This window comes from Bos indicus, chromosome 22 (assembly GCF_029378745.1).
Source record: "Bos indicus isolate NIAB-ARS_2022 breed Sahiwal x Tharparkar chromosome 22, NIAB-ARS_B.indTharparkar_mat_pri_1.0, whole genome shotgun sequence".
In the NCBI taxonomy this organism is placed as follows: domain Eukaryota; kingdom Metazoa; phylum Chordata; class Mammalia; order Artiodactyla; family Bovidae; genus Bos; species Bos indicus.
Genome location: NC_091781.1, coordinates 14,629,777 through 14,688,047, shown reverse-complemented (window position 1 = coordinate 14,688,047; position 58,271 = coordinate 14,629,777). Strand labels below are relative to the sequence as shown.

The 58,271-nt window shown below is 38.7% G+C and overlaps 1 protein-coding gene across 5 annotated transcripts; it reads right to left on the bottom strand.

The window, feature by feature from the left end:
* Window positions 1–2,283: 2,283 nt before the first annotated feature.
* On the bottom strand, window positions 2,284–55,846 carry NKTR (natural killer cell triggering receptor). Of its 5 annotated transcripts, none has more exons than XM_019984096.2 (17): window positions 55,717–55,846; window positions 55,284–55,364; window positions 43,627–43,701; window positions 42,962–43,069; window positions 41,691–41,735; window positions 39,826–39,913; window positions 30,823–30,852; window positions 30,240–30,385; window positions 29,071–29,293; window positions 28,487–28,642; window positions 25,527–25,614; window positions 24,891–25,036; window positions 20,315–23,197; window positions 7,625–7,720; window positions 7,182–7,238; window positions 6,629–6,733; window positions 2,284–5,107 (listed from the first exon to the last, which is right to left on the bottom strand). In XM_019984096.2, the coding sequence occupies exons 2-17, from the start codon at window positions 55,339–55,341 to the stop codon at window positions 5,020–5,022; spliced, it is 4,392 nt and encodes a 1,463-aa protein (XP_019839655.2). In that variant the 5' UTR covers window positions 55,342–55,364; window positions 55,717–55,846; the 3' UTR covers window positions 2,284–5,019. The 5 variants fall into 5 exon arrangements, with proteins under 5 accessions (XP_019839655.2, XP_070632246.1, XP_070632247.1 ...); XM_070776145.1 differs by lacking the exon at window positions 55,717–55,846 and adding an exon at window positions 55,494–55,677; XM_070776146.1 differs by lacking the exon at window positions 55,717–55,846 and adding an exon at window positions 55,494–55,677 and having other exon boundaries at window positions 6,629–6,730.
* Between the last annotated feature and the right edge of the window lie 2,425 nt (window positions 55,847–58,271).

Genomic DNA, 58,271 nt, shown 5'->3' with positions numbered 1-58,271 from the left:
CCAGGATCCTCTCCCACCCTGCTGGTTCAAGGGGCCCTGGGCCTCTCACTAGTGACTGAGCCTGGCCCTCCTCATACTCTCCACCTGGAGGCAAGCACAGGAATTAATGTCCCTGAACCACTTCAACGTGTGCTTAGTTCTAAGCATTTAATCCTCACGACTCCTAAAATGGAGAAGTTATATTAATAACTACAAAGGTCAAACAATTTACCCAGTTACCCACCAAGAAGTGTCAGAGTGAAACTTGAACCCAAGCAGTCTGGCTCAGACCCCAAACCCTTAAGGGCTGTGCCACAGAAAGTTGCTCACAGAGATCCTTTACTCCTTCAAAATAAAATCAGATTGGGCCAGAGACATTGAGACCAGTGGGATCTTTCTCTGGGAATCTAGCCTGGTGGCAGAGGTTTTAGTTGCAGGAGGCCCTGGGTGACCAGAGACTGGGGATATGCCAGCCCAGAGTCCTATCCCCTGTGGGCTCTATGGGAGGCTGATTCATCTCCAGGATGGTCCGGAAAGGGATGCGCACTCCTGGTTTTCATGTCTGGTTGCACCCTCTTTCTGGGTGTGAGCTGAGAGACCAACAGTCTAAGGACTATTAGCCTCGCCTCACATTACGGATGAGTGTCAGGGCTCCAGATGCAGAATACAAGTGTTTGTGCTGAGCGCTCAGGTCACTTTTTTGTTTTTTTACCCTAATGTCCTCAGATCTCCAGGCTGGCTGGAGACACACCCTCCCCCAGCTAGTCTGGGTCCTGCAGACTGTGAAACTCAGCTAAGTCTGTAGAGCTGGAGTTCAATAGCTATAGAAGGTGAATGGTGGGGCCTGGGGTCTCCAAGAGGCAGAAGTGCTTGACCCCAAGCTTGGCATAGCCCCACTGCAGTCCTTCTGATTCACAGGGAGTAAAGGAGGCAGAAGCAATGGAGCACTCTGCCCTTACATTCTACTGAAATCATGCAAGAAAACAGTCCGTTAGAGCTTCCTGCTCCTTTGCGTGTTGCCCACGTAGGCCCTCCTTATCTCACGTTCCTCAGGCACTGGCTGAAGCTGCCCAGGGTCTGTCTACAAGCTGCCATCTTCCAGGGAACCAGCTCCTCCCCCCAACCTTTAAGCATCAAAGAACTTCTCCCTGCTGTGCACGAGTCCTCTTAGCATTCTGCCCAGTTCATTCTTCACAAGTCCCTCATGGGATTTAGGCGCTCACCTCTCTGAGCAGCAGCAGAGTGGATTCCCTCTCCTAAAGACCAGCCATCTGAGCCCAGTCTCTTCCCACATGAGCCATGGCTTCTGGGCCCCCTCCCCTGGCCACACAGTTTGTGTCACTCATTCTGCACTGGTGGAACCTCCTTTCTCTTCCAGTGATGCCTGGCCAGTATTCATGGTCAGTTATGAGGGGCATTTATTTCCCTTGAATCATCTTGCTAGCTAATTCAGCACAGTCAAAAGTCCTTAACACATTTCCTCCCAATACTGCCCAGCCGATCAAGATGCTATCAGAACATCAGTAAAGATCATGGTGCTTTCTAAAAAATAAACGACTCTAAAGGAACCTCACTTGGGGATTTCCCTACAGCAAACTGACTCTACAATTTTCTTTAAATTTTAAGGCAACACATCCAGATTTGACTGTTTTCAGGAACTACCTGACTTGGCGGTTTACTGTTAACTCAACTTTGGAAACTGAATCTCTGCCAATCTTACTGTGTGAGGTTATGTTGTATTCACTAAGAAAGTACAAATCCCTTTGAGTTCTGAGGAGAAAAAAGTTAATTGTACTTGCCCTGCAAATTCTCATGTGGATGCTAAAAATATCACAAGGAATATTTTCTCCCAGAGTAAGTGCTATGTGCTTGCTTGGTGAACCACTCTTAGGGAGGGAAGGCGGAGGCTGTAGGTGGCTTAGCAGGTAAACGTGCTGTCCCTGAGCAGCATCTCACAGATGGGGTGGGACACAGTCCCTTCTCTGCAAGGATATCTGTATGCAGGCCACCTCAGCTGGATGACAACTGGACCTGAAAGAAATCTGGGTTGGCAGGGGAAGCATGACCAAGCACCATCAATGGTTCTCTGCCTAGGTAAACATTCTGCCTGAAGTTGTCTCTAGCACCACCTCGTGCCCCACCACTAATACCCGGCCAGAAGAGGAAAATGAGCCACAGAGAGAAGAGATGAAATCTCTTCCCTGGCTGGTTCAGCAAAGAGACTCAATGCTTCCTTTTCCATTTCAGAAAGACTATTTGAAGTCTTGGTAAATAAAGAAGGATGAAACATGCTCAGACTCAAACTTAGACTAAGTATATAGTTTAATTTCTACAAGGCCTCCCTTTTAAGTTTTAGGGAATTTAAATGAAGTATATACAAATTAGACATTGCCAATATATACAAAAGTATTTTCTACTGTTTTTGAACAATACCAGCTATATTGTTTCATTTGCAATAAAGAGGACATTACAAAAACAGTCCAATAATGCATTTTCTGTTAAGAAGCACAATACACGATGTAATTCAATTTTATTAAAAAATAATTTAAAATACAGAACAATCCCCTTTAGGAAGAAAAGCTATTTCTGTAGTCCATTCAGTAAACACACAAGTTGAATGGTGCAGCTGAGGGCTGTTCTTTTCCATGGAGAAAACAAACGAGGCTTCTAGGGCTCACCTTTTGAGGATAAAATTCTACCCATAGCACAACCTGCAACGTTATTGCCTGTGGGAGGTAGAATTCTAAAACGCCCTTCCCTCTTTTCATGCCCCAAGCCCAGATACCTGTAAATATATCACTTCTGTGACTACATTCTATGGCACAGCTGACCTTATATAGGGACACTGTCTCACACATGAACCGTGATCTAATCACATGAACCTTAAAACAGAGGAGGAAGGCAGAGAGATCTGAAGCATGAGAAGACCCCGATGGGCCATTGCTGGTTTGGAGATGGAGGAAAGCGCACAAGGAGGAATGCGAGCAGCCTCAAGGAGCCGAGAGAGAGGACCCCAGCTGACAGCCAGCAAGGGACTGTATACTGCCAACAACCTGAATTAACCTGGAAGCAGATTTCTTCCCCAGAGCCTCCACAAAGGAATGCCACCCTGCTGACCCTTGATTTCAGCCTTGTGAGACCCTGAGCAGAGAATCCAGCCGTATCACGCTGGACTCATGAGCTACAGAACTGTAAGCTAAGAAATGAGTATTGCTTTAAGCTGCTAAGTTTGGGATAATCTGTTACACAGCAATAGAAAACTAATACACTGCCTAAAGGTAACTTTTCTTAACGTAATTAGATTTGGCAGTTTTGGTTTGAGTTCTAAATGCAGTTTTTTTCCACTGAATATTATTAAAGCAATATTCTCCTCTGCAGGCAACTTTTGAGAATGCTCATATGAATCACACATTGTTTTTTATTCACCATCAAGTGTTTGCTTGAGTCAGGTCCTACTTTCTAATGTACTCTCATCTGTCAACTTGGCAAACAATTGGCCACTTAACCCTGTTTATGAACCTTTTATAGGTGATGGTTGTAATACATCCAAGGTCACCCCTCCATCCATCAGGGGTGGTTAGATCCCTTCAACTGGGGGTTCTTTCCCACTTCCCAAGTATAGCAGGCAAGGGGTAGGATGGCACAAACTTCTGCATCAAATATCCAATATGAATTTCTTCTGCATAACTGGATAAAACTGGCACTAAGGTGATTAAGTACACTTGGGGAAAAAGCTCAAACTGAAGATAAAAAAACACAAAATCTCACCAGTTTTTATAGGTCAAATCATTTTTACAGGAACCACCCAAGACACTGAATATGTGTAATCTATGCAATACTGCACACCCTGATTTCCTGTCTGTCGTCATAGGCTTACCCATCTCACACAAGGTTTCACTGCATCACTGCAGGCCACTGAAACAAGGGAACAAGCTGGCGGGTGCTAAGGACCGTTCAACTGCTCTTACATCTCTTACTTGAAAGGCTTTAAAGTAAAGCCCTGAAAAATGTGTCCAAAATGGTGGCAGGTAGATCTTAGTGTTACTTTTGAAGTCCACTCTCCATTCAACTCTTCCAGGCATCAGTTCTGGGCAGCATACCCAAGTGGTTACACAACCCTGTGCCAATCCTGCCTGCTCCACGGCCCGCAGCCCACACCTGTGCTTGAGAGAAGCTCTCCAAATAGTTAAAGTGAATACAGCTTACAATGAACCCTACTTGGTGCCAATGAACTTTTTAAAAATTTATTTCTCTCTCTGATGGAATTCTAATGTATAATATATAAGAATAATGCACCAAAAGTTACCAAGCACCAGAGCATAAACTGGAATAGAACTTTTTTTTTTTTTAAACAAACTGAACTTCTAATAATATTTATTAAAAAAGCACATGAAACATTAGGGCTACAGAGACAGTGCAGATATTTATAGTTAAGGCTGATCTATTCTTTTTAACCTCACCCGCCAGCCTGAAATAAGACAGTGGGCTGTATTATGACCACGTTCTTGATCCTCTGAAACAACAAAGAAGAAAGGAGCCACTGCCTGGTTACCATCAGTATCAGTTTTGGGTGGTTTGTTTTTAAGAGCACACATGAATAAGACTGTGTAATTGGTATGGAAGTATTTGGCCTCCTTTCACAGTTCTCCTTCAGTTCTATGCTTGGGCAGCATAGATGCTAAAACCTTAAAAATGGGCAAAAAGAATCTGTATTCTAAGAAATATATGAGACAAATCATCTATCTAAAATAATATTGCAAATTATACTTAAATTTCATGATTTCTTGATTCAAGAAAAAGAAATTAATTTCCATAGTTGGCTACTGTAAAATGTGGCATACAAATATTTTAAGGAGACATATCTGTATTTTAAATTCTATGCACATGTAAATAAACAAATAACAATTAAGAAGTGTCTATTTTTCAAATTCATCTCTAATACTGAAACAGAACAACAGACTGCCATTAAGTTTCTTAATTTTTTAAGTTACCAGGTATTTACACATAAGATATAATTCATATAAAAAAAAGGGGACACTTTCAACTATATCTGCTGCTTTCACTGGGACTTCGGTGATGAGAGTAACTTCGGTCACTTTCACTGTCAGAGCCATAAGATCTACAACTCCTGTATAACAAGACAAAACAAATATACAAATATCTTTTAACTCTCAACCCTTTTGAATTCTTGTTGAAACTTCTTTTTTGATATAAGGGGCTTGAAAGCAAGTGACTCGAGGAGGCACAGCATAGTGGGTAGAAAAGTACAGTACTGACCATGACAACACTGTGGACTTTTCAAAGATGTTAGTGACAGATGGTGGTAATATCAAGGCGTAAATAAAGAAATAGCACTTCCTGTGGAATTACTTGAAATCCACTCAAGGAAATGAGAATAATTTTCCATGTTACCCAAAATGAACATCAATATTTAATTAGACTGAAGAAGGGGAAAAAAGGCCAACAAGAATTCATTAAGACAAGGAAATCAAAATCAAATCAAAATGTGAGCCCAATGAGGGGTGAGGTGGGGCAGGGATGGGACCACTGGGACAGTGAGTGAAGAAGACTTTGGTAATGGTCACCATTCAGTTATTTTGGGAAAAATATCCACAAAGAGCCAGTCACTTTGCTAGATGCTAAGGGCACACACACAGCGGACTAGTGTTCCCTGGGCTCAAGGGTAGTCTGGAATAGAGGGTAGTAAGATAAATAAAACACACAGCAGGGAATATATCTCAGGATGAGCAGTCAGGAAGGGCTTCCCAGGGGCAGTGAGTGGGTTATTTCAAGAGGCGTGATGGGAGATGGTGAAATGGGCATGTGAATCTCTAGGCAGAAAATAAAGGTTCCAGAATGTTAGTGCAGGGAACACAGAAAAGCCCAAGCTGGAGTTGGTAGGTGGAGAGGCCTCCATGCAATACTCAGGAGCATGGTGGACCTGCCCCTAAGGTCACTGGGGTGTACTTGAAGAGTTTCAAATAAGGGAGTGTCTGTATCACACTGAAATTCTGTAAGCACCACTGACTGTAACCGCAAGGCACGGGGGCAGAGCAGTGGTGGTGAGGGAGGGCAAGACCAGAAGCCACCAGGAAAGAGATACACAAAAAGTAACCAAAAAGACTTCTGCAATAACTATATGTTATATAAAACATATCTATGAATATATATTAACACATAAAAGACATTTTTAACCATATAAGCCACAAATCCTGCTACTGAAGCAAGTGACTATGACATTTTATTACATATTACAAAAAAAATACTACCTTTTTAAAATTTAAAACACTGACAAATTGGCTGTTATTTCTAGCAAGTAACCGTAAAGAATGGGCCACAGTTTGAGTGGTCTTCTCTCTCTATTCCTTCCAAAAGAAATCTTTGTCCAAGGATATGTGAATATTTAAGAATGCACTTTAGATTTAAACATGTTTAAATGTTTAATGTTTAAACACAACCAATAAACACTACCCAGCAACTCTTAATACAAAGCCCACTTTCAGTAACTGCCTCTGGACTGAAGAAATTCAAGAAGAGAAAGAAGAATTTCTGTCCTTAGAAGATGATGCTTTCTCTGCTATAGCAGTCTATCGCCCCATACCCCAAGTGCCCGCAATAACTTACAGTGCTTGAGAGAACAGAGACCCACCTGGATCGCCTATTGTAGCTTCTGCCTCGGTGATAACTGTCACTTCTCTGGCTTCTACTTCGGCTCCGACTTCTGCTATAGTAGCTATCGTAAGTGTAGGACCTGCTTTAACAGCAATAACAAACACTAAATTTTCCCATTCAAATATTCATATACTCCCATTTCTTTTTAGGTTCTTAAGTGTCCTCATAGAACACGGGCACTATATGACAGAATGAAGACATTATGTGCATAACACGTACTGGAAACATTTAATAACTGCTCCAAATCCGACTTACCACATTAAACAGAAAAACGTTAATTTCTTTTTTGCATTGAAAAATATCACAAAGTTGACACTGAGTTAGTTCAATTGAATCTGGTGCATCTTATAGGCAATTATAGTCAATAAACCCCTGCCATTACAATTTGACATCAACTATCACTTTTGACACTAGAGAAAAATGGGTCAACAAATAAAAACTGTTTTAAAAAGTCAAAGACATGTTTTCCCATGAAATACAACACCTTTAAAAAGGGAATTAAGGGGTGGTTTCCCAGGCCCTGTCCATACCTGGACCGGCTGTGAGGATCATAGGAGCTGCTCCTGGATCTGCTCCTGCTGGACGTCCTAAGAGTAACCACATGAGGGACCATCAATTTGTGGATCAGGACAGGCTACATAAAAAATCTAGGCATTTATTTACCCATTAAGGAGAAAACACAATGAAATCCAGCAGCTATATTTATTTCATTTCTCATATTAAAAGCATACTGGATTTTTTTTTTTTAAAGCCTGTTGGGTTTCACAGGAAAGGTTTAAGTTTTACACAATTCTTCTATGAGGTGCACATAAAGAAAGTCACTGGGAAAAGAACTGGGTGGGGAAGGGGAAGACAGGTGGGACACTGGTTTGGTATTGAGCAATGACAAGACCCTTTTCAACAGCTACTCCACTCTGCCTGTGCAGGGAGATAGACTGGAAACCACATTGTAGGGTGGGATTCACGAGGTCACCTATGACTTTTGTAACTGCGGTAGGAACTGCTCCGGCTCCTTGTGCGGCCTCTGCTATACCACCCTCTGCTCCGACTTCTAGAGTAGCTTCTTGATCTACAATTAAGAGTGGAAAAAATATAATTATATTAACTCATTATGCTGTTAAGATTAATTACTAGTAGGGCAGGAGTGGGAAAACCCAATAGAGGAAAGGTCTTTGGAAAGGTCTCTCATAAACTCCTCACAGCAGGTATGACAAGAGATGGCTAATGAGAGTTTAAACTGAACAGAATGAAATAAATAAAAAACAGAAAAGGCTGATACAGGTATGTTCACAGGAGCCGTTTCTGTAATACCAGCAAAAGGAAACAACCCAAATCCTTATTAACAGCAGAATGGGTTTTAAAACAATTCACAGATATATACTGAAATATCCTAACGTAGGAAAATTAACTACATTTACATGTATCAACACAGTTAAATCTTGGGAACATAATGTTGAGTGAAAAAGGCAAATGTAGAACATCTATACATATAAAAAAAGGATTCTATTTGAAAACAACAAAAAACATTATATATAGATAGAAACATTTATAGAAAGACAACAAAGAAAAACAAGAATATTATAACAGAAGTTTAGAATAATATTTAACTCTTGGAGAGAAGAGAGAAAGTAGGGTAGCTTCAGGTTGGGCTCTATTATGTCAAAGCTCTATTTTTTAAGATAGAAAATTATTTTCTATACCTTAATCATTTGTATGTTTTATACCTCAATCATTAAAAAATTTATACCTATTTAATATTTAATAAAACAAACAAGAAACTTAATGCAAATTTGCCCCCACCCTGCATTCACTTGGCTCCCAAACCTTTTCCTCTTAGTTTGTACCTGTCATTCAGGATCAGAATAACCCTGTGTATATGCTCCTTACGTAATATCTTTACAGGTTGTAGTTAGTATATACTTACGTTCTGGAAGACAGGTGCAGTTTATTTGCAAAGACATTCTATTCTCATAAGATTCTAGTCATTTACTCAAACAATTACAGGGTAACTCTGTGAGGTGGCTAAAAGATGAGTAGCAAACAGTCCTTGATTCCACCAAGTTCACAGGCCAGAAGGGGAGTCAGGCCCGGGTGGGTAACCAAAATAGGGAGGCACAGTTCAGCTATCTCAAATCTACCACCTGTGAGCTGCTCAACTTAAGAGCAAAATTCTCAGCATTTCTGAAATGAAACACTACCCACTCCAAATGCAGGGGTAGGAAGGAAGATGACAGTGACCAGAACCACCAACAGCTCAGAGTTATCGGAGGGTGAATGCCAGGTAGACAATGAGCAGACAGCAGCAGACTGCAGAAGCTAAACAGGCACCTGCATCTAGAATATGAACCCAGAGAGAAAAGGCCAGAATTCACCAGCTCTCTGGGGCTTGCCGTGAATCAGAGCCCGAGGAAGAAGAGAAGCCCACACTCAAGCAGTGTTGGGGGCCAGAGTGAGGTACTCCGCCCATGGCAAAGGTCATGAAGGAGGCTCGACATACGCAAAGGCGGGATCGAGCCTCAGGAGTCCCCCTGGAAATCCTCGAGCGTCTACCCCATAACCAGAGCCTGCCTACTTTACTACTTTGTGCTCTTACCTACACCTCTGACTTTACGGGGGGCTGTCCCCCACCACCTCTTTCGGAGAAGGAGTTAACTTAGAGCTCCAGTTTATAATAATTCCTGGGCGTGATAAGAGTGTTTTAACCTACAAACTCCTCTGAAGGTTCTCTGGCCTGCCTGACAGGCTCGTCCGGCCACATGTGATTGCTCACAGCCTCCCAACCGTGAGAGGCACGAGATGCTTTAAACCCTCTAAAAACAGGTTCTTTAGAGAAGTTAGAAAACTATTAGTATAAGTATAATGGGCTGATTAGAAATTGTGTTGGTGAAGGGTTTTTCATTTGTTGAGCCAATGTTTGTTGCTAAGTCTCCACATCCCCTGCCCTTACACACATTAATGAATATATAGAATTAACCTTTGATATTAATCACGTTAGACCTTAGGCTAAGTAAATTCTTTCCTTAACTAAAACCCACTACACCCTCACCCTGTAGGAATGTAACTTTATTTGGGTGGCCTCTGTTTTGAGAATAATCAGCCCTGGAGAAATAAGTGTCCTGATTGACTGACTGCTGTCACAAGGAGAGGGTCGTAAATTGTCAGCAGGCCCCCCCTGGCCAGAAGATGATGTAACACCCCTAAGACCTCTGTATACATTTGTATGAAGCACCTGACTTTGATAAAAGTCAGGACTGCTGTCCCCACGTGACTTTTGTATAACATCGCAGTGTATAAAAACAGACTCTGGAAAATAAAGAATTGGGATCAGTTTCTCGAAATACTGGTCTCCCCATGTCGCTCTCTCTCTCACTCTGGCTGAGTCTCCATCTGGAGCGCGGAACCCACCATGCTTACTAATTATGCCTGGGCTTCTAAGATCCGACCGGGGAGGCCTCAGTGTCTCCTCTCCTTCGGGAGAACGGAAGGACGCCTGCGGCCTATGTAAGTGGTGCAAACTTCTTGTCTTGAAGTTTTATTGGTCTCCCGCGTAAACCAAGCTACTCAGCCTCTTTTCTCCACTGAATTTTCCTACTGAGCTATCCTTATTCTATTACTCTTTATATCTTTAATTAATATCTAATTGAAGCTATCGTATCCTGATCTTCGCCTATGCCGTCTCTCCTTCGAGTACCCTGGATCAGCCGGGGCTGGTCCCCGGCAGGTGGCGCCCGAGACAGGGATTTTCGAAGGTAAGCTCCCCAAAGCAATCAGAGCCATCAGCCCTATTGCTCCCCATTCTCGGAACAACTGGGTCACCAGCCCTCTTGTTCCCCCACGGAGCAGTTTGGGTCACCAGCCCTACTGCTCCTCCCTTGGAACAGTTTGGGCGATCAGCCTACTGTTCCTCCCCCGGAACAATCTGGGCCATCAGCCCTATTGTTCTTCCAATGTTCGGGACGGCTAGGACCCCACTCAAGGGTGCCGCGGACCCCCCTGTAGGATAGACAGGGCGAGAGGAGTGGGAAGTGTTGAAAGTGTTAAAGAGTTAGAGTTAGAGAGAAAAAATGGTTTCTGAAGTTAAAAGGCCAAAGAAAAGCCTGATCTTTTGAAAGCTAAAAGCTTTATCTTCTATTATGTTTAACTTTCTGACATGGATAACACTGAAACTAAGAATGGCAACTCTTTATACAAGTAATCTGAAACTGTTAAAGAAGTTACTGTTAATTTAGATACTTGGGTGAAGGTGAAAAAAAACAACTAAACACTTATCCTATAAATATGATTAAAAATGTTCTGGATCCTCGTCATGAGGCTGTGGGGATGACCTATGGGAGAGGCTATAGCGGTGGATGGTAGTGGGTCTCCACCTTCTGCGCAGATCATATTTTCTGCCATTGACAAGGAAGAGGAGGGACACTGTGCTCTACCTCCCGAGGAGTGAGAGGGCTTACAGGAGGCTGCGGCCGGGCGCCCTGGCGAGCCCCCTCTCCCTCTACACAAACCTTTAAAAATTTGTCCAACAATTTCTGATTTAAGGCGACTACTCCACCTCCGCTTGCACCTCCCAGGGCCTAAAAATTCCCCAGTTTACATCCAAAGTCTCCCAGAGCATTGCCTAAAGTTGAAAAAGATAAAAAAGTTTTATTTTTAAACAAAGCAGCTTTTAAAAAATACACAATATACAGAGCCTGCTCCTTGCAGAAAACCCCCTCAGGGGGGCCTCACCCAAGCAAAAAAAAAAAAAAGAGAGAGAAAAAGAAAAAGAAAAAAGAAAAAAAGTGAAAAAGAAAAAAGGAAAGAAAATAGAGAAAGATCTAAAGATAGAAAAAGAACTAAAGAGTGAAAAGGAGAGAGGAACGGAGGAGGAAGAAATCAGGGAATGCAGCAAGATAGAAAAAGGAAAAAAGGAAGTTAGAAAAAGAGATACAGAGAGAAAGAGAGGGAGGAGGAAAGAAAAAGTTAGAGAGAAAGAAAGTAAAGGAAAAGAAACGAAAGAAAGAGAAGACAGTAAGAAGGAAGAAGGGAGAATGAAAGAGGGAAACAAGAAGGAAATGATAGAAAGTAAAAGAGAAGAGAAGAGGAAGGAAAAAAGATAGAGTGAGGGAAAGAAAACTTGAGAAAGATTTAAAGAGTAGAAGGAAGAAAAAATCAGCAGAGGAGAGAGGAGAGGACTTACAGGACACTGTGGCCAGACGCCCTGGCGAGCTACCTCCCCCTCTGCGCAAACTTTTAAAAAAGCTTATCTACCACTTTCTGATTTGGGGCGATAGCCGCCGCCTCCGTTTGCGCCTTCCAGGGCCCAAGAGTTCCCCACTTTGCCCCCAAAGCCTCTCAAAGTGTTGCCTAAGCCTGAAAAAGATAAAAAGTTTTTTAAACAGTGGAGCTTTTAAAACAGACTGCATGCACAATATGCAGACCCCTCAGGGGGGTCTCACCCAGGCTAAGAGAAAAGCCAAACGGTAAGGGGATTTAGCAACAATATTAACCCTTGACGAGGTTACTCCAATTCCAACGGGAGTGGCTGGCCCCCTACCTGAGGGCATTGTAGGACTTGTGCTAGGGCGTAGCTCGCTTTCTTTAAAAAAAAAAAAGAAGAAAGAAAGAAAGAAAATAAATAAATAAGTAAATAAAAAGAAAAAGAAAATTTCGGTGGTGTATGGTGTAGTAGATTCTGATTATATTGAGAAATTAAAGTTTTGACCTCACCGCCTACTAAAACTGTGCAAATTAATAAAGGTCAAAGAGTAATACAGCTATCAGACAGGAAAAAACCTTGACTTCTCAGGCTAGGAGCCACAGAACATTTGGATTTAGTGATCTAGCCTTTTGGGTGCAGGAAATTACAGCTCCAAGGCCTTTAAAAGATCTTTTAATTCAAGAAAATAAACTGTCAGGGCTATTAGACACAAGAACAGACGTCACTTAACATTGCTGGGAAAGACTGGCCCAGTTCCTGGCCCAAATGAGTTGGTGAGATTAGAGAAAGTGGTATGCGGGGTGAGAATGCTGTAAAAAAAAAAAAAAAAAGGGTGAGGGAGAGTTTAAAACCTTGTAAGAGTAGTGAGTTCCCTGTTGCTGGAAGTATTCAAGCAAAGATTAGATGGTTGCTTGTCATCTAAAAAGCTATAGACCAGATTTAGGTTACAAAACAAAAACTGGAGAAGCTTATAAAGATGTTGTGCAACACCTCTTTACTTGCTTCTCATATTTAGGTGTGCCAAAAGTTTTAAAAAACTGATAATGCCCCTTTGAAGCTGTGGAGAGATTGTTTACTAACTTTAAATGATTTCCAAAAATTATTAGGGGACATTAATTGGATATGCCCACATTTAAAACTGACTACTGCAGATTTAAAGCCTTTATTTGATTGCTTAAAAATTGATCCTAATTCCAGTTCTAAGAGAAAGTTGACTAATGAGACAGAGTTAGCTCTTGTTGAAGTGTATGAGACTTTAAATGATCAGTTAATTAAGATTAATATTACCAAAAGATGAGATTAAATTATTCTTGCCACAAAACATACACCTACAGGGTGCTTATGACAAAAAGGCCCATTGGTTCCATCTACCAGTGACCCCAAGAAAAATAGTTTTATCTTATCCCAGCTTGGTGGCACAATTAATTATAAAAGGAGGAAAAAAGAAGTGTGGAACTTTTTAGAAAATAAGTAGCAAATATAATAATTTCACTCAATAAGGATCAACTGCAAGTCTTTTACAAAATAGTGATGATTGTCAAGTTGCCCTGATAGATTTCAGGGGTCAAATTTTGTTTCATTTGCCCTCAAGCCCCCACAGTAGTTAAAAGTTCAAAAATGTTAGATTGGCAGTTTGAAGATACCTGTGGAACTTTCCAACCCTACGTAGTTCCTACGCTCCCCTTTACCCTATGGGGGAGGGACATGCTGTCTCAAATAGGAGATACTCAGAGAAGGGTTTTCTCAATTTCTTAGTTATCAACAGGCTGTACAATTAACAATACTATATATATTATTATAAATACATAATATAAATATATTTGCCTAATTGCAGTTTGCCTAATTAGATATGGGTATAAATAAAATATAATAAAGGTATATCTAATTCTATTTATAGATCTATACTTAATTAATTTGTATATAATTAATATGTATAGTATATATGCATGTTATACATGTACTGTATAATCAAATGTATATTGCAGTAATATAATGTGTGTGGCTGATATTAATTGGTATGGATTGATGTGCTGTGATGATATATGTTCTATATACTGTATAATTATATATGTGTGACATGTATTATTGCAGTACATTGGTTTGTGTTGGTTGGTATTAGCTGTGTACGTGTTGTATTGCTGTAATATATATTAATTAACATATTAATTATAAAGATTAATTCAAGTACATTGATTATGTCAATAAGTTTATACTTGTTGCCATGTATAAATACACATATAAATACATTTTGCATTTAGATATATCTGTATACCAAAATGAGATAAGGAGGTTATGCATTTATTATTTAAATTTATACAGAGACCTAAACTAAACATTAGACCTAAATTAACATATCCCAAAATTTTAAATGTAAATTTTAAAAATTAAATTGACAACTGCTTGACAATTCCTTTGCCATAAAACCCCCATAGGTGTAATTGGGGTAGCCAGACAAAAAATTGGTTTTATGGCAAAACGGCCCCCTAGAATGGGTCCATCTCCCCGCCCAAGCTAAAAAGGTAGCGGCTTCTTATCCGGGATTGATAGCTACTTTGATATGAAAAGGAAAAAAGTGGAACATTGAATTATTTGGTAAAGAGCCATCAGAAATTGTAATTCCATATAATAAGGAACAACTTGATGCTCTTCTAATGTTTGATGAGGACTGGCAGATTGCCGTAGGAAATTATTTTGGTCAAAATTTTTGCATCATTTACCCTCGCATGTTTTGCTGAATTTTATATCCAGACATCCAGTTATTTTTCCTGTCAGATGTAAACAATCTCCTATTCCAAATGCTCAAATAGTTTTTACTGACGGGTCAACAAATGGTAAAGCCTCCATAGTTACTAAAAATCACCAAAAGGTTTTAGAAACACGGGAAACTTCAGCTCAAAGAGCTGAAATAACAGCAGTCATAGAGGCTTCTGCTATGTTTGCAGATGAAGAATTTACCCTTTATTCTGATTCTCAGTATATTGTCAGGTTGTTTCCACACATTGAAACTGTGGTTTTTGTCTAAAAATAAAACTACCATATTTCATTTGTTAACTAAATTACAGCAACAAATGTGGAAAAGAAATAAAATATTTTTCACTGGACACATTCGGGCTCATTCCGGATTGCCCGGCCCTTTCAATGCCTTTAATGTTTTGGCTGACTTAACCAGAAATACAGTAGCTACTGTGATTGAGGAGGCCAGAGCCTCTCACTCACTTCATCATCAATATGCTGCTGCCTTAAAATATCAATTCCAAATTCCCAGAGAAACTGCTAGGGAGATTGTGCGTTCTTGCTTATATTGCCCCACTGTTTATAATAGTCTACCTACGGGAGTTAATCCTCGCGGTCTCAAACCTAACGTACTCTGGCAAATGGGTGTAACTCATGTCTCTTCATTTGGAAAACTGTCCTTTGTTCTTTAACTGTAGACACCTTTTCTCATGTTATTATTGCAACTGCTCATACAGGGGAAGCAATTAAAGATGTAATACAACATCTCTTTACTTGTTTTTCATATTTGAGCCTGCTAAAAGCTCTGAAAACTGACAATGCTCCTGCTTACATTTCTAAGTCTTTTCAGGAATTTTGTTTACAGTTTCAAATTAAACACAATACAGGCATCCCTTATAATCCCCGGGGACAAGCCATTGTGGAAAGAGCACATCAAACATTAGAGCTTCAAATTCAAAAATTAAAAGAAGGGGAGTTTAGGTATAGTTCTCCCCATCAAATCTTGCAACTTGCTCTTTTTGTAATAAATATTTTAAATGCCGATTCCGCCGGAACTACTGCAATGCTTTGCCATTGGTGCCCAGAGCAATTGAATGCAAAGCCATTAGTCAAATGGAAGGACCTCCTCTCCGGACAATGGAAGGGTCCTGACCCATTATTAACTAGCAGTCGAGGATGTGCTTGTATTTTTCCACAGGACGCAGATTCACCAATTTGGGTTCCAGACAGGCCAGGTTCGCGGCGCGCACTCGCTTGCCCCGCCCACTAGGCAGCTCTCGCCTCTGCGCCTCCAGCCTCGCCCCGCACCCTCCTCGCTGCACCCCGCGACCTAGAGCAAAGAAGTTTGTGCAGCGAGTGAGGGCCAGAGAAGAGAGTGCACCCACAAAGTGCCGTCCAGACCAGCGCGGCGCCGGCCAGCAGGGGAGACAAGATAAACATCGAGATCCCGGCGAGACTGACAGGGCAGCTGCAGCGTGAACTCCAACCAGAAAATAATTCTACTTATTCTGTTTTAGCTTATCCACCCTTGCCTAATGTTTTCCTTTTTACTAATGACTCCAACAAACTTAATGTAGGCATGAATTATTCAGGTGGACCTAACGTAGTGACTTGTGAACAATGTATGCTTTCATCTTGTTTAAGCCCTCAATGTAATGTTTGCTCCTTTGTGGTGTTACAATGCCCATCCTATCTTATGGTGCCTGTATGATAGCTATGGTCTTACTGTGTTACAACAACTGCAGGATTTAATGCGATCGCGACAGTTTGTGGTCTTGCTTATCCTAGGAATATCAGCTTTGATAGCAACAATTACTTCTGTTACTGCGGCAGCAGTATCATTGACTCAACAAGTGCATACGGCCCAATATGTTGATGCTATGTCTAAAAATGTCTCTTTAAGTCTAGCAACTCAGGAAGCTATAGATAGGAAATTAGAGATGAGAGTAGACGCCTTAGAAGAAGCAATTATGCATATTGGGACTGAGTTACAGGCTTTAAAGGTGAAGATGGCTTTGACATGCCACGCTGATTACAGGTGGATATGCGTGACATCTTTGAAGGTAAACGAGACAGATTATGAATGGGAAAAGATTAAAAATCATATCTCAGGTGTTTGTAACAGTTCTGATATTGGCCTGGACTTAGGGAAACTTCATAATCAAATACAGACCTTGGAACACTCTCAACTGGATTTTACCGCCGCTGGAGCAGCTAATGACTTTTTTCACACCATCTCTAACTTTATTTCTGGAAAAAATATTCTGTCTAATATCCCTAGTCTCTAATCCTACTTCTCATAATCATTCTTCCTTGTATTGTCAGGATTCTCTGGCAGAGCATTCGGAAGCTCGCGACTGAGCTGCATCTGGTTGTTTTAAGAAATAAAAAAGGGGGAGATGTTGGGGGCCAGAGTGAGGTACTCCGCCCATGGCAAAGGTCATGAGGAAGGAGGCTCGACATACGCAAAGGCGGGATCGAGCCTCAGGAGTCCCCCTGGAAATCCTCGAGCGTCTACCCCATAACCAGAGCCTGCCTACTTTACTACTTTGTGCTCTTACCTACACCTCTGACTTTACGGGGGGCTGTCCCCCACCACCTCTTTCGGAGAAGGAGTTAACTTAGAGCTCCAGTTTATAATAATTCCTGGGCGTGATAAGAGTGTTTTAACCTACAAACTCCTCTGAAGGTTCTCTGGCCTGCCTGACAGGCTCGTCCGGCCACATGTGATTGCTCACAGCCTCCCAACCTGAGAGGCACGAGATGCTTTAAACCCTCTAAAAACAGGTTCTTTAGAGAAGTTAGAAAACTATTAGTATAAGTATAATGGGCTGATTAGAAATTGTGTTGGTGAAGGGTTTTTCATTTGTTGAGCCAATGTTTGTTGCTAAGTCTCCACATCCCCTGCCCTTACACACATTAATGAATATATAGAATTAACCTTTGATATTAATCACGTTAGACCTTAGGCTAAGTAAATTCTTTCCTTAACTAAAACCCACTACACCCTCACCCTGTAGGAATGTAACTTTATTTGGGTGGCCTCTGTTTTGAGAATAATCAGCCCTGGAGAAATAAGTGTCCTGATTGACTGACTGCTGTCACAAGGAGAGGGTCGTAAATTGTCAGCAGGCCCCCCTGGCCAGAAGATGATGTAACACCCCTAAGACCTCTGTATACATTTGTATGAAGCACCTGACTTTGATAAAAGTCAGGACTGCTGTCCCCACGTGACTTTTGTATAACATCGCAGTGTATAAAAACAGACTCTGGAAAATAAAGAATTGGGATCAGTTTCTCGAAATACTGGTCTCCCCATGTCGCTCTCTCTCTCACTCTGGCTGAGTCTCCATCTGGAGCGCGGAACCCACCATGCTTACTAATTATGCCTGGGCTTCTAAGATCCGACCGGGGAGGCCTCAGTGTCTCCTCTCCTTCGGGAGAATGGAAGGACGCCTGCGGCCTACGTAAGTGGTGCAAACTTCTTGTCTTGAAGTTTTATTGGTCTCCCGCGTAAACCAAGCTACTCAGCCTCTTTTCTCCACTGAATTTTCCTACTGAGTTATCCTTATTCTATTACTCTTTATATCTTTAATTAATATCTAATTGAAGCTATCGTATCCTGATCTTCGCCTATGCCGTCTCTCCTTCGATCAGCCGGGGCTGGTCCCCGGCAAAGCAGGAATGGTCTGAGGGATGAGGAGAGCCAGCAGAGTGCTTCCAGAAGGACTGAAAACATGCCCTGGCACTGGCCATGCAGAAATACCTGAAAATCTTAAGTCAGCTGAGTGAGATGAGAGGAGGAAGGCACAGACTACATACTGCAAGCAATTTAAGAGTAAGTGGGAGATGGTTATTATAGATGGTAAATGTTATTTCCTATTTTTAAAGAAATCTGGGTAAGTGAAAAAAAAACTAGGAAGAAAAAAGTTAAAGATTCTTAGTCTATTTCAAGTTAAAGTGATGAAAATCAAGCACAAAATCCTTTAGGATATGAGTAAGAGACAGTGAGGTAAAAACCATGAAAAGTTTACAAGAAAAGAATACAAATTAGTTATTAACTTCATACCACCATCACTTTTTTCAGTTGTAAAAATGCTCATTCTCTGCATTATCCAGTCTATGTCAATGACAAAAGTTAGATGTAACTTGAACCAAAAATCAATCAATCAATCAAAAGATGATCACTTTTTTACCATTTCCTGCCCCCTGAATAAAGATCAACTAGATGCATGTCTTGGGGCAGCCAACTTGGTCTCTCTGGCCCTCACCTTCCACTCGTATAAAATGGAGGGTTAAATTACTGATTTCTAAATCCTACATATTCCATAAATGTTCCAGGAGCCCCCACGAGAGATCCCACCCATGACAAAGGTCATACAGAGAAGACCTGACAGGCAAAGGCAGATCAGGACTCGAGGGATTCCCTGGACCTGCTTGAGCATCTACCCCGAAACCAAAATCTGTCTGTCTACTGTTTACTATATTATGCCTTTCAACCACTCTTCTGATATTAGCAGGGGGCTATCCCCGACCACCTTTCTCTCGAGAAAATCAACTTAGGACTCTAAGTTAATAAGTCTCCTGGGCATGAAAGGAATACTTCTATTCTAACCCCTCTGTTGGCATTCTAGCTTGCTTCACAGGTTTTTCCTTACTCTTACAACTAACGCACATGATTGTTCACAACTTCCCAACCATGAAAGGCACGGGAAGCCTAAACATTCTAAAAGTCCTAATGGGCACAGAGCCCTTTAAGGGGTGAAAAATTATTAGAATAGTACTGGTAAAGGGCTTCATTATTGGGCCAATGCTTGCTGCCAAGTTCCCATATCCCTTATCCCTTGTGCACCTGGGAGTGCATTAGTTAATGTAGTTGCAATGTAAGAAAAACAAGTAGTAGCCTTGGTATTAACCACATCAGACCTTTGAGCTAATAAGTTCTTTCCTTGTTGTGACCCACTGTACCTTTGCTCCATGAAAATATAACTGTTTAGTACTTTCTGAGGCTGACACAGATTAGAAATATAAAGTAAAAACACTTCAAGGGAAAACAAGTTTTCTGGTTGATCAACCTTTTATCAAAAAAGGGTCATAAAATGTCAACAGGCCTCCAGGCCAGAAGATAATGTACATAGCATAAGACCCTTGTTTATGGAAAGGCATACAGAAAAAAACCCTGGTTTCGATAAGGGCAAAACTGCTGGAGTGTTTGGGCTGACTCTGCATGACCTTGCATCTTTCATTTTCCTCTATGTACAAGTCAGGGTATAAAGCTCCTTTTGAAAATAAAGTTATGGGCCTCGCTCACTGAAGCTTGGCCTCCCCGTGTCATTCATTCGCCGATGCCGTTCATCTTGAGGGTATCCCTGGACTCTGCTGAGGCTGGTCCCCAGCAGTAAATGCCAAGATTCCCTTCTAAGGTATGACTGATAGCAGAGAGTGGGCTTACACCTTTAAAGATGGAGACTCTGTCCCTTATCATGGCAACGCATTGCAAATACCAGGGAGCTTTAACTAACAGCAATAGTTGTTTACCCTGAGCCCAAACTTCTTCCCCTGAAATCTCTACTCCCTGTGTCTTCAGTCTGCTCTGTGAGTCACATAGCACAAGCCTTCTCCTTATTTCCTCCCAGGTATTTGGAAACAGTGGTCTTGTCCCTAACTCTGGTGTTCTTCCAAACAAAATGGTAACGGACTCTGCTTGGGAGACAAAAAGAGAGTAACACTCACCGATAAGATGATGTGGAACTTCTCGATCGACTTCTTGAGTGACTATAGGAGACAGACCTTGTTCTGTGTCTTGATTTGGTCTCAGACTTACTTCTAGATCTACTTGGACTCCTGGACTGGCTATCACCATCTCGACTAGGTGTCTGTTCATCACTTGAACTCTCTTGATTTCTTGGCCTCCGGTTTAAGCGTGCCGTCTTTCTTACTTCATCAAAGAGAGACCCAGGCCGAACTTTATTTTTGCTTTTAATTTCTATTCTCAAACCCTGTGGTTTCATTTCAGGCATAGCAGTCAGTGCCTTAACGTCCGTAGCACTGGATGTGGTAGCAGATGGTGCTGCAAGGTTCCCCACACCTTGCAGGGGCTTCCATTTATTATCCACGAGGCTCGTCTGGCTTTTCTCAGCTACCTCGTTCTTTATAGTACTTTCTACAGCACTGGTCAAGCTGGCAGAGCCGCTGTCCTGTTTGCCCATCTCACCCAACATTTTGATTTCTGACATACTGCTTTCCTGTTTTCTCAACTCTGCCTCAGGATACTCTGCTGCCATATCCTGCTTTAGAACAATGCTTATATCTGGGGTATCAAGCCTTGAATTTCCTAGAGGGGAAGTCCCCTCGGCCTTTCCTGGGGAGCTCCGATCAGGAGTGCAAATCTCCATGTTGTCATCTGCTTGTAGCATATCCTCTGCTCCGCTTGGGATGCTCTCTTCAATATGCTGAATGTTTGGGGGAGAACGGACTACATTTTCATCAGTGTTTACGGTTACAGGAGAAGTGCTGAGTTTAACACCATCTTTAGTAGACTGATCAATATCTGATGACACTGTTGTGCTATGTTTACCTGAAAGGCTGCTGTCTTCACAGGGCTTCTTAGTTTGGGGAATATTTTCTTTTATGGTTTCACTGTTCTCAGAAACTTGCTTTTTCTCTTTCGCCTCCTGAGTAACTTGCTTTTCATTAATCTCCTCCTCCTCCTCTTCACCAAATTCTAGTGGAGGCTGCCAGTGAAATGCTTGTTTTCGTTTTGGAGTCTTGTGCTTTTTATCTTTTTTCCCTTTTAATTTCTCTTTTGCTTTTTTGGTGTGTTCCCTTTTAATATTTTCCTTTGAGCTGTGTTTATGCTTGTGTGGCTTTCCTCTAGTGTTTTCTGAATTGGAATAGAATTCCTCAGAATCAGAGGTTGAGGAGTGCTGTTTGCTTGATTTCCAGGCACTGTTACCATCAGGCAGTAAAGTATTTGCTGAAGACTTAGTTGTGGGTTTGGCTTTGATGTGAATTTCACCAGACTCTGACTCAGAATCCGAAGTGGCCTCACCTTCCTCCTTATCAGAAGATGGCCGGGGACTATTTTTATTGTTTTTAGTTACATCTCGTTCAGAATTTGACTCAGAGTCCCATTTACTCCCAGCATAATTCTTCCTTTTGGGCTTACTGCTATTTCGAAAGTGATCAGAAAGATTTTCTTTCAAAGTTCTTTTTTTTGAATGAGGGCATTCCCGTTCAGGCCTAGATTTGTCTTCATCTCTGTTTCTCTCTTGTTTATTATTCACTTCCATTTGGACTTGCTTCTCCTGGGCTGACTGCGTAACCTGAACACTTGACTGTTCAGTGTCTGAAGAGTAATCTAAAGATGATCTGCTTTCACTGTACTTTCTATGACATGAAGACTTGGCTCTGCCTTTGACATATCTGTTACGAAGTGCTTTTTCAGAGCTGCTGCTGTGCCTTCTATTTGAGGTATAACTTTTTTTCCCACTGGATCTAAATTTTCTCTTGGCTCGTCTCCCATCATCACTGCTAACAGAAGAGTATGAAGATGATCTACTACACCGTGAATGGTCACTGTATTTATTTCGTGAATGAGATCTAGATGAGGGAGACCTAGACCGTGAATGTGAACTAGCTAAACTTCGAGACCTTGTGTATGATCTGGAATAAGATCTACTCCTAGAAGATCTGCTCCTTGACCTTGGTGAACTTTCTGAACTTCTATCACTGTATTTTGAATAAGCACTACGATCACTTTCTGAATTTTTTTCTCTTTTATGGTAGGATGATGAACTACCAGTCTCTTTAATATTTGCTAAACTATAAGTGCTTTGGATGGGCAGCAAATGGGTTGTTTTAGCTTTCATTTCCTGGATTCGTTCATAAGAGGGCTTCCAGGGCTTCTGCCCAGGCTTCCACCTTGAAGGAGGGGGGCTGTCACTCAGTGGTATAACAGGAATATTTTCTGCCACCACTGGTTGTACTATAACATTTTCATTTTGTGTCACTGTTGCTCTTAAAGGTTCTGTTTTAACAGGTTTATTTTCACTTAACTGAGAGGCTGTTCTTCTTGGTGATTTTGATGCTGTTCTTTGGTGCCCCGACTTAGAACTAGATCTGGACTTTGATCTACTTCGAGAATGTGATGAAGATTTTGAGGCAGTCCTTGATCTTGAGCTTCCTCTAGAATAAGACTGCGAGTGAGATTTTGATCTGTATGAGTCTCTGCTGGAATGCGTTGAAGAGCTCTGGTCATCCTTATCAGATTTAGACCAATCCCTCTTGGACGAGTGATGAGATGAAGACGAGGAAGAATGAGATCTCCTTTCTCTATCACATGAGGATTTCACTCGTCGGGTTGAAGATTTTAAGGATTCTATGTCAGACGGTACAACAATCCTTCTTTTCTTAGTCTGTTTGTGCCTTCTGCAATGTTTCTGCTTTTTAGCTTTCTTTTTATGCTTAACCTTTTTCTCTTTTCTGCGTTTTTTATGGTGACCATCAGAGTGTCTTGCTGTACTCAGATCTGAATAATACCCATTATAGGACCACGATCGGGATCTCTGGGACAAGCTCCTTTCATCCCATCGGCTTGAAGAGGGATCACTTAACCTATAAAAAGGACATAATATGCAGGCAGTTATGTACAAGCATGTTTTCTAAGCTTTAAAATTAAAACACATTTGTTGTCAATACTAGGCATCAACAAAAGCCTAGTTAACAACCAAGTACTAACTCTATCAATGCTTTAAGCACATGTAGGAAGGATAAAGCAAATAGTTGATAGGCCTGGTCCTGAAATTATAAAACTTCAAAGAAATAACTATTAACAGATTCACTTACAAAAGGATTTTTCCAGAGTCAAATCAGGAATTTTCAAATTTGATAGGAAAATAGTTTTGAAAAGCAAACCAACTAATTACAAAAGCACTGCTCACCTACCACGTTCCTGGCTTTGATCTGCTCAATAATGCTCTGCCTCCAGGAATAATTTCTGAGGGAGTCAAATCAAATTCCCAAACAATTTGCTGATTCTCTGTAGATACAGGATAACTGCCAAAACTTTAAGAGAAGCCTCCCTTTTTTTTGGCTGCATGACTTGTGAGATCTTAGTTCCCCGACCAGGGATGGAACCTGGGACCTGGTAGTGAAAGCTCCAAGTCCTAATCACTTGATCACCAGGGAATTCCTGACAATCCTCTTTTTCTTTCTTTTTTTAAAAAATAACCTTATTTATTTTTGGCTGTGCTGGGTCTTCCTTGTTGCATGTGCTTTCTCTAGTTGTGGCAAGTGGAGGCTACTCTCTAGTTGCAGTGCATGGGCTTCTCATTATGGTGGCTTTTCTTGCACAGGCTCTAGTGCACATGGGTTTAAGTAGTTGTGGCTCCCAGGCACAGACTCAACAGTTGTGGCACACAGGCTTAGTTGCTCCAAGGCGTGTAAGATCTTCCCAGATCAGGGATTGAATCCGTTTCTCCTATACTGGCAGGTGGATTCTCTACCACTGAGCTATCAGGGAGGCCTGCCTCTTCTTAAAACTAGCATGACTATTGTTTTATCTCAGGATCATAGAGGTGATCATAGACTTTTCCTTAAGGTTTTAGTTAAACTACTTAGTACAGAAATTGGGGGAAAAGTACATGAAAACTAAGATGCAGGCTTTACAATATCAGTGCTAATGTCAGAGCTCAAAACTGTTCTCAGTGCTACCATATCCATACCACTTGCACACAGCAGATTACACACCTTGTCCTCCTTCTCGGAACTCTGAACCATTCCATTGGATGGCCACAGAGAAAGAGAATTCTACACAGGGTCCCATTGGTATATTTTGCACTAGCTATTCTGGGGCCAGCCCCACTTCTAAAATAGATATTCCACTGTGGAGTGTCACTGAAGACAAGAGATGGGTACACTGCTGAAGAAGCAACAGTCCCTAGGGTCAGAAGTTAACACACACAATGGCTACAAATTTTTTTATCTACCATTAGTGACTACAAAAAAAGAGGCTATGAGAGAATCTGCTATGTAAGTTAAAAAAAATAAAGTCCTGATTATTGCTAAAATTAAACAAGAAATCTTTAAGAAATTCAGTAGGGTAATGGTCTTGTGAGAGAAAATAGAATTTTGATTTAAAAGTATCCAAAGCCAATCAGCCCTCCTTCCATTTCATCAAGCATTCCCAAATGTATTCTCTGGTCACAATCTAATTTTAAATATAAATCTTTAGTGAAAAACCCAGAAGTATGTCTCTATCCCCTTAAGACTTAAAATATAGCAGAGATAGGATTATACTTTTACTTACTTATCTCCTTTACTCCATTTTTCTCCACTAGGTGGTCTATATGCTCTTAATCTCTGCATTTCTTCTTTCCAGTGAGGAGGAGTTTCACTGCTATCATCATCATCTGATTCAGAACAGGATCTTGATCTTGGAGGTGTGTGATAGCGCTTTAAAAACAAAGTTAGGAATAACTATTTAAAAAATACTTCCCAACTGTAATCTGCTATAGGACAGGTAAGCATAAGACTCAATCTTGGATGCCATTTAAATGCAATAATAACTGAAGTACCATAATGATGGTATAAAGTTAAATCAAACTAAAAGAAATAGGAAAGGCAGATATTCACCTGTAATCACACATAAACTTTCCCTTAGAAGTCCTAATGGTTATACTCATTAGCTTATTCAATATACTAAGATTTCTGAACATACTATTTCACATTCATTTCAATATTTAAATCCATTCAAACATAGCAATGAACACTGATCTAACAGCAGTGCCTTCGCATAGCTACATATTAATTTAAGAGAATACAACTAGCTCCCTGGACAGACTTTGGACTATGCCTAAGATTAAAGCTAGGATTTGCCTACAGGTAAAAACATTTTACTGCTCAGATAACTAATTTGAAAAAAATTAAGTTTTAACACACATACAATTGTGCCCCTTCCTTTAATCTTCCGTCCAGACTTTGACACAGATGGTTTCTGGTCACTTACAGTGGGTGTAACATCAGGAATTTTCCTGGAAAAGAAGATTGAAAATTAAAAATAAACAAATGCTAGGCAGTTTTCTCAGTGTGTAAACGGAGAATTTATGTTCCTTTAATACAATAACAGTTCACTTAGATCTAACACTTTTATAGAATGAGGCACTCCACATGACCTAATTTTCTAAGCAAATCCTCTGTTATTTTTTAAATCTTTATTGGAGTACAGATGATTTACAATGTTTTGCTAGTCTCAGGTGTACAGCAAAGTGAATCAGTTATTTATATATACATATATCCACTCTTTTTTGAAATTCTTTTCCCAGATAGGCCATTACAGAAAATACTGAGTGAGTTTCCTGTGCTATAAGTAGGTTCTCATCAAAAAAATCCTTTAAATAAATGTTAACAGATATCATTAAAGGCATTATTAGTTCATTTAATTCTCATAACAATACTATGAGGTAGGTACTATTATCAACTCCTTTTTAAAAATAAAGAATTTTAAGATTACAGTTAAGAATGTTGTCCAACGTCACATAGAGGAATGAAACATGACTTTTACAACCATGATATAACAGGGTTTTCCCAGCCAGGAATCTGGCTCCAGATAAACATACAATGCCACTATAAGAAAACCTTAACTAAAAAGTATATTATAGTTTTTTCGGTTATTTCATATTCATGATATCATTTGATTCTCACAATGAAAGAAGCCGGTACTCTTGGTAGACAACTGTTTACCTCATTTTCCTCATGAAGAACACATCACTGAACCAAATGACCTGCCTCTAACTGTTCAGCATGAATTAATGTTCATCTGGTATCTTTTACATGGCTGATCCAACGTTGCCACTCTCCACCTCCTTCCCCACAACATTCCAATTTACTCTGTTGTATGGCCCAGAAACTGGTATTTTTAAAAGCTTGCCAAATTACACTGAAGTGCAGCTGAACATGAGAACAAATGAATTAGAGCAAGTGTAGAATCCAGCTTCTGCTAAACAAAGTATAAGTGGTAATGAGCTTGCTGCTGCTGCTAAGTCGCATCAGTCGTGTCTGACTCTGTGCAACTCCATAGACGGCAGCCCACCAGGCTCCCCTTGTCCCTGGGATTCTCCAGGCAAAAACACTGGAGTGGGTTGCCATTTCCTTCTCCAATGCATGAAAGTGAAAAGTGAAAGTGAAGTCGCTCAGTTGTGTCCAACTCCTAGCGACCCCATGGACTGCAGTGCACCAGCCTCCTCCATCCATGGGATTTTCCAGGCAAGAGTACTGGAGTGGGGGTGCCATTGCCTTCTCCGATAAAGAACTTAACTGCTGGCAAATTCAGTAAGATGGCAAGCTCTATAAGGCTGTCAGTCCCTGTTTCTTATCCTTTCATATTGCATATCTTGCATTCTTAGCACATTAATTTTAGCTCCCAAGTGACTGATCAAATCTCAAGCATTCTAATGAAATAGATCAACTTGCTATCTTTGTTATGACACAACTATTTACCAATTATGATTCAAAATTATTCTGCAGGATATAACTTCCAAAGATATTATGTAACCAAAGAGAAGCAATGACCAAATAAACTCACCAATGATATTCAACCATAAATACAAGACAGTGGTATAAACTACTTAAAAAAAATACCAGATAATAGGGGTCAGCAAACTTTTTCTTAAAAGTCGAAGAGAAAGTATTTTAGGATTTCTAGGCCAAGAAGAAAATTAAAGATGATTATGTAACAAAAAGAAAACAAGTTTTCACAAATGTTTTATCAATGAAATTTGAAATATAATACACTGTGATGTGTAGTGCACTGAACAGCATATATACCAATGACAGCACCACATACAAACTCTCTGCAACTCCTCAATCCTGCTGCTATAGCATAAAAACGGCCCAAGAAAATAGTGAACAAATGGATATGGCTGTGTTCCAGTAAAATTTAATGGACACTGAAATTTGAATTTCATACAATTTTCACATATCACAAAATATTATTATTCTTCTGATTTTTTTCCACAAACATTTAAAAACATAAAAATCACATTTAGCTCATAGGCTGCACAAAACCAGACAAGAGGCTGAATTTAGCCCACGGAGGACTGTCGTTTGCCAACTCCTACTAGATGACACTGAAATTGACCTTTCAAGTTTCCTACTTTCTGGAAACTAGATGGATTTGATCAATGAATGGTGTTTTGTATTTTAAGATTTGTTCACAAGACAGAATTCTTAGAATTTTAAAATATCTAACGGTCTAAACAATAATCTTATATAGAGACTTAACTGTGAACAGGGACATCTCTATAACTTTTCAGACTTCAAAATAACTCAATTGCCAATTACCCCAACCACTTTATGGTATTTCTAGTCATACAACATTTCTCTTAACAATTCTAAACTTGAGTGTAACACACAAAATACATTAAGCACTATTTTTTGAGACCAAATCTAAAGCTACATTTTAGCTTTTCTAATATAGAGGAGTTATCACTGAGTAAGTTAACAATAATAACATATGGTACTAAATTATATCCCAAATCACCATGCAATAATTTTGCACTATGTTTTAAAACCTGACTGGACCCAAAGAGTTCAACTAACCCTCTGTTCTGGTAACCAAAATCTCACCCTCTAATGAAAGGCTAAGTAAATGAAGTTAGTAAAGAAATCTTCCCAGATCTCCACTAAGAACTCTCCCAGGTCAACTTGGCAAATTCCCTTTTTCTATTAGCAGAATACGAATTTTGAAAGATAGGGTCCATGGCATTCATGAATCCAGTATCTCCCACAGTATATTTCAAAGTGCTTTGACTATGGGTCACGCTCAATAAATGAGTGTGCACCTGCAATGAGGTGACAGGAATTATCAGTCAGAGAAACAAAAACATGTAGGTTAATCATCCTTACGGTTCAGGCTCCACTGTGACAAGAGGCATATCTCTTCTCAGTAAAAATCGGTTCTCGGGCACTGGAGGAATCTCTTCTGGGCGGACCACAGGCTTTTCCCTTTTGGCATTTGAATCAACAGATCTTTTTTCATTGGTATCACTCCTCTCAGAATGACTTAGAAAGAACAATCAAATCACCAATTAAAATGTGTATATCTAAAATTTTAGTATTAAATAACATAATTAACAGCAAAAGTACTGATACCTTGCAAATCCCACTAAAAAGGTTAACACAATTTTCATAAACAGAACATATAAAACATGAGTGAGTGAAACAGTCACTGCACTAAAACTCTGATACAAGAATTGCCAAATGATCCTTTCTTTAAGAGTTTTAGGGATTGTTTTTACCTACAAATGCATAAATCTTTGATATAAAACATCTGTGCTACCCTTAGATTTGCAACATTTCAATATAAACTTCCTAAAATACTATCCTTTTCAACAATAGGTAACAAAGATAAGTTTACAGAATCACACATACTGTTCCCATTCCAGGGTGTTTGTTTTCTAGGTAAGACTACCCTGGTGTCTCACACTTACCCTTTTGGGCTTATTATATGTTTATTTCTTGGCTCTTCTGAACTGCTTGCTTCCTTTCGTCTCTTTTTAGAATGTTTAACTTTCGGTCTCCTCTTATGTTTCCTTCTTCTGCTTCTCTCATGTTCAATTTCACTTTCTGAGGATGATTCTGAAGAGGATGAGGAATTGGAAGAGGAATCCGAGACTTCTGAATGAGTTGGCTTCTTCCTTTTTTTCTCAAAAACTTTTAATAAATAGTAATAAAAGTATTAGTACTGGATTTCACTGCCCACCTTTCAGAGTAAAAAGAAATGATTACCAAGTATTATAAAACATGTTTTATATAAAGCCCACTAAAAATTTAAATAAACTTTTTTTCAAGTTGATAATACAACTTGTTGGTGAGATTGTAAGGTAACAAAGCCCTCGTGAAGTTTATATATTAGTTCAGTCAGATAAGAAAATAAGTAACTACCTAATATAACAAATGATAAATGCTTAAAGAAGAGGGAGGAAAACACAGAGTAAAGGGAACAAGGCAAGTCAAGGTAATTTAAGATAACATTTGAGCAGAGACCTGAAAGAAGCGAGGGACAGGGGTCATGCAGGTATCTGAACAAAGAGTATTCCAGATAGAAGGAACAGCTAGCACAAAGTCCCCAAGTGTCTGGCATGTTTGAGTAAAGATTAACACTGCTGGGAAGACAATGAATATGGAGAGATTAGAGAAACAGCAAAAAGCCAGAATCCCTTACAAACCACAGTAAAGACTTTAGTTTTGGTTGACAGAGAGGGAACCCTTGGAGAAGCTGGCTTTGGTTGCTGCTGAGGACTGTAGAGGGTCAGGTGGAAGCAAGAAGACCAGTTACGAAGCTATCATTACTGAGAAAAGATTATACAGAAGCAATGATAGAGGCAAAGTGAACTGTGGTGAGGCTATTGGAATAACCCAGGTAAAAGATATTTGGGTTTGGACCAAGGTGACAACAGGGGAAGTAAAAAGACAAAGTCAGAGTTGGAAAGATTTCTGATGGATTGAATACAGGGTATGATATGGAGGCATCAGGGATATTGGTATATTACTCGTAGGAGTTTCTTCCACTACTGAAATCTAGGAGGTATCTTTAAGTTATAGTCTTCAACAAGTGTTACCTGTATCCTAGCTCCCTCTGCACTCAAAACACTCTTACCGTCTTTTGCTGACTTTGTGGCAAGCACCCCGCAGTCAATAACTCGTACATCTGCATACGGTCTACTTGCAGCATCAGTTTTCAGATTTTCAATTTGTTCGATCACTTCAAAACCAGAAATAACTAGTCCAAAGACAACATGCACCCTGTCACAATACAAATTCAAGAAAAACTGGTTTGATGATAGTTAAGCCAAGATTAGTAATCAAGACAATTGTAAATGACATGTCCACAGACCTGAAAATAAAAGTGTCTGATGTATGAAGCAACTAGAAGGAAATTAGAAGTTCTGCTTCATAAAAGGAAAAAAAAAACCTTGCTCAAACTGGGCCTTAGTTTTCTGCTTTTAAAACAATGATTCTTAACTATTTTACAGTAGAGAGTGTACCAATCAGATTGCACTTGATACTGAGACACCATCCGTGGTCTCAAGACTACTGCATCCTGTGATCCTTAGGGGAGAGCTTGGCTATGAGAGAATAAACCAGAGGTCAAGAGTGCCCCCTTGAGGGTTCACTACGGTCTAATTGGTTGGACTGGCCACCAGCACACCTCCCCAAAATATTAAGAATGTAACTCTTACCCATCCAGGTGTGGAGCAGGTTTTGTGGTACTGTGCAACAAATATCAACACAAAGAAGATGGCAGAAACCAGGTGTTCAGGTGTACAGAGCAGAAGGGTTTAAAAGCACAGCATGTAGAGAACAAAGAAGTAAAGATAAAAAGGGGAAAAAGTTAAACATGATATACACCTAAACTTAATAAGCTTAAAAACAGCAATAGTAGTCATTTTACTGATTAAAAAAACCCTCAAGATGACAATGCATTACAAATTTTTCTCTCTCCAATATGAAGACTATATATATATACACATATATGTGAAATAGGTTTGAAATATACAGCATAAATATACATTAAAATTAAAGTTACTCTCAAATCCGAAACAATGACAATAACAAAAACAAAAACAAACTCAAAACTTATCAAGATAATTAAACAAGAATAAAAAACATCTAGCCATTTGCTTATGGAAAGAAAAGTGTGATCAACACTTAACAAGTGCCCCCCCACACTTAAGTGAGTTTTTCTACTAGTTATTTTTCATACTGAGTCTGCATCTTTTAGGCAGGTAGCTGGAGGTAGGCCTCAACAGCCGTTTTTAGAACTTCCTGCCCCTCTTGCTTCACTTAAGTTGCCACTCAAAACAACTCAGAAAACGCAATAGGGAGCAAATTTTCCATCTGCCAACACTTCTGACCACAAAGTAAGTAATTGTGGATAACATTACAGGTACTTTACATTTCCATGGCCCAAAAACATCCAACTGCTTGCTTTACAGTCACAAATTGGCAGACAGCCACTCTTGGGAAGCCTAGGGGGTATATTATGGTTAAGGCATTTTGAACTCAAGCTGGTTTTCCCATAGCATTTTCACACATCTTCAGACTATGTGAATTATATAGTGGAAAAAAATTCAAAAGTAGATAACTAGACTCTATCACAAACATCTTAGTTTATAAGAAAGAGAAATAGTATTTGAGAGAATCGTCACTGGATTATCAGACCATGTGAAAGCAGTCACTTGTACTAGAAGCTCTAATGTCAATTTTTATTATCATTTTAAGGAAATTCTAAGGAATATAAGTCAATAAAACATAATTTTAGCCTTCAATACTAAAAAGCATTATTCTATCAGGAAATATAACACATATATTTACATTAAGAATTTTTAGTTCTGTAACAGTACTACAGTTTAGCTTTAAAAAATTAAAATATCAACTCAAGAAGTGGCAGAATTTTAAAGGGAATCTTGAGTTTTAAAACCACTAGTCTCAAATTTTCCCTAGAAGATTGAGAAGTGGTAGTTGAAGCCAATGTAACCATAAAAATGAATAAAAACAGAAGAAAAGAAAATGTAGCAAACGGTTAGGCACTGATGCTTAAATCATGAAAGGAGCATCCAAAAACTATCCTGACAGTAACTTTAATACAGAAATGTGCTTCCCATAATTACGCAACTTTACCAAGCACAGTAAAGACAGTAAAAATTAGGACATATGCTAGACAGTGATTCCACTGTATGAAAGATGGAAAGAGATAACAATTTTAAAGGTAAAAAATGTTCTATAATGTAAAGGTTCAGTCTCAAACATGTAGCAGTAAAAACAATGATGTATTAATTAGATATATTTCTCTTCCTTGGGCCTTTCTCTCACAACTCTCAGATATTCTGGTATTGAGGAAAAGTCTATATATTTTCTTAAAACACACAGAATCCAATTCAGTTTGCACCCTGGTTAATAGAAGTGCTGTAAAAACCACCTTAGGGCAAATCTTTGGAACTAATGGTGTAATTAAAAATTTGAACTTACTGCAGTGACGCAGCAAAATACTACTTGAAACTCAATTTGAGAATAGAACCTTTATGACAGATTCAAGTCTTGTTTTTAATTCAAGTGAGAACTGAACACAAACTCAACCTTTAGTGCACTAGCAAGGAAAACAAATGAAAACAAGAGCAATTCTTTCAAGGATAAATTTCAACTGGCCTACTGTGCCTAAACAGGTGTGAATAACTAAGTCTATTACTCGCATCTGCAATTCAGGATGCAGAAATACAAACTTATGATCTAATTGGGTTAGGCTATATAATAAGAATACTGGAAGTAGCTTAACAAAAAGAAGCCCTCTGGAGTTCTCAGCCCACATTCTAACAGCAGAAATTCCAAGGTAAAGCAGGCTTACTGGAACTGGGCTGATGGGCAAGGGAAAAAAATTATATGCTTGGTCCAAGCCCTTCAATTCTACTAAAATAGACAACGAGACCTCACCCCACCAATTCTTAATTGATGTTTCAAAACTATACAGCTGTAAGGACCAATGTAGTGATAACATATGCCCAGTAAGTTAAGACCTTAAAGCCAGGGGCTATCATAAATATGTAAGTTTATACATGCTTATGAAAACACACCTGAAGGAGAAATAACCACAAAAACATTTCAAGTTAGAAAAGCTTCCAATATTTTCACATTTCCATTTTCTACTGTCACTCAGATACTGATTTTCCAGTTCCCTTCACCTCTGAATCTGCTTTAAAAATACATGCACAAGGGTTCATCTAAATCTCATAAATCCTAGAAACAGAAAAGTATGACTGATACTGCAAAAAAAGAAACTACATTTTTTTTTTTACCATTATCAAAGCAGATTTTGGCCTTATACAGAAAGTAACAGTTCTGTACTGAAATGAGATATAAACCATTATATACAATATACCCCAGTCCCCAAGATGTGTGGGAACTTGGTGGTAACAGGCCACTGAAATTAAAATTATACTTCCCAGGATTTACTATGAACAATAAAACACACTTATTTTACATGTACTGCTGCCACAGATCAAGCAGAAAGTTTTTTTCTTAATGCATATAACAACAGGATTAAAGAGATAAATAAAGGTAAAGAAAGAAAGAGAGAGAGCCTTAGAGTAATGAGACATTACCTTTGGAGCGCACGGTGTAACACTCTTTCTGTAAATTTTACACAAAAATGGCAAGAAATAAATTGTAATACACTTTTAAGACAAGACTGAATCTATGTTTTAATATCAATATAACTTTGAAATTAAATACTTTCAAGTTTTATGCAAAGCAAGAAAGCTTTTTAAAAAGGAGGGCTCTAAATTTTCTTTCACATAGGATATGTATGTAGAGATGAACTATGCTTAAGAAAAGCACTGTGGTTGAAGTGGGAATCTGCTCAGGTCCCTAATATTTGTAACATCACAGTGTGAATAATAGTTAGAAACAAAATATTATATTTCCTTTTATATTCCTAGAAACTGGCTAAGTCAACTAACATCCTTCTCAAAAAGATAATAATGTATCTGGAGTACATACATAAATATAAAAATCTGAATACCCAGGAGCAGTTACTAGAGGTACAAAAACAAAAATCTCAATGGAAAAAACTGAGTTAAGAGACTTCAAAACAAAATTCCAGAGAATACTTTTTACTAATTCACTTCAGATAATTAAGGAACCTTTCATGTTTCTACATTTGAAACCTTTGTTGGTTACACATCACATCAGACTACTATACATTATGAGTTAATGAGCAAATGTTTAGATTGTAGTTTCTGTTCACTGCCATTACACACACTTTTTTAGTTAAGTCACTGAAAATAATAATAATAATAAGGCAGCATACCTAGAATTTTAAGAATCTTCTCAAAGGATAAAAAGGCAAGAGAAATGAAAGTATAAGAAAATGTATGCTGTCAAATCTTGGTTGGCTACAGTACTTTCTTTTCCTCTCAAATGTCTGATTTTCCCCATTATAAAAATTTTTTGTTCAATGAATATACACTGTCTGATCAATTTTAACTCAATTATAATTTAAACATATCTATTACTATTCAGACCAAAACCCATATTATATACAGTGGACAAAATTCTTTACAGGGGTTTTGGACATACTAAATCTTGAAATATTTAAAAATGTTAAAAGGCATTGATACATGAATGACTGTCAAAGAATATGTTTCAAATAATGTGGTGTTTCCAATGAATGTTAAGAAAAAAAGTGACTCTATTTGTAAAGTAGTATGAGAGAAGGAAATAAAGACAATCTATTTGTCACAACCTTTAACATGCAATTTTCCCGTTCGACTCCTGAAACTGTAAGAGGCACCAAATTGTACAGCGTAACAAAGCTCATGTAAGGGCAATGGAAACTAACGAACCCACAGTACAGTGCTCTACCTATCATTCCAGAAGCCACTAAAATGGAACAGCTTTAAAAAATTCAGCACTAAAATTAACATAATACACACCAAACACCACAAGATACAGAATTCCGTCCATGCTGCTAACACAAATGTCACACAAACACTAAGTAATATTCAGACTGGATGTCAGGGATGACATTTGATATCCAGAGAATATGGATTATGGTTAAGTGTCATGAAATCTGTTCATGAAAAATCTTTAACATATGAAGGTACTGTTCCTAAAAAAGTAAGGAAAAACTTCTCAGGTTATTAATACTTAGTAGCATTTCTTCTCAAACAAACTCATGAATATGTGGAAAGAAAAAGCATTTCTACCCCCAAATATCAATACAGCTTTGTAAAGCCCTGAAACCGAACCACCCCTCAACTCCTCTTGCTCTGCTACTCTGAAACAATCAGCACTTCTCTCATTCAGGTGAGTAGCTATTCTAAATGACACAGAAGATATCCTAAAACTTATGTTTTCCTCCCACAGTCCTATTTATAACAAGATGTAACAAACAAGATGAACTTTTGTTTAAAGATCAAAGTCCGACTTTTTGACTATCCTATTTTCTTAAATTTTTATAATTATCATGACTGCTAACAGTGGCAAGTGACAAAGCCTGTTCTCGAAGGTTCTGTGGGTATTCCCACTCCCTGGTGTGACATGAGGCCTTCACAGACTAAGCCAAGGGGGATGAGCGTGATCATTACTCCAATATGCTCTGCTGCTGCTGCTAAGTCACTCCAGTTGTGTCCGATTCTGTGTGACCCCACAGATGGCAGCCCACCAGGCTCTGCCGTCCCTGCGGTTATCCAGGCAAGAACACTGGAGTGGGTTGCCATTTCCTTCTCCGATGCATGAAAGTGGAAAGTCAAAGTGCAGTCGCTCAGTCATGTCCGACTCTTTGCGACCCCATGGACTGCAGCCTACCAGGCTCCTTTGTCCATGGGATTTTCCAGGCAAGAGTACTAGAGTGGGTTGCCATTGCCTTCTCCATCAATATGCTCTAACAGCAGCCAATGAAGAAACTGGCTGACTTTGGCAAGATGAACCAAAGCTGCTTTGAACTACCTTTCAGACTGATGAAAATTAAGCAACCACAACTATTTCTTTTAGGCAAGACAATATTTGCATATAAATCATTTCATATACTCAAAAATTTAGGATCAACCTATAGAAACACTTTCTTCCTTTAATGTCTGCATTTTCACACCAAAATGTTATTTATATTTGAAAGTGAGCTACAGTTTACAAACAGAAAAGGAAAAACAAAACTAACTCAAGGCATACGGTAAGACTAGATACAAGGTTTCCTGATAGGTTAGTGCTCTAACCCAGGAGAAGAGTTACTTAATACAAACTTATAAATTACCTAACTAATCTCTTTAATTTGTTATGCAGTATCTTCTTCATCTTTCTGATGAATGAAAGACAATGAATTTCAGAGCCAGACTTGATAGTTATTACTGACAGCTAAAGGACAAGAAAATGCTTTCTTGTGTGTCATATTATTTTTCCAGCAACAGTTGATGCATCTAAAACTGACTAAAATTAAAATAAATTCAGGGGAATTCCCTGATGGCCCAGAAGTTAGGACTCTGTGCTTTTACTGTTGAGGTTCAATCCCTGGAACTAATATCTCACAAGTCTAAATAAATAAATAAACTCAGAGCAGACGGTCAATAAACCTATGTAGCATACAGTGTTCAGCATGCTCTTTTTAGCCATCAATTTCTTCAAGATTATGAGAAAAACACTATAACCTAGACTGTATATGTCTTTTCGTCCTTATTTAGCATTATCTATAGAACAGAAAGACTGGAATAGAGGATCTCTAAATTCTTTTCTAGTCCTAGGCTTTATAATCCTATAACTTTTATTGCAGCCTCTTCCTAGTCTTTGGCCTAAAAAATAAATAATAATAAAATGAACCCCATTAACATGGTCCTAGGTCTTTGAATTCCTTCAAAAATACCTCAGCATGAACAAACTATTACTTCCTCAGTGATTCATGGGGATAGTGCCATGTATTACTTCTTTCATGTTTCTTGAGCAGTACTATTCCAAAAATAATTAGTTTTCTTCTATTTAGGTCCCTAAAAGCAAAATCACTATGACTAATATAGTAGTAGATATAAGCAATTACTGCAAAAATTATAAATAGCTTTATACAAAAGACAATCTGGTTTTTATCACACACATAATTTTTCCACCCAAAGAAAGCAATATATACAAAAAATTTTAATAAAATGATGTATATGCCTTAGGAAGGAGAGGTCTTAAGTGTTTCAAGTAATGAAGGCGATAGTTTTTACAAAAAGCACAAGAATTCTTGAGAAACATTTTGCTCAAAGTACCACACTAATTGCACCAAATTTACTCCTTGGAATTACAAGGTAACAGATTTATAACATGAACTGCAAATACCATTTTGCAAGGATTTATTAAATGTCCTTATTAAGCGGAACTATAAAGGCAGTTCTTGGCATTTTATGATCCATTCTCACACTACTCTTTCTTTTTCAGACTGCAGAACTGCTGCTCAAGGTGCCAAAGAAGTGTGGGAGGAGGATAAAATTTAGAAGTCACCAATGGGAAGCTGTCTGACAGCTCAGTGACCATCAACCCTCAGAACCTCAACTTTTAGAGCAATTGTCTGTGATCATCTACACAACTTGAAGATTGTACATTATGCTTTTTCTTAACTACTTCCAATTCCAAATAGATTTGGGCTTGCAAGACATAGATTTTCAAAGATACTTCTATGGGCCACCGTCTCCATTTGACTTATTCTTTGTATAAAAGCAAGGAAACATTTTATTTAGAAAAGTGAATAGTTTTATTTTATCCTGAAACCCCTGAGGAATTGGTACTTTTAGCCCACATAAAAAAAGCACGTGCATAAAAGCTTCTTTAAAAAAAAAAAAAGAGGATTTTATTTTGTGACTGCAAAAATGTTTAATTACTTCCAAGACTGTTTTTAACTGAAAACTCATTTCCAAAAGTAAATTTCAAACTAGAAGCAGAAAAGTTTCTTTCAATCACAAGTTTACAGTGATCTTAGTGCCATCCATAAGCAGTTAATTATAAAAACAAGGTTAAAACTTAATCCTAATTTATAAATGTTACAATTTTCATTTGGCATTCCTTGTCAAAAGATAGTCCGATGTAAAATTAAGTCATGTAGAAAATAGACATAGCTTTAATTTTGTTTGATGCTAAACATTTCTAGAAAAGACTTAAGCAAATACTAAGTAACAAAAAAACAAGATACTCTAAATTTTTTGAAGTCAGACTCTCATATACTGAATTTTAGTCAATGCATATACATGCATGGGTTTTATCTCTTAATATTTTATAAATAAGCTAATAAGTATGTAACAATGGGAAGAAGCTACTACTACCCGATAAATCAAATTTTGAAATTACTGATTAAAAAAGGAAATCTAAAAGAAACTTTAGAGCCCTCAGATGGTAGCTTTTGACCAATGAATCATTAGTTTATCATGTTCACAGTTCAGATAAGCTTAAAAATGGAAATGGGAAACCTTAATCAAAGAGTAAACAGCTCCTACATTAAGTTTTTCAAAATATTTTCCACTACTTTTTTTTTTGGCTCTCAAGGAGATTAAGAATAGAAAAATATTCTAGTAAAGAAGTGTAGTAACTAATACTCTATGGGATCAAAAAAGATAGAGGAATAACTGTTTTAAGTCTTCTTTTTTTCCTGTACAAATCCAAGCATTATTATCTTCTGTCAGCTTTCCATTTTTAGGACATTCTTGGGAACAGAATGCCCCTTATCTGAACTTTATCAGATCATGTTGGAATTTATTTTTCACACAAACATAAAGTGTGAGATTTATTTTATATGAATACTTTACTCCTTTAAATACAGGGAAGCGCCATTCATACCCATCCATTCAGAAAGATGACAAAATTTTTTTCTGGTATGGAAAAAATATTTCTCCAATATATATAGGATAACTGCAGAAATTTACTTTCAATCAAAAGCATTAAACTCCATACTAGGCAACTACCTTTCATATTTTATATCATGGAGTTATAATAAAAATAGGTTTTAGAATAACTTTACATAAGAACATAACAGAGAGTATGCCAAAAGTCTTTCAGATGAGAAATAACTAAGGTTTTGGTTGTGTATACACGTACATGTAAAAGTGTTTGTTTTTTAAAAAACAAATTTATCATTCTAAAGTTTTCTAAGCAATAACAGCACAAATTTTTGGTGAAAATGAAAGCAATATTGGGTTAGTTCAATTATGCATAGAGATCTCACAAAGTTTAAGATTGCTACAAATGTTGGCTTAACACCAAATCATTTATCTCTATACAGTGTCAGAAAATAATGGCACCTCTCAAACTGGCTCAAAGAACAACAGTAAGAGGGAAAAGCAACCATACTATGGTTTACTCAAACCAACTGCTTTCCACGCCAAGGATACATTCAGTTCCAGTCATGAACAATTTTTTAAATGCTCATCAAGAGTTTATATTCCAATTCAGATTTGATAAACTGAGCCCCCAAATTTGTTAAGAGTCAAAGCCAATTTCTTAAGATGACAACAGAATAATTTACATCTTCAAGTTATGCCTTTTAAGTACCATCCTTCAAATCCAGGATATATTCTTAATACTGAGATGGCTGTTAAGAGCTTACCAGTTACTATAACATAATAAAACTCAAGCTGACAGAACCTAGTAGTAAATTTGGATCAAGGATACCATCTTTCTTATGAACAGCGCTTCTCTGTTTAGGAAAAGCTCATCTCTGAATTATGCCTACTCACATGAAAAACTGGGAACCATTGGTATGTTTCCCTCGATTTGCCATTGACAAAAGGAACGCTCTGTCATGTTTGAGAATAAAGTTTTCATCTGTTTGAAGAAAACACAAATTTGTCAGTCTCCAATTATAAGCCACTTTTAACGTGTAATGTTCAAAGCAGTAAATAGAAAGCAAAGGATGAAATTCCTCTTCTGGTCAGTACAGATACGTGACTATTTCGAAAAAAATTCTTTTAACTAACCAAATAACAAAAGCATAAAAAAAAAAAAACCCAGATACTACTTATTTACTACTTAGCTTTGAGAAAAAGAACATATATTTAACACTTTATACAAACAGCCTTAGAACAGTCACTTTTAGTACCAACAGACTTTGGCTAAATGATATTTAAACTATTAACTTTCAGGTAAAACTACCAAGAAAATTAAAAAAAAAAAATATAGTAGAGCTCGTTTCTTCCAAATTTCCAATCATCCTGCATAATGCACCATTCATGGGAGCTTTAATAATCCTCTTATGTGCTTAATTTCTATATGGTAAATTTATTACTCAATCAAATTGTTGCTAGATGATGAAACCAACCCTAACCAAAATATTACAGTAAGTTTAGAGACATGCCTAATTAAATCAAGTATGTAGATTCTAATCAATAGGATCAAAAACTATCTAAGGAAGAAAGCCCTGCAAATACAAAAATTTAAATGGCAAGATTCAATTTTAAGATATACATACAAATATCCGCCACAGGCAACAACAATGTTAAAGTGGCCTACAGTATTAATTTCAAATTGCTACATGCTAATGGAATCAGCTCAAGAGCTGTTTGCTACTAGTTCAAAGGAAAACCTCTGTCATAAAGATCACTTAGAGACGGATTTAATTCCAGCAGAAGTATCCTGAAAACTAATTTAAGTTTCCTTTTAACATTGATACAAACAAATCTTTCTTTTGAACAAACAGAAACACAGAAAACTTAAAAAACAAAAACAAAAAAAAAGATTACCTTGGGAACAGGCTTCTGAAAAAGAGTAGTAATCCATTTTTCCCCAAAAGAAATATAAAAGACTATTATAACACTGAAGCTATCATGGCATTAAAACCTAGTAATACTGGATCCCATTATAAATTTCTGCAACTGACTTTTCTAAGGCTTTTTGGGGCAAGTGTAATAGTTAGATTTATGCAAATACTACTGTAGGAATAAAACACAATCATATAGTTCTACTATACAAAAGAAAACATACAAACCTTTGAGAAAGGAAGAAATACCAACTTTTATTCAAAGACACTGTTTGGCTTAGAGGGGAAAAGAAAAAAAAAACTAGACTCTTCACCCTGACATGGAAATAATAACCCATTGGAAAAAGAAAAAAAGATACAGGTGCATGTATGAAATAGTATACAGAGTTTTCCAAGTCTTCAAGCAATATAAGAAATCCAGTCACAACCTGACCCAGACTCTCCATAAATTTATTAGGAAGGGTGCAAGGGAAAAGAGTTGGAGTTTGTGTTACTGAGCTTCGTTCTCTTACCTTTTCATTTTGCAAAAGACCACATTCTCTATAAACAAAAGAATATGTTGACAGTTTTAGGCAGGAAGATAGGAGTTTTCATGTATATAGTTGCCTAACCTCCATGCTGAAAGTCATGTTTAACCATAAAGTTAGCCTTAATTAATCTTGTCAATTAAAAGTTATATATTACAATATAATTTATCCCCAAGTTCATGCAAATAAAGTATTTTCATGCAGCATTAGTTTCATGCAAAAAGTGAACTATAAGTAAACCTCTTCTCATTAAAAGTACATGATCAAACTTGCTTTATATCAGAAATGAGACAAAAGACCATAAAATATTAAGCCTTACCTTTAAAATAACCACCATAAATTGATTCTCCACCTTTTCCATTACCTGAAAATAATGAGCTACGTTAAACAATGATGAAAACTAAAAAAATACTAACATACATAAATTACTCTTTATGGTTTTAATTTGCTGAAGGAGTTAACACCTTGTAATTCCTGCAGATGATAAAAATTCTAATAATCCTCAATCAACCTCATTTTTAAACTATAAATCCAATTCCATTATAATAAAAACTATTTTAAAAAATTATCCCCAGAACCCATTTATTTCAAACACTGACAAAACTCTAAAAGAATAAAACCAATTGAACAATACTTTGGCATTCACTAGAGGGTATTCACCAAATAACTGTATTAAAACTGCATAAAAACAAAACAAAAAACCTCTTAGTATTTTGCTTTTTATAAAAGTGAAAAAGTTGGCTTAAAGCTCAACATTCAGAAAACGAAGATCATGGCATCTGGTCCCATCACTTCATGGGAAATAGATGGGGAAACAGTGGAAACAGTGTCAGACTTTATTTTCCTGGGCTCCAAAATCACTACAGATGGTGACTGCAGCCATGAAATTAAAAGACGCTTACTCCTTGGAAGTTATGACCAACCTAGATAGCATATTCAAAAGCAGAGACATTACTTTGCCAGTAAAGGTTTGTCTAGTCAAGACTATGGTTTTTCCTGTGGTCATGTATGGATGTGAGAGTTGGACTGTGAAGAAGGCTGAGCGCCAAAGAATTGATGCTTTTGAACTGTGGTGTTGGAGAAGACTCTTGAGAGTCGCTTGGACTGCAAGGAGATCCAACCGGTCCATTCTGAAGGAGATCAGCCCTGGGATTTCTTTGGAAGGAATGATGCTGAAGCTGAAACTCCAGTACTTTGGCCACCACGCTCATGAGAAGAGTTGACTCATTGGAAAAGACTCTGATGCTGGGAGGGATTGGGGGCAGGAGGAGAAGGGGACGACAGAGGATGAGATGGCTGGATGGAATCACTGACTCGATGGACGTGAGTCTGAGTGAACTCTGGGAGTTGGTGATGGACAGGGAGGCCTGGTGTGCTGCAATTCATGGGGTCACAGAGTCGGACACGACTGAGCGACTGATCTGATCTGATCTGACCTGATATATTCTTGGCTTACAACATTCATTCATCCAACAACTATTCACTGACCATCTAATATTTACATCATACTGTGACACAATATTTACAATTAAAATAATGAGGTGCTTTAGGAATTAATACAGTTATTAAGAGCATAACTTTTAGCTCTACCTTCACTGAAGTCCCCACCCTGAATCATAAAGTTTTTAACCACACGATGGAATGTAGAACCTTTATAACATAACTTCTTTCCAGTTGTTTTCCCAAGGCCTTTCTCTCCTGGAAAAAAAAAAGAAATTAAATTTAGCTACAAACATATTCTTCCATGGGAACAACCATTCAATTAGCTCTTTGTCAAATTCCTCCCTGGTATAGGACACTCTAAGACATAAGCAACATTATAAATGTCTTTCCTCCCCATTTTATCTACTGTTTAAAAATATAAATCCAATTACATGTAACAACAACATCATTATGTTCTGCTTCTCTATCCTCTAATCGTAAATTTATTGTGAGATCTGGAAGGCTAAATTTATTCAAAGTACTAAAATCTGTAAAATTCTATCAAAATAAATCAGTTTTGAATACATGCTATTATTTTTTAAACTACAATGCATAAAGATTCCATTACATATGGTGGTACTTCCTTTTTAATTTTTGAGACCATTTCTTTCTCCTCTCTTTAAGAAATGCTTCCCTGACTTATCAGTGAAAATAATATTTTTTATTTTTCATTTCACAATCCATTACTTTTTAAGGAAAACAGCTATTCTGTTAAGGAAGGTAAAATTTTAAGCCAGGACTTCTCATTGGAAATAATCTAATAATTCATTTACCTGAGCATAGGCAAAGGAAGTTTTTGCATGTTTTTGGACATATATCTGAAAAGAGCTGAAACATAATTCGACCAACTGAAATAAAACACATGAAAAACAGGTAAGCAAGTTGATTAAATGTATCATATTTATATGGGAGAAATAAAGAAAATAAACAAATTGAGAGGCCCATTTTTATCATTCATTTTAATTTTTTTAAGAGATTCAACAGGAAAAGAATTTAACTAGGCAATACCAATTAATAAGAACCATACTATATTTATTAGCATTAGGATTCACATGCAACCAAAGTGAATTCAGTCCAGAACTGTGGGATTTTAAGTGTCTTTAACAGGACCTTATTTTATTAGATCTCTCTTAGTATATCTCCTACCTGAACTATTAATCTTTAAAGATATTCTCGATAACAGTTGTCTGATTTATGCCTAAACCCCTCCAGTGATGAGAGCACATCATAAGACAGTCACTCTGGGCTAGTACTAGTAGAAGAAAGCTCTGTCCTCTACATTTACCTTTATGCAAGAACTGTTCACAGCCAACCCCTGAACTGTCACTCACAACTAAAACTCACATTAAATTCCCTGAGAGGGCAGAAAGAGAATAGGTTATGGTTCCTAAAAACTAATCAACAAACAAACAAGAAACAATAGGAGCAAGTCTCCAAATTCGACTTAATTATGCAATAAACAATCTGCCTACCAATGCAGGAAACTCAGGTTCGATCTCTGGGTCAGGGAAGATCCCCTGGAGGAGGAAATTGCAACCCACTCTCAGTATTCTTGCCTGGAGAATCCCATGACAGAAGAGCCTGACAGGCTACAGTCCATGGGGTTGCAAAGAGTCAGACAGAACTCAACATGCCTCTCATGCCAAAAGAGAAGTGTTTCACAAATCTGTTCATCTCAGGACTCCTTTAAACTCTCAAAAATGACTAAAGCTTTTAAAATGTGGGTTATAATTTTGATATTTACTGTATTATAAATTAAAACTCAGAAATTTTCAAAACAAGAATACTCAGGTAACTGTTCCATCAGCTGTCAGAGCAGTGACATCATTACATATTCTGTAATGTCTTGAAAACTCACCTTGTGAATGAGAGTACAAGGGGCAAATCATATTATTTTAAAAACTGTTTCAACTTTGCCCTCCTATCAATAAAATAAAGGGAATTTTGAATTACAACCATTTTCCAGGAGTTCCTTTTCCCTTTATTCTATAAAAGCTTTTCCATTATGAACATTTGTACATAGTCAAGACTTGTAGAATATATCAAAATTAACTGGATCAGGCATAATCCAGTAGACACAAAATGCCTTGATATATTGTGTCACTAAGATTTTACTTTATTCCTGGCATGTCAGTCAGTTACTGTGAGGACAAAACAAGGTTACTGTGTAAGAAACAACCTTAAAGGATAAAAAGTAGAAGAATGGAATCATATAAGAAGAGACTCCCATGTCAGCACTGTCAAATCGAGTGCTGGAGTCAAATTAATGCAGTTTCAAAACCTTCTAGCTGATCTTGATGTCTAAAGAAATGAAGAGAAAGTTAAGAAAGCAAAAAGGAAGATAGCAATGTATCTAAAAACATTTCAGAATTTTAGGAAATGCATGTAATATCAGTAATATTAAGTACTATTCTTTGTATTTACATAGAAATAATTTATTATTCTATGTAAAATAATTTATTAATACTCTTATCAGAGTATTTCCATCACTCATAAATCCCTAAGAAATGGCTGGCTAGGTGGGTGTCAAAATTCAAAATCATATAGCTTTGCAAACTACAACATACATAGGTCTTTGGAATCTCTTTAAGATAGATGTTTTTCAGAATAAAAGATATAATCAAAACAACTGAAACTTCACCTTTTCTCTAGGACTATAGTAACTTCAATAAAGAGTTCTTCCGCCCAAAGTCTTATGCCTCCACACAAAAACTGATGAAAATTTCAAATATTTTTAGTTTCTCCTTTACAGACAATTATGAACCCTCTAGTGGTAGGAGTACGTCAAGGCTGTATATTGTCACCCTACTTATTTAACTTATATGCAGAGTACATCATGAGAAATGCTGGGCTGGAAGAAGCAGAAGCTGGAATCAAGATTGCCGGGAGAAGTATCAATAACCTCAGATATGCAGATGACACCACCCTTATGGCAGAAAGTGAAGAGGAACTAAAAAGCCTCTTGATGAAAGTAAAAGTGGAGAGTGAAAATGTTGGCTTAAAGCTCAACATTCAGAAAACGAAGATCATGGCATCTGGTCCCATCATTTCATGGGAAATAGATGGGGAAACAGTGGAAACAGTGTCAGACTTTATTTTCTGGGGCTCCAAAATCACTGCAGATGGTGACTGCAGCCATGAAATTAAAAGACGCTCACTCCTTGGAAGGAAAGTTATGACCAACCCAGACAGCATATTGAAAAGCAGAGACATTACTTTGCCAACAAAGGTACATCTAGTCAAGGCTATGGTTTTTCCTGTGGTCATGTATGGACGTGAGAGTTGGACTGTGAAGAAAGCTGAGTGCCGAAGAATTGATGCTTTTGAACTGTGGTGTTGGAGAAGACTCTTGAGAGTCGCTTGGACTGCAAGGAGATCCAACCGGTCCATTCTGAAGGAGATCAGCTCTGGGATTTCTTTGGAGGGAATGATGCTGAAGCTGAAACTCCAGTACTTTGGCCACCTCATGCGAAGAGTTGACTCACTGGAGAAGACTCTGATGCTGGGAGGGATTGGCGGCAGGAGGAAAAGGGGACAACAGAGGATGAGATGGCTGGATGGCATCACTGACTCGATGCACATAAGTCTGAGTGGACTCTGGGAGTTGGTGATGGACAGGGAGGCCTGGTGTGCTGCGATTCATGGGGTCGCAAAGAGTCAGACACGACTGAGCGACTGAAGTGAACTGAACTGAATACCCTACCCTCTAACCTGATGAAGAAACAAAATTTCTATTGACCTTTCACACTCATGGGGCAATGGTTAGAGCAGAAATTCTGTCTCTGCCATGGCACTGTGTTGTTAAGAGCAAAAGAAAAAAACATGAACAAAACCAAATTGTTTTGGGTGCAGTACTACAGTACAAGGTTAAGAACACTGCTAAAGACTGTAAAGTAAATGATGTACCTATCAGAACTGTTAAAAAAAAATTCTGAATCATACTGGACATGTAGTTCATCCACCATTGTCAGAATTCCATTTGCAACAACACTGACAGATGAATACCAACAAATGTAGAAAAACAGCTGAAAAGCACAGGGATTCAAACAGGAGTAAGAGGTAAGAGACAAGGAATAACCATCTTACGTTAAAGGCAAAAAAGGAGAAAAATCTTTGTATATTTCACGTGGAGATTTGAGGCAGAGAAAAGGAAGGAAAAGGATAGTGCTAAGAAGCCAATTTTCTCCTCTCAAAGTCCCCATAAAAACCCGTAACAACTCTCAGAATGGGAGAATAGCAAATGAAACAAGTAAGAAAGGATTGATTTCCAAAATATACAAGCAGCTCATACAACTCAATACCAGAAAAACAACCCAATCAAAAAGCGGGAAAAAGACTTAAACAGACATTTCTCCAAAGATGACACACAGATGGCTAACAAACTCATCAAAAGATGCTCAACATCGCTCATTATTAGAGAAATGCAAATCAAAACTACAATGAGATATCACCTCACACCGGTCAGAATGGCCATCATCAAGAAGTCTACAAACAATAAATGCTGGAGAGGGTGTGGAGAAAAGGGAATGCTCTTGCACTGTGGTGGGAATGTAAATTGATACAGCCACTAAGGAAGACGGTATGGAGATTCCTTATAAAAACTAGGAATAAAACCACCATATGACCCAGCTCCACTCTTAGGCATATACCCTGAGGAAACCAAAATTGAAAAAGACACATGTATCTCATTGTTCACTGCAGCACTATTTACAATAGCTAGAACATGGAAGCAACCTAGATGTCCATCGACAGATGAATGGATAAAGAAGTAGTACATATACACAATGGAATATTACTCAGCCATAAAAAGCAATGCGTTTGAGTCAGTTCTGATAAGGTGGATGAACCCAGAACCTATTATACAGAGTGAAGTGAGTCAGAGAAAGATAGATATTGTATTCTAACACATATACATGGAGTCTAGAAAAATGGTACTCAAGAATTTATTTACAGGGCAGCAATGGAGAAACAGACATAGAGAATAAACTTAAGGACATGGGGAGAGGGGAGGAGAGGGTGAGATGTATGGAAAGAGTAACAAGGAAATTTACATTACCATATGTAAAGTAGACAGTCTATGGGAATTTGGTGTATGGCTCAGGAAACTCAACAGGGGCTCTGTATCAATCTAGAGGGGTGGGATGGGGCAGGAGATGGGAGAGAGGTTCAAGAGGAAAGGGATATATAGGGAGGGGATATATGTATACCTATAGCTGATTCATGTTGAGGTTTGACAGAAAACAACAAAATTCTGTAAATCAATTATCTTTCAATAAAAAAATTTAATTTTTAAAAAAATCCGTATGAATTTGCCTTCACGACCTTTCAACCAGGCCTGTGGTTATTACTGGGATTCTCTGGGCCCAATTTATAAAAAAAATAAGGAGAAAAGGGGGTGAAGGAGAACCTTCTTGCTTACAGAAATGGTAACAAGCCTTTGCCCTAAAACTGAACATGAGCTCAGTGCTCAAGCTCACGTTCACGCAAATGCACTAATTAAAGCAACTTAAAAAACAAGTGTGTCACATGCTGTGCTAGGTTCTTTACAAATACAGGCAACTCTGCAATAACATGAAAAAACTGAAAGAAACACTGCATTATCAAAAAACCACATAGAAAGACAACTGTTCCCATGGGACAATGTGAGCTGGGGACAAGGGAATTTCAGGTTCTAGTAAAAAATATTTTTTATCTTAGGAGTATCAATGATAAAGGCATGCTTTTAGTTATAAGAATATCTTATAACATTTAAACATCACTGGGGAAATCCTACAACTGATCACACCTCACTCTGACCTTTCTCAGCACTGTCATTAGCATAACCCTCCTTGTGGTCTTTCAAGTAACTAGTAAATAGATGAGAATAATTCAAAACAGCAGTGCTGCTCACCATCCTTTTCTCCCACACAGTAGTTCCCCTCCTTGCTATCTGTGTCACAACACAAATGGTAATCTGGCTAAGAAAAATTGTGCTCCTTAATTGATTAGAATAAATTCATTTTAAAAATATGATCTTTAAGACACGTGGTTGTATTATTTAATTACTCTTTTCAAGAACCTTACCATGCAAGCAATACTGCACTGAAGTCTTATTAGTCTGAGTATATACAAAAGGGAGAAATCATTTAAATGGAGCAAACCATTGCATCCAGAGTCATCGAGTCATTGTATTCACAAGCTTATGACCCAGAGCATGCTTGAGATGGGAGATTCATTTCTCCCGGCCCCCGTACAAATCAGGTCTCATATGCCCTGCTCTATCTCAAAGTATAAGTTATTTTGGATATTAATCTAAAGTTTAAAGGTTAATTTCGAATACAAGCAAATTTTGCTGTACTTTAGAACCACAATAATGACTCTATAGTACTTCCATTTCCCCACTCCAGTACTTTTGCCTGGAAAATCCCATGGACGGAGGAGCCTGGTGGGCTGCAATCCATAGGGTCGCTAAGAGTCAGACACGACTTCACTTTCACTTTTCACTTTCACGCACTGGAGAAGGAAATGGCAACCCACTCCAGTGTTCTTGCCTGGAGAATCCCAGGGTTGGAGGAGCCTGGTGGGCTGCCGTCTATGGGGTCGCACAGAGTCAGACACGACTGAAGCGACTTAGCAGCAGCAGCAGCAGCAGCAGCACTTCCATTTACAAAGAGGTCAGAGGGCTTTCCCTAGGTCATAAGCAGTACTCAAACATTTGTCTTCCTCTTTACTTTAAACTTGTTTCTCAGTTTCAGTTCCAAATACTCTATAGTGTTTACTAAGAACATATTTTTAGTTTCTTTGATTCATGTGAACCTTGAGCAGTAAAGCTAAAACATCCATTTTACCTATTTTGATAAATTGCCAGGGTTTTATGACATTGTTCTGAGGCCCACATAAACAAAATTCTAAAGTCAAGCATTCTTTTAAAGAAACACCTTGGTCATCATTTTGGAAAATCAACTTTAGTTCAGTTCAGTTCAGTCGCTCAGTCGTGTCCAACTCTTTGTGACCCCATCAATCACAGCACGCCAGGCCTCCCTGTCCATCACCAACTCCCAGAGTTCACTCAGACTCACGTCCATCGAGTCAGTGATGCCATCCAGCCATCTCATCCTCTGTCATCCCCTTCTCCTCCTGCCCCCAATCCCTCCCAGCATCAGAGTCTTTTCCAATGAGTCAACTCTTCGCATGAGGTGGCCAAAGTACTGGAGTTTCAGCTTTAGCATCATTCCTTCCAAAGAAATCCCAGGGCTGATCTCCTTCAGAATGGACTGGTTGGATCTCCTTGCAGTCCAAGGGACTCTCAAGAGTCTTCTCCAACACCACTTTAAGCCTCTGACAAATACAAAATAAGTAACATTCTATTCAAGAAGGAGGCTATATCTTTTTAAAATGTCAATCTCATAAAAGACAAAAGCTATGGAAATGGAGGGTAAAGAATGATATAAATGATTTTTTAGGCCAACGAACAAAAACAGAATACAGAGATAGTAGATTGTATCCATGTAAATTTATGAAGTTGACAACCGCATTGTGGTTATGTTGGAGAATACCCCTTTCTTTTCTTTGAAAAAAATTTTAAAATGTTTAAGACTCTTTTAATGAATATTTCTATTCTTAATAAATACATGCACGTACTTAGGGGTAAAGAGCCATGATGTGGGTAACATATCTTCAAATGATTCAGAAAAAAATTGTGCGTTTAGAGAGAAAGAGAGAGATTAATAAAGCAAATGGTATAAAATGTAAATAGGTGAATCTAGGTAAAGAATCTAGGTAAAGAATCGGAGAAGGTAATGGCACCCCACTCCAGTACTCTTGCCTGGAAAATCCCATGGACGGAGGAGCCTGGTGGGCTGCAGTCCATGGGGTCGTGAAGAGTTGGACGCGACTGAGTGACTTCACTTTCACTTTTCACTTTCACGCATTGGAGAAGGAAATGGCAACCCACTCCAGTGTTCTTGCCTGGAGAATCCCAGGGACGGGGGAGCCTGGTGGGCTGCCATCTATGGGGTCGCACAGAGTCGGACACGACTGAAGCGACTTAGCAGCAGCAGCAGCAGGTAAAGAATAGATTGGCATTCTTTTTACTGCTTTTACTTTTCAACTTCCTATAAACATGAAATTATATTCAAACAAAAAGTTTAAAACGATTGCAGATAAAACCCAATGCTTGAGTTCTATGAAAGCATGTGTCTTTATCAGCAGTTCTCAAACTCTTTGGTCTCAGAATCCCTCTATATGCTAAACAATTACTGAAGACTTTATAAAGACATTTGAATATGGTTTTTAAAAAAATAATTTTATGCATTTAATTTTGGCTGTGCTGGGTCTTTGTTGCTACACAGGTTTTTCTCTAGTTGCAGCAAGAGGGGACGAGCCTCCAGTTGCAGTGTACGGGTTTCTCACTGCAGCGGCTTCTCTTGTCAAGGAGCACAGGCTCTAGGGCACACGGGGTTCAGCAGCTACAGTTTCTAGGCCTTAGAGCACAGGCTCAGTAGCTGGGCCCACTGGCTTAGTTGTTCTGTAGCAGGTGGGATCTTCTCAGACCAGGGGTTGAACCCATGACTCCTGCACTAGCAGGCAGTCTCTTTACTACTGAGCTGCCAGGGAAGCCCAATATGGGTTCTTTCTTAATACTTTACATTTTGAAATATGAACAAAAAACTTAATGAGTGTCATCTTTTACATTTTTGCAAATCTCATTTCATGAGATTTCCTATTTCATGTCTAATGTAATAAAAGATAGATTTTCCTATCTGCTTCTGCATTCAATCTGTTGTGTCATTGCTGCCTTTGAAAAACTATTGAATACTAACAGAAATGGGAGTGAAAAAATTGGGAGTTTGACTTCTGGTCTCATGATAGCATTTCCCAGTTTGAAAACAAAAAAAGGTCTACACCATTATACTATTATAATGTAATATATTACAACTATAACTTTTCAAAAATACCTTACATAGACATTCTCATTTTAAAACTACACCTCAGGCCTCTAAGAAACACACAGCCTCCAGGGGAGTGATAAATCAAAGGCCGTACTCCAGAGGTGACTTCTAATACTGCTTTTGCTATCTTTATCTCTAATCAAATAGTAATTAGTAAAATGAATGCTTAAAATCTGTTTTTATTGGCAAACTGGTAATGTCTGGAACATACAGACTGAATAAAAACATTTGGAGATAATCCATACCCTTCCATTAATAGGACATAAATCTGGAGTCACCCTTTGGAGTAGAACCTCAGGCTGGGTTCATCAAAAAGGTCCTGGGTCTAGTCAAGATTTAAGAGGATTCTGGTACACAAAACTAAAAGATTCGCATGGCAATTTTCAAGACCAGAAATCTTCCACATAAAGAGTACTTGGAGCACTGAAAATGACTTCATCAGACTTACAGAACTGGTTTTATGACTTATGTGTATGTATACTTGCTTGTCAACATCTACATATGGCAAATGTGACTTGCTTTCACTGTGTCCTGGTAGCAAGGTTGTGACAAAAGCAGTCTACAGCCATTAACTTATTGGTGACTCCTTGATATGCTCTAAAAACTTAATAGCCATTTTTGACTAAACTGGCTTAAATCAGTTTGCACCAGATATCTAAAACCTGTTTCCCTGGGCTCCAATATTCCACTTCTTGATACAACATCTGAAAAGGGCAAAATAAGTTTCTGAAGCACCAAATAGAAGGAAAAGGTAGATTCCTATTTCATGTCTGCCCTGAAAGGTACTCAGTTTAACCAACCAGTAACAACCATAGAGAGAACTAATATTTAATCAAAGAAGGGTGGACCTGCCTGTCAGAAAAAATAAACAGAACCTCTGAAAAAAGAAAACAGAACAAAACACCAATGAAATGAAAATCTGGTTCTTTGAAATAACAGTAAAATTGGTAAAACTCCTAGCCAAACTGGCCACAGAAAGAAAGACAACAGGCACAAATTATCAGCATGAGGAATAAAAGTGATATTACTATAGATCCCACAGATACTAAATTAAAGGACGATGTTGTTTGACAACTTAAGATTAAATGAGCTAGTTGCTTAAAAGCCACAAACCACCAAAACTCAAAGAGAAGTAACAACATGAATAGTTCTGTAACTATACTCATGTAATTTAAAGACATTCCTCTTTTAATATATACTTGCATTCATTTGGTGGCTTTACAATTCAAAAGCCTCGTTTGCTATAAAATATACAAATTTCCATTGATAGTAATGGAAAATACACACTGTGCTGTTCAATTTTTATCAGTACTTATTGATCTCTCATTAATATGGACAACGTAGCTACTCATTAAAGGATCTTTACTTATCAAAGTAAATAAAAGATATTACTTTGTATCAAGTGAATTATTAACTATACGAGAAGACAAGAGTTATTACTTGAATAAATACTCAATGACATACATACTAAAGGTTAAATAATACAAAGCAAGACACCTCATTTCAAACAACTGAAGAGATTCTTACAAGCTGTGTAAAAATCAAGTACCTACTGCTGCTGCTGCTAAGTCGCTTCAGTCGTGTCCGACCCTGTGAGACCCCATAGACGGCAGCCTACCAGGCTCCCCCATCCCTGGGATTCTCCAGGCAAGAACACTGGAGTGGGTTGCCATTTCCTTCTCCAATGCGTGAAAGTGAAAAGTGAAAGTGAAGTCGCTCAGTCGTGTCCGACCCTCAGCGACCCCATGGACTGCAGCCTTCCAGGCTCCTCCGTCCATGGGATACTCCAGGCAAGAGTACTGGAGTGGGGTGCCATTGCCTTCTCCACAAGTACCTACTACTTAGATAATATACTGAAAAGTGCTAGAGAAATATCAATATTATATATGAAACTGAACCATATGAAATTGCCAGTTATCAACTGGTTCAACCTAGAACAATGCAAGCATTCCTTGTTTTATATACGGTTCAGTGTTCTCTAGAGTTCTAGTCACTTCTACCGGAACGGTATTATAATATTGGTGATCAAAGTTCATTTTACATTTGCCAATCACATTCTGGAGATGTTTCATGACAAAAGTTATTTGCGAAACTAGGATATGAATGCGTACAAGATAAGGAGTACTTTCCAGGGCTACAGAACCTTTGTTTGACCTCTACTTTCCAGGACTATGCTATTTTTAACTCTTAAAAAAATAAGCCTTCTTATTCAAAACGAAAATTCACTATAGAATAATGATTAAGAGCCTCAAGGTTCAAAAGATGAAGAGAGAATGCAACAAAAATTTCTAAGATCACATCATTCCTTTGCTCAAAACCTTTCAACATTTTATCTCACGGAGTCAAAGTTCTTACTCTGGCCTTTACTCATTTTGTGCTACTCAGTTGCCTCCTTTACTCCTCAAACAAGAAGGTACGCTTTCTCATCAAGTCAAGGAGGCTACTACACTTTCTGTTCCTCAAACAAGAAGGTACACTTTTTCGTCAAGGCCTTCATATTATCTGTTCCTCTATCAGGAAGGTTCTTCTCTGAGATATCCACACCCTCACCTTCTCTTTCAGGTCTACTTAAATGTCATCCTCTTAAAATGTCCTTTTCTGACCAATCTATTAAAACAGTACCCCTATTACAAGACACTTATTTTTTTTTCTGGTTTATTGTCTGTCTTCCTCCAACAGAATATAAACTACAAGGAAGAGAGGCCTTTGTTTTATGCATTGCTATATTCTCAGTCTAGAACAGTAGACAATCTGCTGAACAAGATCTGCAGAAAGACTGTATACATGCTTCCAATTAAAACTTCTGTCACAGTAAAAAAAAAAAAAAAAAAGCTAAGAAAACTGTTTGAAATCTCGCACGCTCTGCTACGTAGAATGAAGTTAACTATCCTTGAGAAGAAAATATCTCATTTTCAAAAAAATATACCAAGGAATGGCTGGATTCCCTAAAGAAAACAGTAATGGAAGAGAACACACATTGCAAGTCCGTTGATACTAAATGCTTTGGTTTAAAGCCCAAGACTTGTGCTAAGTCATTACCCCATGAACCAAGGAATTATGGCTAAAGACACTTAAGGAAAAATAAAAGCAAAGTTAACCTATTAATGATGCACAAGAATTAGAAAATATACAACGTACGAGTCCAAAGCTCATAGTACAGAGCAAGATACCAGAAATCGAAATTGGGAGTGTTTGCTCCTTAGAGATATTGTGAGAGACAAAGTCCAGAAGGATCGCACCCCTTTTCCTGGCGCTAAGGCAGGGCAGGAACACTCAGGAGGGGTGCAGGGGCAAGGAGTTTGGGAGGACGAGGCCTGGACTCCGATTAGTTTGTATCCGGACCACCCTCCTCTCCACAGATTTTCCCTCAGGAGAAAAGGGAGTACGGACTGCGCCTACCAGTTCCCAAAAAGGCTTGGGGGAGGGTTGATGAAGGTAGACCCCTCCCCTTCCCCAAGGCAAGCCAAGGCCCCGCAGGGCTCCCCAGTGGCCCGGCTCACCCGGCTCCCGGTTGATTTCGATGTCGAAGTGGCATTGCGGCCGGTCCTGCGCCCCCATAGCGACCGAGGCGGCAGCAAAAGCTGGGAGAGATGGAGAGGAAAGCGGTCAGGGCGGGGGCTGGGGCGGGGGCTGGGGCGGAGCCCGCGCCTCAGTCACCTCCCGCAGGCCTGTCGCGACAGCGCCGGAGGCCGAGACCCGCTCCCTCTCACCTCAGGCCTCCCGGCTCCCATGGAGTGCGCACACACATGCAGCCGCGCTCTTCACCTGGTTGGCCTCCAGCCTGAGACCTCCCAGTAGACAGAGGAGAAAGCGCTGCCTCCGCGGCCGGAGGCCAACGCCACTAACGGACCGCCACCCCCGCCCCCCGGCCGGGTCTCTGATTGCCACGCTAAACCCCGCGAGAGCCAGGACAAATACCGCGAGAGCACGTACTCGAAGGCGGTGGTTAACAGTAGCGGCTACGCCTACGTGGGAATGCCTGGGAGCTCGAGTCCCGCGCTCCTATACCTGAGCTGGTTCTTTTTTGCTCCGCCCCTTTCCTCCTTTACGTTGCAATCAGACGCCAACTGTGGGGAAGCCCCGGACGCGCCTGCGCTCTCTACTTCCTGTTGTCCTTTCTCAAGGGCCGTGTCAAAGTATTTGCAGATATCGCGAGGCTTCCTTATTGTCCATAGCTGCAAGAGTTTGGAGAATCAAGTCGTTGAGGATCGGTAGACTGACAGTTTTGACTTTCTTTTTACTCAGGGAGTAGTTATGACCCTATCCTGTTAGACTGTCTCACTTCAAAGGCCGTTTAGGTACAGTTATACGTGCGTTTCCGCTTTGGGGGCCAGCGTCATGGGCATAGTGTTCAAGGCGATTCTACCTCTTTTCTAAATTGTCAGTTCAAGACCTTTGCCCTTATTTTAATCATGTTCTTCGTCTAATAGAAAGCAAGAATTCTGTATAATAACGTGTTGTTAAACGATGTATGTATATTCTGAATACAAATCCTTGCTAGGTTTATGTAATTGTGACTATTTTCTCCCAGTCTGTCTTGCCTTTTCATTGTTTTGATAGTGGCTGTGGAAAGCAGTTTTTAAATTTTTTATGAAGTCATTTGATCAACTTTTTCTTTTATGGTTTGTGCTTCTCTGTGTAAGAAATCTCTGCCTACCCCAAGGTCATGAAGATTTTCTCCTATATTTCCTTTTAGAAATTTTATAACCCTGTCTTTTTGGTGTACGTCTATGATCTGTCAGCATTTGTGGATATGGTGTGAGGTAGAAGCTGAAGTTCTTTTTTTTCTCATAGGGATATACCATAGTTCCACCACCATTTGTTGAAAAGACTGTCTTTTATACATTGAATTACCTTGGCTTTGTGACCACATATGTGCCGTTCTATTTCTGCGCTCAATTTGCTACATTGATTTATCTTTACCATGGGCCACACTGTTGGGTGGTTGTTGTTTTCCGTTATTTTCTTAAAATTATAATATATACTTTAACTTTTCATAAACTGGTCTTTTAACTTTTTTTAGCTTATTGTTCAGAAGCACCAAGTAGATTCGCATTGTTATATCACCATCACTACCATCTAGCCACAGGACAATCTTCATCTTGTAAAACTAAAATTTTGTACCAATTAAACAATAACTGCTCCTTCTCCCCTCTACCCAGGATCTGGCAAGCACTCTGCTTTCTTTCCTTTTTACTTTATTGTGGTAAAAAGACTTAACGTGAGATCTACCTTCTTGACAGATTTTTAAGTGTTCAAGCTGTCTAATAACGTGAGTGGGGGGCAGCTGCTATCACACTCCAGCTGATAGTTTTCACTGTGGACCTGTAATCCAGCATTGCTAGAAATCCAGGCTTTCATGGGAAATCCTCAACCCACTCCAGTGTTCTTGCCTGGAGAATCCCAGGGACGGGAGAGCCTGGTGGGCTGCCGTCTATGAGGTCGCACAGAGTCGGACACGACTGAAGTGACTTAGCATAGCATAGCAATGCAAAACTAAAGACATTGCACAGCACCTACCATATTTGCTGATCAGATCAGGCCCTTCAGCAGCCTACCTGGCATAGAGTACAAGCACAAACCACATGAATAATAGAGAACAGAGAAGACCAATGATGGGATAGAACCCTACAGATGACAGAATGAGTCGGGGCCTCTGAAAAGGGCCAGAGCCTTCAGCTAACACACTTGAATGTTTACCATGCCCAGCTCCCAACCACATAATCTCCACCTCATAACCTCAAGAGGCAGATACTACTTTTCTTATCTCCATTGTAGAGCTTAGGAAACAGAGCTTACAGAGGTTCTGACAGATTTGGGATTTAAAATGAGGTCTCTCTTCACTGTTTACATATTACAGCCTTCCTGGGTTGAAACCCTTGACTCTCAACAAAAGGAGGTTTTAATTTGGGGTTCACTTACAAGAAGCTCTTTGCCCCGTTTAACAGATACATCTCAAAGAAGGAAAGTTCTTGACAGAACAAAGATAAAAGAAGCAGAAAGAATGATAACATAGAAAAATCACCATTAGGTAATCCCTAATGAAGAAGAGAAGCAAAAAGCAAAGGAGAAAAGGAAAGATATAAGCATCTGAATGCAGAGTTCCAAAGAACAGCAAGGAGAGATAAGAAAGCCTTCCTCAGTGATCAATGCAAAGAAATAGAAGAAAACAACAGAATGGGAAAGACTAGAAATCTCAAGAAAATTAGAGATACCAAGGGAATATTTCATGCAAAGATGGGCTTGATAAAGGATAGAAATGGTATGGACCTAACAGAAGCAGAAGATTATTAAGAAGAGGTGGCAAGAATACACAGAAGAACTGAACAAAAAAGAGCTTCACGACCCAGATAATCACGATGGTGTGATCACTCACCTAGAGCCAGACATCCTGGAATGTGAAGTCAAGTGGGCCTTAGAAAGTATCACTACGAACAAAGGTAGTGGAGGTGATGGAATTCCGGTTAAGCTATTTCAAATCCTGAAAG

Coding starts and splice junctions, on each gene's coding strand:
- NKTR (XM_019984096.2), bottom strand. CDS start 55,341: ATGGGGGCGCAGGACCGGCCGCAATGCCACTTCGACATCGAAATCAAC. Junction 41,736..42,961: donor GGGTGGGGACTTCAGTGAAG/GTAGAGCTAAAA, acceptor CATTATTTTCAG/GTAATGGAAAAGGTGGAGAA. Junction 29,294..30,239: donor CACAAAGTCAGCAAAAGACG/GTAAGAGTGTTT, acceptor ATTTATTAAAAG/TTTTTGAGAAAAAAAGGAAG.